Source organism: Salmo trutta, chromosome 19, assembly GCF_901001165.1.
Source record: "Salmo trutta chromosome 19, fSalTru1.1, whole genome shotgun sequence".
In the NCBI taxonomy this organism is placed as follows: Eukaryota; Metazoa; Chordata; class Actinopteri; order Salmoniformes; family Salmonidae; genus Salmo; species Salmo trutta.
The window spans coordinates 45,942,488-46,014,199 of NC_042975.1; the positions used below are offsets into that span (position 1 = coordinate 45,942,488).

Below are 71,712 nucleotides of genomic sequence, written 5' to 3' on the forward strand. Positions count from 1 at the left end.
GATGGACTATCTTGGCAAAGGAGAAATGCTCACTAACAGGGATGTAAACAAATGTGTGCACAAAATTTGAGAGAAATAAGCTTTTTGTGCGTATGGAACATTTCTGCAATTTTTTATTTTAGCACATGAAACAAGGGACCAACACTTTACATGTTGCGTTTATATTTTTGTTTCTGTTTTCTATGGTGCTTTTTTTAATCGGTTGTTTTTTATAACATTGACTTTAAATTGCATATTTCTGGTTGTTTTGACCCACAGATTTGCAGATAGACTGGCAGGTCTACTCTTTTTTTGGTTTGGCTAGGTAGCAGCTGGCTAAGTGTTTTTGTTCCAGTGATGCATCTGGACACTGTACCAGCTTTTTGGTTTTACCTGGCTGCTGGTTCTTTTTAAAACATCAATTGAAGAGTCCCCTGGAGATGGAGAGGAATGGCAGATGCCGTAGAGGAATGGGAGATGCCGTAGAGGAATGCAGCGCTGAGGAAGAGGGCTCGTAGTGAGGACGACTGAATGCTAATCTGAACTGTGTGGGGTGAGCTTTCTGGTGCCCAAGTTGCTGAGGCATCACCCAAGTGGGAGTGTGAAGGAGAAGAAGTCCAGTTTCTACACGACTCAGGCTGGTTTCCCCGAGTAGCCCTCTACAAGATTGTCACCAGACTCCATCTACATCAACCATCTCCCTGACCAACTTCCTGTGATTAAGACAACTATAGCTAGGCTACTCATGAAGTATTGCCTGTTTGGTTTTGATTTTGAAGCGCATTGAGATTATGAATTGCGCTATAGAAATGTAATAAATTATTCTTTATTATTATCCCATAGAGCAGTGTTTCCCTACTCCAATCCTCGAGTACCCCAAACAGCACACATTTTTGTTGTAGCCCGGGACAAGCACACCTGATTCAACCAATCATCAAGCCATCAATGAGTTGATTCAGGTGAGTTTGTGCAGGGCTACAACAAAAATGTGTGCTGTTCATGGGTGTACTCAAGGACTGGAGTTGGGAAACACTGCCATAAAACATGACATTGCTAACAAGGCATCAATTAGCTAACACAATTCAAAGTTTATTAGGAAGTTAAATCAATAAGTTAGACACTCACTGGACAACTTTGGTAGGTAGATCGCTTGGGTTCCATTTCCAACAGATTTTTTTTCTCCACCTGACAGGTCGTCAACGGTTACTAGTAATGGGACTGTGTTCACCAGAAACAACTTCTTGTAAACTGTTTGCCACTGGTGGAAATGCATATTGTTACCACAGGTTTGCCACAGATTACAATAGAATGTTGAGAGAATTGTTTGCCAGAAGAAAAAAACTCTGGCGAAATATTATTGTTACCAAAGTTTTGTCGCAAACAGACATATAGCCCACTAGAAAGACTCACTCTGGACCATTTCCGGAGCCTAAACACAGTATGGGTGTTTTGACCTGCGATAACAAAGCTGAGTGAACACACAATCTGTTTCTGCTTAGGTGGGTTTTTAAACAGAGTGGCTAAGGGGTGCATAATCCAAGAGATTTGGTGTCTAAGGGGGAGACATCCTACAAGTCACAGACAGGAATGTACTTCTTTGCAAATGTTTACTTTTGTGAACCGCACCACAGACACTGGCCCTAGGCGGCCGTTCCATCTGTGTTTTACTGACCCAGGGAAACGTCTCTGTTCAGTGTGGTGTCAGACAGGGTGATCTGGAGATGTTGTGTAAAGACCAGACTCAGCTTGGTATAGAGGCCACTATTTTCACACTGTGACAGTGTTGCACAGGCCATTCCTCACATAGATGTAAATGGTCTCACAATACAGCATCAAGCACCCTACTGACCTGATGTGCTCCCAGGTACATGAATCCCTTTTCTACTGTGATCCACTGTCTGATTGTCGTATTAGCTTAAACGTGTTTCTAACTTCTCGTAGTTTTCTGATTATCTGTGGATTTAGGTTGTAGTCCATCCCAAACCGCACTGGAGTTTGCATTTGTATTTATTAAGGATTCCCATTAGCCGCTCTTCCTGGGGTCCAGCAACATGAAGGCAGTTAAATACAATTACAAAGTTATGGAATAATATGACGGTATAAACAGTGACCTGACTGTTCCTCATTTTCTCTCCTGAAACACTCGCATTCCTTTTTTCCAACACATTCTCCTTCCTACTGTCATTCCGTCTTTCTCTGTCTCTATCTCTGTGTGTGTGTGTGTGTGTGTGTGCGTGTGTGTATGTCTATGACTAGGCTAGCATCACTCTCTGTTGGTTTGTAGGACTCAGACACAAGCAGCTGTACAGCTAGCTGCCAGTCTAGCAGCTTCATGGTGAGTACACACATACACACACAAACATACACACGCTCTCTCTCTCTCTGTTTTTTTAGAGCTTGGGTCACAGCAGAACTCCAGGACTCTACCTCACTCTCTCTTCCCAACAGAGGCCATCACTGGACCTGATTGAGACTGGAGGAGGCCTGAAGGTGCAGACGACCGCCTCACATGGCCATCCTGGGCAGTGGCCGGCTCAGTGTGGCCATCACCCTTATAACCCTAAATTAAGGGATGTCCTATATACACATACACACACAAATAAATAACCCAGATGCATTTACATAAATAAAGGCCAGCTGATATCTAGAGAACACACACATAGTTCTGTACACTTCCTCTTACCTCCCGAAGGGATCTACTGAACTGCAAGTTGCCCGGTGTGAGTGTCTCTCTTGGCTGCTACTCTTAGAAAAAATGGTTCCTAAAGGGTTCTTTGGCTGTCCCCATAGGAGAACCTTTTTTGGTTCCAGGTAAAACCCTTTTTGGTTCCATGTAAAACCCTCTGTGGAAAGGGTACTACATGGAACCCAAAAGGGTTCTACCTGGAACCAAAAAGGTTTATTCAAAATGGATTGCCAGAATATCAGCGCATAGTTTTGTGCCTTTTAAATGTAAAACCAGTGTTATATTTAGACGGCCAATAACAATACAGAATCCTACTCTATTTATGAAAGAGAATGTGTTACTGTTTCAAGTAGGGTTCTGTAGAGATACGACTGTTGTAGCTTTCAAAGACCAGACTTTTCTGTCTATCAACACACACACACACGCACGCACACACACGCATGCGCACGCGCACGCACACGCACACGCACACACACACACACGTTAATGGGTCCAGATTAAAGCATACAGCAATAGAAATAGTTTAGGCTGATCTGAACCACTCTGGCCTTGTCTCAGGATATAATCTCCTGTAGTTAGAGGGAGGAAAACAAACTGTGAGAATGAATAGTTTCCTGTCCATGGTTACCCATCAGGCCAGGCTGTTGACCTAGGCCCGCCCTATTGTGATTGGGCGAGGCTCTTGGTGGGGTGAGACATCACATATGCTCTGACTCAGACTCTCCCTAGGAGTATTACTGAAGCTGATCATACACCCACTCCTCTATTTCCTCCCCTCTTCTGATCCTTCTCACTGGGATCTCCCTAGCCTGCGTGGGAACAGGTAAATATTTACAGTAGTAGGGGGAGTAGTCGATAGAGATTTCTATGCACGCCGTTTCTAGGCACACAAATATAGTAAGCAGGGTGTCTGTCTGATCCAAGTCTTTATGCCAGTATTCGCTCCCCTCCTCCACATGCAGTGCATGAAATAACATTCCATACCGAGTTGTTCACCACTCAACTGCTACTCATCATCTCTGCATCATTGGTTTGACAGATAAAAACCAGGTTGGACTGTGTGTTGGATTGTGCTGCACTGGTATATGTTGATTCAAACGTTGGTGTGTTTAATACTGTATACTGTCACACACTAATACTGAGCGTGTGTGCCTATGTGACGCTAATACTGTATGCATTAGTGTGTGTGTGTGTGTGTGTGTGTGTGTGTGTGTGTGTGTGTGTGTGTGTGTGTGTGTGTGTGTGTGTGTGTGTGTGTGTGTGTGTGTGTGTGTGTGTGTGTGTGTGTGTGTGTGTTGAGAGAGATTTTTAACAGACTCCAGAGCAGTGTCTGGAAGTAATCAGCGGGTCTGGGCTGCGCTCCAGCGCCCCCTCCACATGATGAAACAGGAGTTGTGAGTGTAATGGAGAGCAGAGCCTGAAGGGTTTCAGTGGGTGAGACCCCTTCCATCCGCTAGTCTTGAAAACCTGACCGTAGGCAACAGTGACCACACTGTTAAGCTTTTCCCTGTATATTCAGAGCTACCAGCTTAATACTGTAATTGTGTGTTACTGTAAAATATATTACAGCATCACTTGGGTAAATTTACAGCAGAGGCGTGCCTCTGAGTTCTGAGGCGGTGGAACACACAACGGGACAGTTTGGAGAGGAGAGCTCCCAAGAGAGAGACGTCAGTGCAGCATCGGGTGTTCATCATGGGGCTCTTGAACAATCCTCCTCAGTTCTGATTGGTCAGCTCTTCTCACCCCTAGGACAAGCACAGACAGATAAAGAATAGAATGAAAGGTTGAGAGCACCAGGGCTGTTACTCTGTGGGTAAAAGATTGGTGACAAGGGACATATCAAGCTGGTGTGTGTGTGTGTGTGTGCGTGCGTGCGTGTGTGTGTGGGCATGTACTTACCTCACTAGAGGCTTTCATTCATACTCAGTGAGAGCTATTGGAAGAATGGGGCAAAGTAGGTATTGAGAACAGCTGGCTTCCTCTGGGCCACCTTGTCCTCTGTACACCCATATATCCATTAGAAACTCAGCAAAAACAGAAACGTCCTCTCACTGTCAACTGCGTTTATTTTCAGCAAACGTAACATGTTTAAATATTTGTATGAACATAACAAGATTCAACAACTGAGACATAAACTTAACAAGTTCCACAGATATATGACTAAAATAAATGGAATAATGTGTCCCTGAATAAAGGGGGGTCAAAATCAAAAGTAACAGTCAGTATCTGGTGTGGCCACCAGCTGCATTAAGTACTGCAGTGCAGCTCTTCCTCGTGGACTGCAACATATTTGCCCGTTCTTGCTGTGAGATGTTACCCCACTCTTCCACCAAGGCACCTGCAAGTTCCCGGACGTTTCTGGGGAGAATGGCCCTAGCCCTCACCTTCCAATCCAACAGGTTCCAGACGTGCTCAATAGGATTGAGGTTCGGGCTCTTAGCTGGCCATGGCAGAACGCTGACATTCCTGTCTTGCAGGAAATCAAGCACAGAATGAGCAATATGGCTGGTGGCATTGTCATGCTGATGTTCGGATGTACCGATCCTGTGCAGGTGTTGTTACACGTGGTCTGCCACTGTGAGGACGATCAGCTGTACGTCCTGTCTCGCTGTAGCGCTGTCTTAGGCGTCTCACAGTACGGACATTGCAATTTATTGCCCTGGCCACATCTGAAGTCCTCATGCCTCCTTGCAGCATGCCTAAGGCATGTTCACGCAGATGAGCAGGGACCCTGGGCATCTTTCATTTGGTGTTTTTCAGAGTCAGTAGAAAGGCCTCTTTAGTGTCCTAAGTTTTCATAACTGTGACCTTAATTGCCTTCCGTCTGTAAGCTGTTAGTGTCTTAACGACCGTTCCACAGGTGCGTGTTCATTCATTGTTTATGGTTCATTGAAAAGGCATGGTAAACAATGTTTAAACCCTTTACAATGAAGATCTGTGAAGCTATTTGTATTTTTACAAATTATCTTTGAAAGACAGGGTCCTGAAAAGGGATGTTTCTTTTTTTGCTGAGTTTAGTTTATGATTTGAATTGAGGCATGGAACAAATACAGTGCCATCGGAAGGTATTCAGACTCCTTGACTTTTTCAACATTTTGTTAGGTTCTAGCCTTATTCTAAAATTGATTAAATTGTTTTTTTCCTCATTAATCTACACACAATACACCATAATGACAAAATAAAATAAAATGAAATATCACATTTACATAAGTATTCAGACCCTTTACTCAGTACTTTGTTGAAGCACCTTTGACAGCCTCGAGTCTTCTTGGGTATAACACTACAAGCTTGGCACAACTGTATTTGAGAAATTTCTCCCATTCTTCTCTGCAGATCATCTCAAGCTCTGTTAGGTTGGATGGGGAGAGTTGCTGCACAGTTATGTCAAAAACATCCCTATAGCATGATACTGCCACCACCATGCTACACCGTAGCTATGGTGCCAGGTTTCCTCCAGACGTGACGCTTCGCATTCAGGCCAAAGAGTTCAATCTTGGTTTCATCAGACCATGTTTCTCATGGTCTAAGAGTCTTTAGGTGGCTTTTGGCAAACTCCAAGCTGGCTGTCGTGCCTTTTACTGAGGAGTGGCTTCCGTCTGGCCACACTACCATAAAGGCCTGATTGGTGGAGTGCTGCAGAGATGGTTGTCCTTCTGGAAGGTTCTCCCATCTCCACAGAGGAACTCTGGAGCTCTGTCAGAGTCACCTCCCTGACCAAGGCCCTTCTCCCCCGATTGCTCAGTTTTGCCGTGCGGCCAGATCTAGGAAAAGTCTCGGTGGTTCCAAACTTCTTCCATTTAAGAATGATGAAGGCCACTGTGTTCTTGGGACCTTCAATGTTGCAGACATTTTTGTTACCCTTCCCCAGATCTGTGCCTCGACACAATCCTGTCTCGGAGCTCTACAGACAATTATTTCGACCTCGTTGTCACTGGTGTAAAGAGGAGAAGGCAGGAGGCAGTCGCAGGTTTAGAACTACTGGATTTATTTAAGCACCATAGATCAAAGCGGGACGAAACCCAAACTCTGTTGTGCTCAAAATATATCTTCATAAACAAAAAGGCACAGGGCAAACCCAAAGTGCAAAATATAAAGTATAGTAGCATAGATTCCTCTCAGAATAACAAAAAACATTTACAATGACGACAAAGACAAAAGGAGTATATATACAGTGATAGAGTGGGGATTGGAACCAGGTGTGTGTAATGATGAAGACCGGAGTTGATGAGAGAAGGGCGTTTGCCAGCAGTAGGTTCAGCAGTAGCTAGAAGGCCAGCGACGCCGAACGTCTGAGGTGGCCTTGGTCTGGACAGACCATAAAAATGTGGATTATCTCCGTACAGCCATGTGCCTTAACTCCAGGCAGGCCCGGTGGGCTCTCTTGTTTACAAGATTCAACTTCACCATTTCCTTCCGCCCAGGGTCCAAAAATGTGAAGCCTGACGCCTTCTCCCGCCTATACAGTTCCTCTGCCAAGGAAACGGCCCAGCTCATGGTGCAGCACTTCTTCCAGATCCATGGACTCCCGGTGGATGTGGTTTCCGACCGGGGTCCTCGGTTCTCGTCTCAGTTTTGGAAGGCGTTCTGCACCCTTATTGGGGCGTTGGCCAGCCTATCCTCCGGATTTCATCCCCAATCTAACGGCCAGTCGGAGCAAGCTAACCAGGACCTGGAGACCACCCTAAGATGCCTGGTCTAAACCAACCCCACTACTTGGAGCCGACAACTGGTCTGGGTGGAGTATGCCTGGAACACCCTTCCCTGTTCAGCCATGGGACTCTCCCCTTTTGAGTGCTCCATGGGGTATCAGCCTCCGCTCTCCCCAGAACAAGAACTGGAAGTCAACGTACCCTCGGCCCAGATGTTTGTCCGCCACTGTCGACGTACCTGGAGAAGAGCTCAGGTAGCACTTCTCAAGACCAACTCCAGGTATTGTCAACAAGCAGACCGTCGCCGGACTCCAGCTCCCCGCTGCCTTATTGTGCAAAGGGTATGGCTGTCCACACGGGACCTGCCCCTTCCGGTAGAGTCCCGCAAACTGTCCCCCGTTTAATTGGGCCTTTTTCCATTTCTAGAATCCTTAGTTCCACTGCTGTCTGTTTTTTGTTACACCGTACCCTCCGTATTCACCTTACTTTCCATGTGTCTAGGATTAAGCCCGTGTCTCACAGTCCTTTGTCTTCTGTCTCCAGGCCCATCCCCCGTCCCCATGCCATTGATGGCCATCCAGCATACACGGTAAAACACCTCCTGGGTGTTTGACCACGGGGCAGGGGTTTCCAGTACCTGGTTGACTGGGTGGGTTACGGCCTGGAGGAGAAGTGCTCGGTTTCCGCTAGAGACATCCTGGATCCAGCCCTCATCACCGACTTCCACCGCCGACACCCCGGTCAACCAGGTATGTGCCCAGGTAGGTCGCCAGGTGGCGCCCCTAGAGGGGGACGGGGGTATTGTCACACCCTGATCTGTTTCACCTGTCCTTGTGATTGTCTCCACCCTCTCCAGGTGTCACTTATTATCCCTGGTGTATATATCCCTGTGTTTCCTATCTCTCTATGCCAGTTCGCCTTGTTTGCCAAGTCAACCAGCGGTTTTCCTTGCTCCTATTTTTTCCCCAGTCTTTTAGTTCTAGTCCTCCTGGTTTCGACCCTTGCCTGTCCTGACTCTGAACCCACCTGCCTGACCACTCTGCCTGTTCTGTCTTCAAGCCTGTCTATCTCCTTGTACTGTTTGGACTCAGATCTGGTTACCGAATCCCTGCCTGGCCTGACCTTGAGACTGCCCTTCGTCTGGTACTGTTTTGGACTCTGACCCGGTTTATGAACTCTCGCCTGTCCCCGACCTACCTTTTGCCTACCCCTTGGATTAATAAATATTGGCGCTCAACCATCTACTTCCTGTGTCTGCATTTGGGTCTCGCCTTGTGTCCTGATATCTACAGTATTAATGCTTTAAAAAACCTATACTGTATTTGCCTGTGCGTTCTGTGTTTTACTGTTACAGAAAAGTTTTAAAGTGTAGGGTCTGGTTTCAATTATGGACTCTTTTGGCAACTTCGATAATAAGGGGGAAAAAAATTCTGGGGTGAGTCCTCTTCAGACAGACAACCCTCCTAACAAATCATGAGGCAGACATGCCAGAACGTAACGAACCAAAACCAAAGTTTGCAGTGGTTTTAGTGAAATAAAAATAACCTCTGATCTCTAGCTACTATTTAGTATTTTATTCAAACAGATAAGGTAGTGATGTGGGCAGTGAAGTAAGTCCTCTATGCCAAAAGACTCCGTCATTGAAACCTGACCCTTGTCACTGTTGCCCAGGGTCGGGTTTTCAAGACCCGCCTTCCACTGCCTAACTTTCACTTGTACAAATAGACCCCAAACATACACATACACTATCCCATGGTCCACACTCTGAGAGATGGCAGTCTGTGAATGTGTTAGTTTGTCTCTGCATTGGTCAGTCATTGTCAGTTCTCCTTTGTATCAGTTTTTCCCAATTGTTTAAACACATATGCTGAAAGTACATCTCAGGTACTCCAAACAGTTATCCAATTTCCCCAACCCCCACAAATATCTTGCAAAATGAAATACAGCAATCAAAATCATGTATCCCCTGCTCAAAATGAATCTCTGCATAGAAATTAGACACACACGTCAAATGAATCTAACGTAGTGACAACCGAGATCACACTAATGTGACATTCAAAACACTATCAGAACCTATTTCAGTGTAAAGACTAAGATTCTTTTATTATATACTGTTTGTGTGTACTCAAACAAGAAAGGAACACAAACGCAATATTTTTTGTTTTATATTTCAACATGAATCAATAGATGTCAAACAGCATACTGTAAGCACACATACAGTAAAAATATTTTGCATATACAAAGGAAAGAAAAATAGGCCTATTTGTACTACTGTACGTTAAATTGATTTAACGGAATAGAACCTGTAAAAAATACAGTCAAATCAAAATCATAAGTCAAGAAACAAATACTCCATTGCAAAAACAAAATCAGTCATGTGAGGCGGTATTCTCCTTGGCCAGACAGCAGGGGAAATATCTTCTGGCATGACGCATCCACCCCTGACAGGACTCTGCTGGAATGTCACCACAGGCCTCCTCCATTGCCTGGAAAGGGCAGTATGTTCAAGGGGTTTGCGATCATAAACCTTCCACCGCTATGCTGAAATCAACTCCTCAAAGGGGAATATGGTGGGAGATAGAAAATTGTAAACATGGGATGGTCATGGATCCAGCTGCTGACCTGAGCAGCCCACTGGAAACGTGGTCCCAAATTAGAACATACATTTGCTGTACAGGATCACCTGGCCCTCTCTGCTCTGGCTGAAAAAGATTGTCATGTAAGGTGTTCAGGAAATGAACGAGATGGGCAGTGTTGTATGGTCCAAGGGTGGAATGGCAGTGGATCATAGCTGCTCATATGGTGACATTTCCCCCAGGCTGGCCAGGTACCTCAATGATGGCGCGTTGACCAATGATATTCCTTAATCTCCTCCTCGTCTTCACTAAATTGAATCCAACCTCATCTATGAATATTTTTTTTACATTTCACCTTTATTTAACTAGGAAGGCCAGTTGAGAACAAGTTCATTTACAACTGAAACCTGGCCAAGATAGAGCAAAGCAGTGCGACGCAAACAGTTACACATGGTATAAACAAACATTTTCCTTTATCTTTACTATTTTCTACATTGTAGAATAATAGGGAAGACATCAAAATCATGAAATAACACATATTGAATCATGTTGTAACCAAAGAATTGTTAAACAAATAGATATATTTTAGATTCTCCAAAGCAGCCACCCATTTCCTTGATGATAGCATTGCACACTCTTGCATTTTCTCAACCAGCTTCATGAGGAATGATTTTCCAACAGTCTTGAAGGAGTTCCCACATATGCTGAGCACTTGTTGGCTGCTTTTCCTTCACTATGCAGTCCCTACACTCTGCGGTCCAACTCATCCCAAACCATCTCAATTGGGTTGAGGTCAGGTGATTGTGGAGGCCAGGTCATCTGATTCGGCACTCCATCACTCTCATTGGTCAAATATGCCTTACACAGCCTGGAGGTCTGTTTTGGGTCATTGTCCTGTTGAAAAACAAATGATAGTCCCACTAAGCGCATACCAGATAGGAATACTGTGGTAGCCATGCTTATTAAGTGGGCCTTGAATTCTAAATAAATCACAGACAGTGTCACCAGCAAAGCAACCCCACACCATCACACCTCCTCCATGCTTCACGGTGGGAACCACACATGCGGAGAGCATGCATTCACCTACTCTTCCAAATGTTTATGGTCTGTCCAGACCAAGGCCAGCTCAGACGTTCGGCGTCGCCGGCCTTCTAGCTGCTACTGAACCTACTGCTGGCAAACGCCCTTCACTCATCAACCCCGGTCTTCATCATTACACACACCTGGTTCCAATCCCCACTCTATATATACTCCCTCTGCCATTTGTCTTTGTCGTCATTGTAAACGTTACTTGTTATCCTGAGAGGAATCTATGCTACTATACTTTATATTTTGCACTTTGGGTTCGCCCTGTGCCTTTTTGTCTATGAAGATATATTTTTAGCACAGAGTTTGGGTTTCGTCCCGCTTTGATCTATGGTGCTTAAATAAATCCAGTAGTCCTAAACCTGCGACTGCCTCCTGCCTTCTCTCTACACCAGTGACAACGAGGTCAAAATAATTGTCCGTAGAGCTCCGAGACAGGATTGTGTCGAGGCACAGGTCTGGGGAAGGGTAACAAAAAATGTCTGCAACATTGAAGGTCCCAAGAACACAGTGGCCTCCATCATTCTTAAATGGAAGAAGTTTGGAACTACCAAGACTCTTCCTAGAGCTGGTTGCCCAGCCAAACTGAGCAATCGGGGGAGAAGGGCCTTGGTCAAGGAGGTGACCAAGAACCAGATGGCCACTCTGACATAGTTCCAGAGTTCCTCTATGGAGATGGGAGAACCTTCCAGAAGGACAACCATCTCTGCAGCATTCCACCAAGCAGGCCTTTACGGTAGAGTGGCCAGACGGAAGCCACTCCTCGGTAAAAGGCACATGACAGCCCGCTTGGAGTTTGCCAAAAGGCACCTAAAGGACTCAGACCATGGCAAACAAGATTCTCTGGTCAGCTAAAACCAAGATTGAACTCTTAAGCCTGAATGCGAAGCGTCACATCTGGAGGAAACCTGGCACCATCCCTTCAGTGAAACATGGTGGTGGCAGCATCATGTTGTGGGGATGTTTTTCAGCGGCAGGGACTGGGAGACTAGTCAGGATCGAGGGAAAGATGAACAGAGCAAAGTACAGAGAGATCCTTGATGAAAACCTACTCCAGAGTGCTCAGGATCTCAGACTGGGGTGAAGGTTTACTTTCCAACAGGACAATGACCCTAAGCACACAGTCAAGACAACGCAGGAGTGGCTTCAGGACAAGTCTATGAATGTCCTTGAGTGGCCCAGCCAGAGCCCGGACTTGAACCCGATCGAACATCTCTGGAGAAACCTGAAAATAGCTGTGCAGCAACACTCCCTATCCAACCTGATAGAGCTTGAGAGTATCTGCAGAGAAGAATGGGAGAAACTCCCCAAATACAGGTGTGCCAGGCTTGTAGCGTCATACCCAAGAAGACTCGAGGCTGTAATCGCTGCCAAAGGTGCTTCAAAGTACTGAGTAAAGGGTCTGAATACTTATGTAAATTTGACATTTCTGTTTTTTATGAATTCTAAAACCAGTTTTTTCTTTGTCTTTATGGGGTATTGTGTGTAGATTGATGAGGGGGGAAAGCTATTTAATCAGTTTTATAATATGTCTGTGATGTAACAAAGTGTGGAAAAAGTCAAGGCTTCTGAATACTTTCCGAATGCACTGTATATGTCACATATCAGTTTGCAATTAATGTAAAAATAACTGAGTTAATAAAGCCGTAAACAAACATGTCTCTTTTTTGCCTTCTTGAGTAAGGCAGCTCCAAAATGCAGGTGTTTCAGCCAAGCTCAGTGCATTCTGTGGTGGTGGGGCAGCCAGAGGAAAATATGGAGCGTAGGAGTTGGTAATGTTCTCTAATTGCGCTGTGATCGGCTCAGTATTCTTTTACTCATAGGAAAACCACATCACCGCAAAATCCACGGGGAGGTTTAAAATTCAAGCCCTTGGGTGTTGCCATAGAGTTACAATTGAAATGCCCATCCAAGAAGGCTCAAGGTCGTCGGCCACAGATAAAATGACGTCAAATCCCGTTATGTGTACTGTAGTTTTAATTGGACTGATCATGTCAACATCATACTTTCAAAATCTTAGCTAGCGAACTAGCAGTTATCATCATGAATCACGTCGACAATATACTGGCAAATACTTTTCAATCCTTGTCATATGAAGACTAATTATTGATAAACCTTATCGGTGCTCATCGGCCATAAACATTCCACAACAAGTTGGAAATCACAAATTCAACAATAAGTTGTTTGGGAGGAATCAGTGGCTAACTGCAAGCATTGCAAAGCAATCACTAGACCTGCTATTTGGGGGAGTCAGTGTGTGGTCCAGATTTGGTTTAAGGGTCTCTTTTCCAAGCTTAAAAGGATAAACATTCAACATTGGCCATGCTGTCAATCCAGCATGACTTCTGCTGCCTTCGAAACAACTGCAAACTCGGAACCGGGAAATGTCAGACTTCAGTGAGGTCAAGACAACTGGCAAGTTGGAAATAAACTAGCTCAGACTGGGAAAATAAGTTGAGCGGTCATCTAACTTCGAATTCCAAGTCGGGAACTTTGCCTCTTTCTAGAGCACCGACCTGAAGATCACTGACGTCATGATTCAACCTTGTTTTTTTCCAAGTTCCCAGTTGTCTTGAAAGGACTATAAATCCAGAGAATGCCAGACTTTGATGACAAAGTTCAATGACAGAATTTACCACGAAAGACCACTGCGCCACCTCCCAGTTCAAGTGAGCCCAGCACAAGGTGAGTCCAAAACTGTCTTGTGTGCTGCTGCAAATATTATGTAATATGCCAGGGAGATATGTATACGGTAGCTAAGAAAGTAATACTAAGTGTATGTTGTGTAGTAAGCTGTTAGTAGCCCATGTGCCTCACCCTAATAATTTGGTCCCTTTTCCCCTCATAACTCAACCTACTGTTTTGACTTGGTGGTGCACACTTAGCCTAAATCCTGTTTTAGAGAAATATCATCATCGAATATTGTAAGAGCTTTCATTGTCTGCTTATATTCCCCCTTTATTTATCCTACGGTTCTGACTTGGTGTACAGGGAGAAAACTGTAAGAATGGCCCATGTTCTGAATTATGTCGCTGTACATTTCATAAAGTGCTGAACAAATAGTTATATTGACTACGGCCATCCTAGCTTGCTCATTAATGTCTTAATCTAAATTACGGATTGCCTCTTATCCGCTCATCGTCCCCTTATGCCAGTGGTTCCCAAACTTTTTATAGTCCCATACCCCTTCAAACATTCAACCTGCAGCTGCGTACCCCCCTCTAGCACCAGGGTCAGTGCACTCTCAAATGTTGTTTTTTTGTCATCATTGTAAGCCTGCCACACACACTATACATTTATTAAGCATAAGAATGAGTGTGAGTTTGTCACAACCCGGCTCATGGGAAGTGACGAAGCGCTATTATAGGACCAGGGCACAAATAAGAATAATCTATAATTTTACTCTTTATTTAACCATCTTACATATAAAAATGTATTTGTTCATTGAAAATGGTGGATAACTCACCACAGGTTAATGAGAAGGGGGTGCTTGAAAGGATGCACATAACTCTGCAATGTTGGGTTGTATTGGAGAGAGTCTCAGTCTTAAATCATTTTCCACACACAGTCTGGAAAATGTGCCTGTATTTAGTTTTCATGCTAGCGAGGGCCGAGAATCCACTCTCACATAGGTACGTGGTTGCAAAGGGCATCAGTCTTAACAGTGTGTTTTGCCAAGGCAGGATACTCTGAGCTGAGCCCAATCCAGAAATCTGACAGTGACTTCTGATTAAATTTTCACAGAACCGCTTGTTGCAATTTCGATGACGCTCTCTTGTTCAGATATCGGTAAGTGGACTGGAGGCAGGGCATGAAAAGGATAACGAATCCAGTTGTTTGTGTCATCCATTTCGGGAAAGTACCTGCGTAATTGTGCACCCAACTCACTCAGGTGCTTCGCTATATCACATTTGACATTGTCCGTAAGCTTGAGTTCATTTGTACACAAAAAAATCATACAATGATGGAAAAACCTGTGTGTTGTCCTTGTTAATGCAAACAGAGAAAAACGTCTTAATCATAGCCTCAATTTTGTCCCGCACATTGAGTATAGTTGCAGAGTCCCTGTCATCCTAGATTCAGATCATTCAGGTGAGAAAAAACATCACCCAGATAGGCCAGTCGTGTGAGAAACTCGTCATCATGCAAGCGGTCAGACGAGTGAAAATTATGGTCAGTAAAGAAAACTTTAAGCTCATCTCTAAATTAAAAAAAGACGTGTCAATACTTTGCCCCTTGATAACCAGCGCACTTCTGTATGTTGTAAAATTGTTACATGGTCGCTTCCCATATCATTGCATAGTGCAGAAAATACATGATTTCAAGGGCCTTGCTTTAACAAAGTTAACCATTTTCACTGTAGTATCCAAAACGTCTTTCAAGCTGTCAGGCATTCCCTTGGCAGCAAGAGCCTCTCGGTGGATGCTGCATTGTACCCAAGTGGCGTCGGGGACAACTGCTTGCACGTGCGTTACCACTCCACTATGTCTCCCTGTCATGGCTTTTGCGCCATCAGTACAGATACCAACATGAGCAGCAGCTACGTTTGGCTACCGTCGGACCATTAGTGGAATTCCCGCGAGAGAGAAACGGTTAATGTGATTGGATGTTCTTTCTTTGACTAGGCTACCTGTATTTGACATTGTTGTTATTTCGCTGAACACTAGATGGTTACATTTTATTTTTTGGCAGTGAAACGAGGCTACTCAGGTGAGAAAAAAACCTCACCCAAATGTATAGCCCCGTTGGAAAATAGAAATGCACTGCTTGAAAATGTGAAGGGGGAAAAAAATGTACAGTTTGGGAATACCTGCCTTATGCCATAGTTTGTACATCTCAATTGTCAGTAGAAACCACATTTGTTTAAGCAAGTCAGATATGTTTTTTTAAAGCAGTGGTGGAAAAAGCACCCAATTGTCATACTTGAGTAAAAGTAAAGATACCTTAATAGAAAATGACTCAAGTAAAGGTCACTCAGTAAAATACTACTTGAGTAAAAGTATTTGGTTTTAAATATACTTAAGTATCAAAAATAAAAGTATAAATCACATTCCTATAATGAGCAAACCAGATGGGATAATTGTATTATTTTTTAAGGATAGCCAGGGGCACCCTCCAACACTCAGACATCCTTTACAAGTGAAGCTTTTGTGTTTAGTGAGTCCGTCAGATAAGAGGCAGTAGGGATAACCAGGGATGTTCTCGAGAAGTGCATGAATTGGACCATTTTCCTGTCCTGCTAAGCATTTGAAAATTATTTTCTTTAGGAATGTAGTGAAGTAAAAGTAAGTTGTCAGAAATGTAAATAGTAAAGTAAAGTGCTGATACCCCAAAAAACGACTTAACTTGAAAGTAGTTTTACTTAAGTACTTTACGCCACCGTTTAAAAGGCAGTAAATGAGGCTAAATGAACTGTTTGACTGCCAGACAAGGCTCCGCTGATAGCCAGGTGTAGCAGTGGTAAGGTGTTAGGACTGCTGTTGGGACTCTGCTGTTGGGACAGCTTTATGTAGGCCCTAACAGTTTGTGGGCACCGTTATAGTGCAATTCATGTATTGTTTAGTGTTGTGTTGTGGCTTTGCTGGCATGCATAAAATAAAAAAAAATGGAGTTTGCCCCACCAATATTTACATGCTAAAAATCGTCATTGCAAATGGGACTGTATATTTGCTTCATCCGGAGATGTTTAAGGATGTTGGGTATGGTTGATAAACTCAGTCTGATGTTATGGAAGATGGCAGGATTTTCAATCATCTGTTGTTGGATTTCCTGCAGTTTAATGGCATTATTTTCAACTACCATTTGCACAATGGCAGCCTCCTGTTCGTCTGTAAATAGACGTGTTCTAGCACCCACGTGGTGGTCGTCTTTCAGTTCTACAAAAACAAAATAGCATACAGTACAGTAAACACTACAGTACTACAGTATACAAGATCAACATGTTACAAAGTAGTATAGCTACCCATTTCAAACATACAGTAATACATGAAACATTGACTTTGTTTCCCCTTATAGTATGTATTGGAATCTACAGTCTTTACTGTGCTTTATGTTATACTACTGACAAGTAGTAAAAGTAGTAGAGAGGTCCAATGTCTGCAGTACAAACCTATCGTCATTTTGGAACTTCCGGATGATGGATGCTACGGTGATGCGGCTCAGATTGGGCTGCACTCTCTGCCCAGCCTCTCTCAAGGTCAAACCATGGTTGACCACATGGTCCACCACAGTCGCCTGAATGGCATCAGAGATTACTGTCCTCGTTCTAGGTCTAGGTCTTCCTCCACCTCCACCCTCCACCACTCTCTGCAAAGTTTGCTTCCATTGTTTTCCAAACACAGGAGTGGCCTTATCCATACCAAAGGTCTGATTGCAAAGTGAACATTTACGCAATTAGTGTTTGCACATGTGAAGAGTGAAAATGATAAATTGAGTTTAGAACAGTGTTGAGTCCTAGAACAGTGTTGCTTTTCATTTGCACAAGAGATTTTAGTTTTGAAGATTGTGCCAAAGGTAGAGAATTGTGTGTTGTTTCGCCAAATGTTTGTTATAGAATTGCAATCTGATTGTAAAGCAAAACATGTGCCAGTAGTATTGCAGATGTAGTGTCTGGTTCTGCTAAATGAGATACAGGTGTGGGTCATTGTGCCTCATGGGCCAGTTTTAGTGTGTAAAGAAGAAAAAAAATATTAGTTAGGCCTATTGTTGTATGTAATAGTTGTTAGTTGTTAGTGTTTGTAGTATCAGTTTATTGTTTTCAAGCAGTCGGTTTGGAAATTGTTATAGGTTTATAACAGGTAGTGGCTCTTGATACTGTCGTTTTGAATGTCCCAGGGGGAACATACAGTGGAATGAAATAAACGTATGCACTGATTAGAGATCTGCGTAATGTAGTGATGTTTTAGACATGCTTTATCAGCGTGGGTCGATTAGGGTTGCGGTTACAAAACACCCGTTACCCGTTACCCGGTCCCCTATTTCCCTCTCCCCCGTCCCACCAAAGCACCCTCCCCTCCCCCATTTAGCGCGTCTGCGACCACCCAAATCAACCAACCAGATTTGCGCAGTCCGCTGGTTTGGGGCTTCGACTGAGGATGGGGAGGAGCGTCAGAGGAATCAGTCAAGGTAGCAGCAGGCATCGTCTCTGTCCCATTGTCATGCTAATCCGAGGTAGTGGAGTGTTTTCCATCACCAGCGCTCAACAGTTTGAATGAGACAGCACACAAAGGTTAGTTGTCGTCTTCTGAACAAAGAAATCTCAGAAGTTATCAAAAGTTTGGAGAAACCTATCGGTTGCTGCAAGAGGCAGAGTAGATGCGCATCTGTTTCACCCAGCGCCGCGGTCTCTCTTCTTATCTTTCTGGAGAATAACCTTTTTTTTTTAACCAGTCGTTCGGTTCATCTTTCTCGAACTCCGGTTTGTTTCATTGTTCAAATATAGGCATGGTTCCGTTGGGTTACTTGTCTTTGTGAAAGAGTTGCCCGCAAAATAGGCTATATTCTCGTTTTATTTTTAAGAATAAATTTATGGGTGTTTTCCATCTGAATTTCTCGGAAAGTCAGAGTGCGCTTTCCTTAAGTACTTTCATATGGTGGAACCGTTTCCCCGAAGTGGTTTGATAGTCTACTCCTTCGGATTTAAAAAAAATTGTAGGCCTACTTAATTAATTCGAAGAATATGCTTATAATTTGATCACTTGTGTTTACTGTTTTCTGATATGATTGGGAGATAACAGCAGATGCATGCAGAGTTTAAAGAGAAGTCGAGCTGGCTGCGCATTGGACCCCTAATTATGACACCTCTGCTGCGGAGTAACCATATCCTTATCAGTCATTATGTGGCTAATCAACTAGACGAAAAGGTGTACTATTCTCAGAGGGGGCTAAGAATCTGTGAGAGGGTGATTCCCTAAGCCTTGGGTGTTTGGTCATATGAGGTATAGTACCACAACACCATCCTCTGTAGTAAACATATTTTTAATAGAGGACTAAGTTGTTGCACAAATGTTTTTTTTTGAGAAACGTGTTAGAGATCTTATCAGTTAGTAATATACAGTGGTGTAAAGTACTTAAGTAAAAAATACTTTAAAGTACTACTTAAGTAGTTTTTTGTGATATCTGTACTTTACTTTACTATTTATATTTTTGAGAACTTTTACTTTTATTTCACTACATTCCTAAAGAAAATAATGTACTTTTTACTCAATACATTTTACTTGACACCAGAAGTACTCATTACATTTTAGAATGCTTAGCAGGACAGGAAAATGGACCAATTCACACACTTATCAAGACAACACATTGTCATCCCTTCTGCCTCTGATCTGGCGGACTCACTAAACGCATGCATCTTTTGTAAATGATGTCTGAGTGTTGGAGTGTGCCCCTGGCTATCCATGCATTTAAAAACAAGAACGTTATGCTGTCCGCTTTGCTTAAAAGAAGGAATTTGAAGTTGTATACTTTTACTTTTGATACTTAAGTATATTTTAGCAATTACATTTACTTTTGATACTTAAGTAAATTTACAACCGAATACTTTTACTCAATAAGTATTTTACTTTTACTTGAGTAACTTTCTATGAAGGTATCTATATTTTTACTAAAGTATGACAATTGGGTACTTTTTCCACCACTGGTAATATACAGCCCACTATATTATTACACAAATTAACCCTAGTTCCAGTGTAAGGCTAGTCGTATAACACACACACACACACACACACATTGAGTAGATCCCACATGTGTAGGAGGCATCCTATGTGAATTGAGATTCCCTGAAGAAAGAAATCCTCTGTTTTTGCTCTGCCTTGCTGCCCTGTTGTCTGGTGTTGGTTTAAAAGCCCCCTACTCCTCGTATGAGGGAAAGCTGTTTTAGGTGGCCAGAGCAGGGTGAACTCATGCTGATGGATTGTGGGTTGTAGCTGATTTGTATAAAAGGATCCCCCACTTCCTGAAGAACCTCCTCCAGCTAGCCAGCCATCAGCCTGGTGGAGCAGGAAACCTTGGGATTATCAGACCCAAAGACTCGTGCGTGTGTACATTTGTGTGTGTTTGGGGGAGGGGAGTTGTATATCTCTGTCAGAGCCCCAGTCTCAGAGAGTAAATATAGCTGAAATCATCAAAGTGTACCAGACCGCTCAGTTCAATGACATAGATAAAGGGTAAACAGCATATTGATTCAGGGACAAAGAGCAGCCTTCTCAGCCATCCATTGTTTGCCCACAAAAGTGAGGTGAACTTTGTTTCCATCTCAGATATCATTAATACTGGAGCCTGAATTCTTTCCCTGGGATCTGTTTTCCTAGCAAGGCTGTCTCGACTCACGTGATCAGAGAGGGAGAGCCGACACACTGGTCTGGACAGGAGGCCGTTGTGAAGGCACTATTCTCACAGACTTTATTTCTGGCTAAGTTTGATTGGTTTTCTCAGATGTTTTATTTCCCCGGGGGGTTGAGACCTCACGTTGTTTGGATAACAAAATCCAGCAGTTGTATTGGAAGGGGGGGGGGGGGCGCTCGGGGGGGCTCTGTGTGGCTGCCCAAGTGGGTGTTTGAGTGAGAAAGACACAGAGGAGAACCAATCAGTAAAAAAAAGCACAGCCCCTTTATTATCAACGCATCGTGCTGACATTATCAAAACAGCTTTTCCAGACTCTGAAGTCAGGAGGACTTTGAATCAGGCGTCAGCCAGACTACTGTATTCCTACTCTGTAAGGTTTTCTCATTTAGCTGCTCGGCTCCAGACAGTGTTGGAGAACAGAGGGTATTTTGTAGTGTGCTCTACATACTGACTGGTCTGAGGTGTAGGTAACAGTATCTTGTATTGCTCTCTGCATTAAACAATGTGTTTTATTTGGATATTGACGTAATCGGCGGAAACTCAGTAAAGCTCTGCTCCGAGAAGCATTCTCGTGTGTGTGTGTGTGTGTGTGTGTGTGTGTGGTCACGTGTAGGTGAGTTGATTTGAGTTTAACAATTATTTTAATGGGAAGCTCTGAGAAGGAGTCCATTTTTACATACACACAGTAATGACTACGTGGTTGTGTGTGCGCATGGCTGTGTTCAATATATTCTACAAAGTACTCTCCTGAATGTGTGTGTATTTGTGAGAGAGTGCAGTTCTAACTGTGTGTGTTGTTTTCCCAGGGTACACTCTGTCTAGGTGAATCCTACTTCTTCCACTTGAACCACCCAGAGGAGGCCAGTCGAATGAAGAGCATGCTGCCCCAGAAGAGTCCTGTCACCACAATGGGCTACGGCTCAGGTAGGAACCCCTCTCTCGCTCTCTCTCTCTCCCACAACCCCGAAGACAACACACAACCATTTCTCCTTTCCTTGTGCAAGCCTCTTAACCCCATGTCCTCTACTTCCCCCATACCTACTGCAATTGTCCCGTTTATCCCTCTTGTCCCCTTGCATGAGGAACCTCCAGATGTACCAAGGTGTCAGTGTGATTGATGTGTGTTATGGAAGTGGTTCTTAGAGTCCAGAACGGGCTTGTTCTCTGTCTTTCTGTCCGTCTCTCTGACACTGTAGTTATACTCTTCAGCTAAATGATTATGTACACAGCCAAAGTACTTTGGTCAAACTGCCCATGTAAGGTATAAATAAATGGAAGACCACCACATCCTCCGCTATGCAGTGTGAGTTTATCCGCTGAGAAAAACAAATGACAGCATGTAAGCACAGATATACCAAGTCTGAGGCCAGCCAGCCCGGTTGGCCTCAGAGCATGCAGGGCCCGGTTCTGTGGGAGGAAGGGGTGTGCTGACAGAGGTGCTCAGGGTCCAGGCTGTCCCTCAGTGCTAGAAAGTACAAAGGCATTCTGGCCCGTCTTGCTCTGCCAGCATTTTTCCATTTTTAGAAGAAGCTTTCCTTAACCACAGACTCTGTTTGTGTTGGGCCCAGAACCGTCTGAGGGGAGTTCTTCGCTGGTTTCTCCCTCCTTCGTCAGCACATTGCAGAGGCTGATCACTGTTTGGTTATTAGATCACACTCAGTCTGATTGCCTCAGTCTCTCTCAGCTCAGGTGTTAGGCTTGAAGTAGGGTGTTTATAAGAGTGCTCCAAGACCGGATCATATATCCACATTAACGAGAGTTCTATTCATCTGATGTTTCCTCAGACTGTGTGAAGACTGAGCACAGCAATGGCGGCTCAGTGGGTGGCACCGTGATGAGAGGCTCCCGTTCGAAGGCGGAGCTGCAGGACTTGATGGAGACTCTGCAGCGCAGGAAGAGTGCTCTAGAGGCTAGCCTGAGGGCCAGTGCAGAATCTACCTGCACCTACCTCAGCCTGCCCCCTCCCAGCCCCCTGTCCCCCACGGCCCACAGGAGCGCTGAGCGCCCCCTCTCCTCCAGAGGCCTCCCCTACATGACCAGCAGCAGCATGCCCCCCTCCCCTCGCCAGGGCGAGCGTCCTCTCAGCCCCAACCCGCCATACACACGCTCACGCCACCAATCACAGGACAGCCTGCTCCTCTCTAACTCCTCTGATGGTCGCCGCCCCCCTGTAGCCAGTTCTCTGCTGTCCATGTGGAATGGTTCCTCTTCCTATGGGGAGCCTGCCCCCCGCCCACCTCGGGGCCACAGCGGGGCGGCCAGCATGCCCTCCAGCCCTCGTCTAGGCCGCAGGCTATACGCCCAGGGCCGGAACGTGGACAATGGTATGGACCCTGCACCACGTCAGAGGAAGTACTCTACAGGGTCACTCAACGGCCTGGGCTCTACCCACAGCCGCTCTCTACCCCGCCTCCACCGGTCGGCTGACTCCCCGGCTCTGTCCCTGCCACCACGCCGCTCCATGGGCTCCCACAGAGGGGAGAAGATTTCTGTGTCCTTCTCCTCCAAGTCGAGGCGCAGCCTGTTTTCTCTGGAGCGACCGCCAGACGTGACTGTGCCAGCCACAGCCAGTGTACCGGGTACTCCCCGCCGGGCCAGCCTGGCCTCTCTGGGCTGTGAGCTGGAGGGAGGGGGCCTGCAGGGCTCCTCACCCTGCCTGGACCTGGGCCTGGGCGAGAGGAGGCTGTCCTTTGGGAAGGGGGGACTGGGGCCGGGATCGAGGAGGGGCAGCATCAGCTCTCTGAATGGGAAGGAGGAGCTGAGAGACTACCACATGCACCAGAGAGACGAGAGGCTCCGAGAACAGGAGGTGCAGAGACTGGTGAGAGAAACAATTATTTTACTCCTATTCATTATTATTCTGCCATGATAATATCCTGCTTTTATTATTCAGTCTAGAGTTTAATCTAGAAGGTTCTGATTGTGTGACTGAGACACCTGGTTTCGGTCTGCCAGTTCATCTGGTCCCCAGTCTCTTCACTAGGGACTGTTATGAAAACATGAAAGTGTTTATGGGGCTTTGATTTCAGCTTCTGTTACTTGAGAAGGCTAATTGGATTTTCTGACTAGTTCTCACCATGTTTCACAAGCCCCCTGTTTAATTGACTGAACACACACTCACTCCTGCTGTAAAGAGATGGAAGCCATTCAGACTGGTACGCCATAAAACCAGTTGGTCAGACTGGTTAAAACTCCTTTGAACTTTGCGTTCCTCAGAAAATCACTGGATTCAATTTTGCACGTCAAAATCCCTTTTAAAAATGTGGTTTCTCTGGTTTCATTGTGTTTTTATGGGGCTTTTTTATAGGTTGTTTGATCGTGCTTATGGGTGATCACATGATCACATTGTGTTGACGAAAGACTGTAACTAGATGAAACCACCCATCTACGAAATAATTGGACCCCAGTATCACAATCTGAGTGGTATATTGGCTGTATACGTGACTATGTTGACCACTGGTTTCTCCCCGTCTGTGTGTAGGAGCGCCAGCGGCTGGAGACAATCCTGAGCCTGTGTACTGAGCTGGGCCGTGTGGAGCGGGACCAGAGAGGCTTGGCCGTCTCCGACCTGCAGAAGATCAACAAGGAGCTGGAGAAGTTGCAGGTGTCTGATGATGACTCGGTGTTCTCCGACTCCCCTGGCAGCGTCAGTGGCACTGCCCCGGAGAACGGCTTTGGCACCAGAGCCGAGGGATACCAGTTGGCAGAGGAGCGGCATGTCCGCGAGCGCCATCACAGCGGGCACAGGGATGCCAGGGCCCAGTCACCTGCTCTCAGCCTGCGCAGCAGTGCACTCTCCCCTCACCACAGAGCCAAGGTAAGACCTGGGGGACATGTCTTACATTGTCCTGTGACCGGAGGTTTTTCCTTTCAAAACTCAAACAAGCACTTCAATATACACAGACAAACACGTGGGGCACACATACTTACACAGTGAAAAGTGTATAGAAAAAGTGTGGGGGGGAGGAGTATAAAAAGAAACAAGGAATTCTGGGTATGGGAGTGATTTATCAAAGCATCTGCATGACACAGTATTTCCTGACATAGCTGCGTGTGCTCACCTATGACAGAGTGAATGTAAATATACGCATTACGTTTTTAGTCATGTTAAAGTACACTACATCACAAAAAGTATGTGGACTCCTGCTCGCCGAACATCTCATTCCAAAATAATGGGCATTAATATGGAGTTGGTCCCCTCTTTGCTGCTATAACAGCCTCCACTCTTCTGGGAAGATGTTGGAACATTGTTGGGGGGACTTGCTTCCATTCAGCCATAACAGCATTAGTGAGGTGGAATTGAACCAGGGTCTGTAGTGACGCCTCTAGCATTGAGATGCAGTGCCTTAGATGACTGCGCCACTCGGGAGCCCAGAATGTTGTAAGCACAGAATCGTCTAGAATGTCATTGTATGCTATAGCGTTAAGATTTCCCTTCACTGGAACTAAGGGGCCTAGCCCGAAACATGAAAAACAGCCCCGGACCATTATTCCTCCTCCACCAAACGTTAGTCGGCATTATGCAGTCGGGCAGATAGATTTTCCTGGCATCCGCCAAACCCAGATTAATCTGTCGGACTACCAGATGGTGAAGCATGATTCATCTCTCCAGAGAACACATTTCCACTGCTCCAGAGTCCAATGGTGGCGAGCTTTGCACCATGCCGCTTGTGTGCGGCTGCTCGGCCATGGAAACCCATGAAGCTCCCGACGAACAGTTCTTGTGCTGACGTTACTTCCAGAGGCAGTTTGGATCTCGGTAGTGAGTGTTGCTATGCGCTTCAGCACTCGGCAGTCCCGTTCTGTGAGGATTTGTGGCATACCACTTTGCGGCTGAGCCGTTGTTGCTCCTAGACGTTTCCACTTCACAATAACAGCACAGCTCTAGCAAGGCAGGAATTTGACAAACTGACTTGCTGGAAAGTCACTGAGGTCTCCAGTAAGGCCGTTCTTTCGCCAATGGAGATCGCATGGCTGTGTGCTCGATTTTATACACCTGTCAGCAAACGGTGTGGCTGAAATAGCCGAATCCACTGATTTGAAGGGGTGTCCACATACTTGTGTGTACACGTTTTTTTTTTTTACTCAAACCACCTGTGGGCCGGATTGGACCGGATCGCGGGCCAAACCGGCCTGCAGGCTGTATGTTTGACACCCCATCATTAGAGGGTATGTGAGTACACAAGTTAGTGGAAACTATGTAGCCCTGTGGGGGTTGAGGTATGCAGCGGTGTTGCTGAAGATATAAGGAGTCCTCCTGATATATCCTATACTTTCCCCGTAGGGCTGTATTTAAACACCAAGTACACCTCCACTGGTTCCTCTGTCTTTCACCAGGAGCTTAGTCTGACTCTGCACCTAACCCCGGTCCCTGTTTCAGTCCCAGTGCAACTATTAGAGTTATATTATCGCTGTTAAAACTGTGGCATTTTTCCACTCTAGAGCAGTAATGACTTAATGCTGTGTTTGGTTTTAATGGAGTTCTCTGGGGAATAGTTCAGTTACAGCCCTAAGTCGCTCAAACTATCTGAAAGGAGGGGGAGCAGGAAATGACTTTAACCCCAGTGGAATAACTCTCTCTCTCTCTCTCTCTCTCTCTCTCTCTGTGTGTGCATACGGTGTGTAAGAGAAAAGTATTTCTACAGATGTTTTCTTAATATTACAGTACTTATAATACCCAGTACCTGCTTTGTAGCTGATATTAATATTTATACCATTTCAATAGAAAATCATACTACATTTTTTAATTTGGAATTGTATTTTATTTTGGGGCCTACTTTATTCCCTGACGACCAGATTAGCATTATGTTTCATTGGATGTAGAGAATACATTTCCGATATCATTTGTTACGCCAGAGGCAGAGACCCGTTAAAGACACAAGTTACTGAACCTCCCAATCCACTCTTCTTCCGACTCACATTCCTAAGACCTGGCAGTGGAACAGTGGAACAGTTAGTCAAATACCGTCTCTGAAACAGCCCATAAATCGTAGGACTGCGATCTGCCTGCCACATGCGGTTCAGACCGCTATAGACCAGCACTACTTTAGGCTCCTAGGTGGAGTAGGAATCAGATATTGTAGAGGCTGTGATGTGTCAGATGCAGCATGTGTGGATTAGACCTGGGGCTGATGAGAAGGAGCGGGTGTTTTGATTCTGTCTGGTGGCAGCAGGCCTCTCTGACTGATGGAGGACATGACCATGGCTTGTACGGTAGAGTCCTTCGGATGTAGCAGAGTATGAGTAACCCAGTCCCTGTTCTGCTGAAGGACTTGGGTTTCCTCTGCGTTACAGACACGAGGCAGGAGCGTTAGCCCACCTCGCCATCGCTCGCAACAATCTGCGGCAGCTCCATCTCACCGATGTGCTATGGCAACAAATGAGAAGGAATTACAGGATGTGAAGAAAACATAACACATTTCTTCCCATACCTCTGTGTACAACAGTGGATATCTTTAAACAAGAGGCATGATCCTGACGTGGGCCTTTATAATCATTTAGACATGACGTCATCACAGTGTTGACGGTAACACACGTTGTGAGTAGATGCAGTTCGTGGACTAACGATGGTTCCGTAATATCACCAGCAGCAGGCTGCGGAGGATGTGCATCTGAAACAGGAAGTGAGCCGTATTGAGGAGGAGAGGATCCAGGTGCTGAACAACGTAGAGGAGGTGGAGCAGAAGATCAAAGACCTGGACAACCAGATGGAGGAGTCCATCAGAGAGGTATGCGGCGCACGCCATGGGATTGTGAACGGAGCTGCACGCATGAACAGGTGTTTGATGTTTGTGTCAGTGGGAGTTAATGTTGACGTGTGTGTGTTTGTAAGTTGGAATTCTTTGTGGCGTTAGGAAATGAATGTTTACAGTGGTGGCTGGGTAATGATACTAGTGGGGGTTAGCGCTGGTATCTGGCTTTTGGGAGTGAATTATCTAGAGTTATGGATCATTGTAATTTAAAGCTGTGTCGGTCAATGGGATAATGTTACCTGTGTGTGTGTGGCGTGCAGATGGAGGTAGAGCGGGCTCTGCTGGAGGGGGAGCAGGTCTCTGAGATGGCCCTGCTACAGAGGGAGAAGGAGGTACTGGACCAACTCAATGAGAAGATTGGCAGCACTGACAAGACTGCCCTCACAGAGAAGTCCCAGGTAAGTGCAGCAGACGTAGTCCGGCCCTGAGTTGGATGTCATTGCTCTCAGACACAGGGAACGTGAGGGGGAGAGACGGACAGAGAGACAGAGTATGTGGGAGTCAGGATGTCAGTGGTAAGAATCTGACTAGGAGGAATCTACAGTCCACAGGTCTGAGTACAGTAGAGCAGTCCAGTCCACAGGTCTGAGTACAGTAGAGCAGTCCAGTCCACAGGTCTGAGTACAGTAGAGCAGTCCTTCCTCTTTTTTTTCTCCGTCCCTCCACTTTGTTTCCTCTCTCCCTTCACTAACACTCTCTTTCCTCTCTCTGTTGTCGTGTGTGTGTGTGTGCGCATGTATGCGTGCGCACTTGCGCATATGTTTTAGTGTGTGTGTGTATGCATGTGTGCGTGCCTTTGTGTCTGTGCGTATGTGCCTATGCATTTGTGCGTGTGTGTGTGTGTCCACGACTATGCAGGAGAAAGCCCTGCTCGATGCTGAGAGGTTAAAATTAGAGAGGCTGGCGGAGCTTGTCTCTGAGCAGAGGACCCAGCTGGACAACTGTCCCGAGGCGCTCAAGGAGCAGCTTCAGCAGCAGCTCTCCAGGGTCAGTAAGACACAACAGCAAACTCCTAACTGGACCCTCGTCCTCCTCAGTTAATATGGCTGCCTTTCTCCCTTTTTAACGTGATGCTTTCTGCTTCCCTCCCTCGCTCCTCCTCCTCCTCGTAATTCACCCTCTTCCATGTGTTTGCTTTTGCATTCTATTTCTGTGGCACACATCGAATCCTCCTCTTTGGCCATCCGCTCCCTTTTCTAGATGTCCTCGTATCCCCCCTGCCTTTTCTAGATCTTGGTTTCACTTGATGGTCTCTCCCCTATGATTCAGACCGAGATAGGAAAGTGCAGCGACTTGAATGATGTGCTCAGAGAGTAGATGTATGTTGTTATCCAGCTAATGAATTTAACTGGCATTACAGGAGAAATGGAGTTCGTTACTGTGGTCTGTTTGTCTGTAACATGGAAATGTATTTGTCTGTCTGAGTTTAAATCCTCCACACACTGACCCACTTAAAGCCAGTGCATGCTCTATCTTATATGTGTACGTGTGTGCGCTGTCCGTCAGGATGTGGAGGTACTGGAGGCCGAGAGGAAGTGGTTTGAAGACCTGGAGTTCCAGCAGCTGGAGAGAGAGAGTCATCAGGACGAGGAGAAGGAGGGTCGGAACCAGCATTTACTCCGAGAGATAGCAGATTACCAGCGCAGTACTGTCACACGCAAGGAGAGACTCCTGACCCTTAAGAAGCAGTCTACACAGATTACCCAGCAGTCTCAGCGAGAGAAGGACAGCTTTCTGAAAGAGAAGAACAACCTGCTCCTCATGCTTCAGAGGGTAAGAAGGTTTTTGGTTACTGGTTTTGTTTTGTATCTGACTGCCTGCACCGCTGTTTGACTGACAGTCTGTGTGTCTCTAGGAGAGGGAGAACCTGGCCTCGCTGGAGAGGAAGTATGCTGAAGTGACTGGAGGGCAGGCCTTCCCTAACAACCCTGTTGCCATGAAAGAGGTATATTGTACAATTCATTCACTACTCACAGTGCATACTGTATGTCTGACCAGCAGAGGGCAGCTGTGTCTGTACTAAGAGCCCTTCAGTGCATGGCTGGAATTCCTAACAACAGAGGAAGTTGCCTTATAAAACCACCACTTTCAATGAATGTAAAGCTTTTATCATTTCCATATGTTTCTGTTCTGGTCTCTGCAGCACTTCCGCTCTCTGGAGGAGAGGAGGCGGGGCAGTAAGGAGAACTCCCACCTCAGTGACCATCTCCGTAAGAGGAGCCAGCAGCCCCTCAGTCACTACAGCAGCTCCACTCTGGGCCGCAGCCTGTCCTCTAAGGTGAGCATGGGGGACCAACCTCCCCGTTGCACATAATTGAAATATTGATTGTTAATGCCATTGAATGCCAGAGTCTCCTCATCTGATTACTGGAGCTTTGGGTTAGAGACACTTACCAGGTCATGATCTCTCTCTCTCTCTCTCTCTGTTGTGTCTGTCTGTCTACTCTGCAGTCCCACGTGCCCCTGTCCCAGAGCTCCAGCTGTGGTAGTGCCATCCCCCGGGGCCTCTCTGTCTCTCCCAGAGATCTGGAATCTCAACGCCTGCTCAAGGGTGAGCCAAAACATTGTTTTGTGAACACGATATCTGTGTATACTCCAAAGTTTAAACTTCTTTTAGGTTTTCTTAGTGAGTAAATGATGCCTCTAATGAAGTACTGTCTAGAAGGAAACTGTTTGTTGGAGGAAAGGAAACTTTCTCTTTGAAGTTTTATTCTGAGCTTTGTTTATTTTCATCATTCATTGTATTATCTCTCTGTCTCGCTCTGCCCTTTTCTCTGATCATCCCTGGATTCCCTGCCTCGCTCCCTAACCCGAACCTACTGCCTGTTTCTCACCGCATGCTAGCTACATGCTGCAGGGTTAGACATTTGTAGCTTTCCCTGTCTTGCATGACCTGGTCCACATTACAGGTCAGTCTGTTAGTTAACATGGATGGCCACATCCTTCCTCCAGTTTCCATCAGAATCGGTCTGAGCAGCAATGACATGTTCAGGATCCTCTGCTCTGATGTTTCCAGCAGGAAGGAACAAGAGACAGTTCTGAAGGGGTTGAAAGATCATGCCCATTTCAATGTTATGAGGGAAATATACTATTTGTGTACCAGCAATGCCCTCGGACCAACTGCAATCAAGTTGGGACAGTTAACCAGCGACAAACCTTTTTACATCTTCCATCTAATCTGATAAAAGGCTGTAGAAAGAGTATATCTGTCTGTGTCCGTCTGTCTCTCAGCAGGCCACAGCCACCTGTACGTGAGTGAGGACAGACAGAGACTGGTTGACCTGTGTAGCAGGACCGTCTCAGAGTCCAACGTCTTCTTGGACTCCTTCCACTACGCAGACAACGGCCATGCCTTCGACACGCTCAGCGTGGACAGCTCTGACAGCATGGAGACCAGCATCTCTGCCTGCTCCCCAGACAACATCTCCAGGTGAGAGAGAGAGAGAGAGGGAGCGAACTGTCCACATAGGACCGTGGTTCAAGCAGCACCATTGATAGCTCAATGTGACATTAGTTGAAAATAGCATTTTCGCAGAAGCGGTGTGCTTTCTGCATGTTACTAATCCTGTACACTACACAACAGCTCTGAGAGTTACCACTGGTTTAGTGTGTGAATGTGATCTTGGTCAGTCCATACGTTATTTACAGGACAGAAAAACACGAGCGAGAATGTGGCATCTATACGTTGTACGTAATGGGATTTTATGACTGGTGCAGAGGTGCAGTGTTAACGTTAACTTTATAGTAAAGGCCCTAGTCTGGAATTTCACTCACACTTAATCGGTTCCAGGATGGACAGTCCTTTCCTGGTGAGAGCGTGTCCTCTTCCTTGATGTGTGTTTCTGGTTCTCTTTTTTTTCCCCACAGTGCCAGCACATCCAACGTAGCAAAGATTGAAGAGATGGAACGTTTGTTACGAGAGGCCCAGGCTGATAAGAATCGTCTCCTTGAGCACAGGGTAATGAAGCCTTCATAAGCAACCCCATCTCTACCTGTGTGTGTGAGAGACCATGCTGTAACTATCGTTGTGTGGCGTGTGTAGGAGCGTGAGATGGAGGTGCGCAGGCAGGCCCTGGAGGAGGAGCGGCGGAGGAGGGAGGACCTGGAGAAGAGACTGCAGGAGGAGACCAACAGGAGGCAGAAGATGATCGACAGGGAGGTGAAGCTACGTGAGAAACAGAGGGCACAGGTGGGATATAATAGGATGGGCCAAGAATCACAATACCAATCATTTCAGACGCATGGTAATTTAAGGCGAGGCACCACAGGCTGCAATGACATTTTTCATTCTACTTATCAATTTAGAGATTTTTTTTGTATTTTGGTCCCTTAACTTCTATGGGCTAGGTACCTGCGGGACACAGCCAGTGAAATATCAGGGCGGCAAATTCAAAAACAACAAAATGTCATAATTCAACTTTCTCAAACATACACCATCTTAAAGATGCACTTCTCCTTGATGTAACCACATTGTCCGATTTCAAAAAGGCTTTACAGCGAAAGCAAAACATTAGATTATGTTAGGAGAGTACATAGACAAAAATAATCACACAGCCATTTTCCAAGCAAGGACATGTGTCAATAAAACCCAAAACACAGCTAAATGAAGCACTAACCTTTGACGATCTTCATCAGATGACACTCCTAGGACATTATGTTACACAATACTTGTATGTTTTGTTCGATAAAGTTCATATTTATATCCAAAAACAGCATTTTACATTGGCGCGTGATGTTCAGAAAATGTATTCCCACCAAAACATCTGGTGAATGTGCAAATCAATTTACAAAAATACTCATCATAAACGTTGACAAAATATATAACAATTATTTAAAGAATTATAGATAGACTACCCCTGGATGCAACCGCTGTGTCAGATTTTAAAATAGCTTTACGGAGAAAGCACATTTTTCAATATTCTGAGTACATACCTCAGCCATCACGGTGAGCTGAGGTATGTACTCGGGGGCAACCTAAACTCAGAATTAGTATTAGAAATATTCTCTTACCTTTGCTGATCTTCGTCAGAATGCACTCCCAGGACTGCTACTTCCACAAGAAATGTTGTTTTTGTTCCAAATAATCGATATTTATGTTCAAATACCTCCGTTTTGTTTGTGCGTACAAATCACTTATCCAAAGGCATAACGCGCGAGTGCGGAACCAGAGACGAAAAGTCAAAATGTTCCATTACCGTACTTAGAAGCATGTCAAACGCTGTTTAAAATCAATCTTTATGGTATTTTTTACTTAAAATTGCGATAATATTCCAACCGGACAATAGCGTATTCATTCAAGGAGAAAAAGAAGGAACAGCGTGCTCGCGTGACCGCGCATATCCAATTCCCTTGTGTCCAGGCAGTCTACTCAGAAACTGAGCTCCTATTATCTGCCCAGTGACAGGAGAATGCTCAAACCACTTTCTGAAGGCTTTAGACAGCCAGTGGAAGCCTTAGGAAGTGCAACGTAACCCCACAGATACTGTAGTTTTGAAAGGGACTAGAACTACAATTCTCAGATCCTCCACTTCCTGGTTGACTTTTTCTCAGGTTTTTGCCTGCCATATGAGTTCTGTTATACTCACAGACACCATTCAAACAGTTTTAGAAACTTCAGAGTGTTTTCTATCCAAATCTACTAATAATATGCATATTCTAGTTGCTGGGCCAGAGTAGTAACCTGTTTAAATTGGGTACGTTTTTCATCCGGCCGTGAAAATACTGCCCCCTAGCCCAGACAGGTTAAAGATGCATTCCGGGATCTTAAGCACAACAAATTTGTAACATATTGCATGAATTGGATTCGTAGCATATCACACGAATTGCAAAAATCCTTGAATTTTAACCACATTCAACTGAACATAAATCCATAATTTCAAAGCTCACTACATTAAATTATACATAATTTTAAAAGCCATTTCATAGAGAATGTTAGACGGGACTATAAGTCACCTTACTTTGAAGAGGTCGTGGTTGGGTCTAAATTGGCGTTAGGCGATTGGTAGGCAAAATTCATAGTACTTTAACTCCCATTTCCCGAAAAGCCAGACCCTTCCCACAGACCGACACATCTCTCTCTCATTATATCTTCAGACGCATCTGCATTCACCACATTTGGTGTAGTTATCCTTAGATATATTCTCTAGACTTGTACAGAGGGAAATGTCGATTATATAATTTTTTACATTATTCTAGATGACATTTTCTTCGTGAAAATGCGGCAAAAATGTATTTTACGGATAGAAGAATGGGGGGGGGAAGAGGAGTATTTATCCACAATCTGCTCTGGACATGTCCGGTCCTGGAGTGTCTTAACAAAATGAAAATGAAAAATGTAGGCTGACTTTATCCTGTGTTCAGAAAAACAGATTTGCGGTATATGCACATATTTAATGTAATATATATATATATATATCACCTCTGTTGTATATTTTTATATTTCAGAGAAGTAGTAATATAGGGTAACTTGCCTGTCCCCAGAAATGTCTCTGATTAGCCCTTAAAAAGAGAAACTCTTTCTCACATAGATGCACATTTTAAATCAGGTTACAGACCAGTTAAGTACTCTAAAAATAAAGTTCCTGGAGTATCCTTTTGGGGTTCTTCAAACTGTGGGGGAACCCCGATAAGTACTTTGAATAACCCTTTCAAAAGGGTTCTTTAAAGAACCACTTTTAATGGATCCTCCAAGAACCTTTTGGGGTTCATTTTTTTTAACCACCTCCCCAGTTATTATTAATAATACGCATAACAATAACACAATATTTTTGTTCTCAGTGTTTATTAGGATTTTAGTGGCAAAGCAGAATTAAAAAAATCACAATATGAGGTAAACTCCAAGCAGAACCCCAAGTCCAATGGGTCTATCCTCTGGCGTGTTGATGTTAATGTGTTGATGTTCTCCGTATCCATAGCCAGAATGATTTTGTATGGTGATCGAAACAGGTTTCCTGTTATATTCATCAGAGGTGTAGGGAGGGTGAAGTCTGTGAATCCCAAAAATAGTAATTATACAGATGATTATCAAAACATGCACACAACAGTATTCATACCTTGGTTTTTGTGGTGAATGTGAATGAACAAAAACTGTTTTGATAATAGTTTTCATACACATACCTTGTCCATAATGTAGAAGCCTATAGGATATTCATTGACGAGGTATGGGAGGAGGATGGTAAATGTGATCTGCATTACATACCAATACCAATTTACATACCTTTGTATGCCTCCTTGTCTGTATACCTGCAGACACAGAGAAAAGTGCGCAGTTCAGTCATCTGCACTCAATACAGCTAGCCTTCAACATATTCTTATAGCTTATTCTAACCTCTTTGTTGATTGATATCCATTGAATTGTGTCCATTTTCTGTTTTAGGAAGATTTGCACACATATGAAAAGATGGCTGGTATCATCATAAAACAATATACATTGAGATCACACGAGGGACAAATCTTACCTTAAATTGAAGAGATTTTTTACATTGTTCAGTTAAGTGTCTCCACCAGCTGTCCTTTCAAATCCAAATGTTTCAGTTGGGCAGTTAGGAGGGGGTTCTTGCAGGAACCTATGGGGATCTTAGAAGAACCCTTGTTGAACCCCACATTTTGTTTGTGTAGTTATTAGTTTTGTCTACATTCAACTGGTAAGAGATCATTGTGATATGAGTAAGGGGGGGAATATTACCCTATTAGGTTGTGGTGCCTGACATTAAATAGACAAGATTCAAGACATTTTGAAATAAAAATGTCTAGCAGATCTTCAACTTGATTGTAGCTTTTAACCATTGGCTCAACACAGACTACCCGTGACCCCTGACTCTTGTCCCCAGGCCCGGCCGATGACACGCTACCTCCCTCAGAGGAAGGATGACTTTGACCTCCATGGTCACATCGAGGCAGCTGGACACAACCCAGACAACTGCTACCACCTGGCCATCACCGATAAAACCTGCAGAGGGTTCCTGGTCAAGATGGGTGGCAAGATCAAGACCTGGAAGAAACGCTGGTTTGTCTTCGACCGGAACCGCAGGACCCTGGCCTACTATGCAGGTGATTAGAACCTCCATTCTCTCTCTCTCTTTCTCCCTCGTCTCTGTCTGTTGCGGCTGTAATTGGTAGATCAATCAGAGCGCTGAAAGAAAAGCAGCGATGATATCATCATCAGGCTATGCTGCTTTGCTCTGGAAATCTAGGAAGTGCTTTGATTTACGTCATGTTTTTGTTTCACCACTCATAAACATAGTCATTCCAATGCTATGCGCTCTGTTCCAGACAAACACGAGGCCAAGATGAAAGGAGTCATCTACTTCCAAGCCATAGAAGAGGTTTACTATGATCATTTAAAGAATGCACACAAGGTAAGGTCAAAATTATTCACACGTTTCTAGTATCCTTGTTTTTAAGGTAAGAAGCACCAATTTTCTTAAACTAGACTTGACATAGTTTTTTTTTTCTCCCTCTCTTGCACCCTCACAGAGCCCGAACCCATCGCTGACGTTCAGCGTGAAGACCCACGACAGAGTTTACTACATGGTGTCTCCCTCCCCTGAGGCCATGCGCATCTGGATGGACGTCATTGTCACCGGGGCTGAAGGATACATGCATTTCATGGTCTGAACAACCCCCCCCCCCCCCCCCCCCCCAATGGTCAGGAGCTCTTACCACATTCTGACCACAGACTCTCAGATGACAAATCAACAGGAGATATCCTCTCCTCCAGTCCCATCGCTGCCTCAAAGACAAAGCAATGTGACTGGTCAGGATTGAGAATCTGTGACCCTAGCACAATACCCTCCTGGTTTTTACCTTTACAGCCACTTTCATTTCGGTCTCACTTCAGTGAGCCCAACTCTCTCCTCCTCCTCAGGGACTGATGCGATGGTAATCTGATACTTCAGTCTGGCAGGGAATTACTTCCTCTGGAGGATTAGGTGCCCAGTGTCGCTTGTTCATTTGGAAAGGACAATCTAAGAAGATTCGAATACTTACCGTTTTGTGTGAGAGAAGCCTTTTGGCACAATCACATGGTTTACCCTCATGATATTTTGGGAACATTAATGCCCCTGAGTTGCTGTCTAGGGTGTATTATGCAGTCTGATAGGCTAACAGTGTACTAGAGGTTACTGTCTCGTCCTTCTCATCATCCAAGTTGAGCCGGCTGTTGATTGGTCAACCAAAGCTCTCCATCTGTTTTCCTTCCAGCTGGACAGTCTCTCTTTTTTTTCTTCCTGATGTGCCAAACCTTCCAGGGGGACTGTCTAGCATCTGCACAGACAGAGGACAATAGCGCCCTCCATTGGAAAAGCCAAGGAGATGCACATAACTGATATGCGTCTTTCGTACCTTACTGTTGCTCAGGAACGTGGGGTCAACAGGGGAAATCCTAAAACGACAGAGACTTGAAGGGTTTGAAAAGTACCTCCTCTCATCACTATGTACCAAAGACATACTTATTTGTATGTAAATCATGTAAATGGAACCTAAAGGCTCTGCAAAGGAATACTTACAGGGTGTGGGAGGCGTTGACGATCTGTGTGTATGTATATACATTTAGTGTGTGCCACACAGCTAAATAAGTTGGCAAAAACATTCCAGGGCACTTAAAATACTTAAAATAAATGTCTTAATGGAACTTGGCATTGTATATTGTGCCTTTTTATGTAAGTCCGTCTTATGACAGGTTGTGTAATATCAGGCTACCAGTGGGCTGGGTGCAGCTCCCTACCCAATGAATGGGCTCATTAATTTCGGGAAAGCTTTAGAAGGCTTTGCATTGCTCCTATTGTAAAGCACCATGTGATATTGGATGTCCTTAGCGCTGGTCTGTTTTTAGTTATTACACAGTCGCTGTAAGACCTGTGTAGTGCTATAATAGTTACTGCTTTTAAAATGACTTTTTTGGGGGTCACAAATAATGGAACATGTATTTATATTGGTTTAATTGTATCTGCTCTTTTATTTTGTTTGACAAATATATAAATATGTGTCAGTAGTATGTGCATGTTGAACATACAAATCAGCCATTTGTGTTAAACCAAAGAGCAAAGCAATCTCCAGTGTTCTGGAATGATTATATTGAAGTCAAAATAGAAAAGAACACGTGATTCTACTTCTTTGACCCAGTTATCTTAGCTGATGTATTTTGAATTACTGTGATCAAAAATGTATTATCCTTTTAAGATCCAATGATACTGAAATGGCTCCCTCACTCACTGAGCTCACAGGTAGCAAGTAGTTGCATGGTCAATGAGGTTACTGGGAGAGTGCACACGAGACCAAAGGGCCTTCTCTGACAGTGTTGAGGTGACGGTTGATTAGCTCCTAGGGAATTGTTCACAATGTTATGAAGGGGACTGACTAGTTCTTTGTGACCAGTTGACATGTCAAGCAGGAACCCTCATGCTCGGCCTGTGTGACTACACAGTATGGGCACACTTCAAGTATTTTCCATATGTGTACCAAGGAAACAATCACTTTTATGCATTTAAAATATATATACATTTGGTATTTTTATATGAACAGTGGTAATTCAGATGTTATTTTTAATCCTGCATGTTTTTTTTTTTATACAAATGTAAGAATAAATCATATACGTTTACTAATTTGTTTCATGTTACTATTTCTATTCCAGTATATTTATACTTCAATCCTAAATATATTGTAACCGGGTAAATATTCTACATGTAAGGGCCATATTAATGTTTTGTTGTATAATGTTGATTATACAGTGTAGCCAGTTAGTTATTATGGTGATATATCAAATGCCACTGTCACAGGTGTTCCATTGCTTTTACATTAGCTAACTATGCCGTTCAACAGCAGTCTTCTTAACTCATGCGAACGGGTGACCTAATTTGTACACTCCTACATGGCCAAGAATATCCATCTGGTGCACACTAACTAGCCAATTTCTCTCTGCTTAACCACATACAGACAATACATGAGGAATTAGGGAATGATTGGCTGCTTTTTTAATGATTTTTTGGGGGGGATGGAGATTGGGGAGGGGGGGTTAGTCTACAGAATGTACCCAGACAGAGACAACACCCATCAGACAAGACTGACTCAGTTTTTCTTCACTGCACAAACTGGATGTATCCCTTTTTTCAACATAATAACCACATCAAAATATTATGTATTTAAAATGTACAGGTACAGTTATTCTATTATGCAATTCATGAGTGAATTTGAGCTAACTGACACATTTGAAATGATAAACTAGGTGGTTTGAGCCCTGAATGCTGATTGGCTGAAAGCTGTGGTACATCAGACCGTATACCATGGGTATGACAAAACATTACATTTTTTACTGCTCTAATTACGTTGGTGACCAGTTTATAATAGCAATAAGGCACCTCGGGTGTTTGTGGTATTTTGCCAATATACCACGGCTAAGGGCTGTATACAGCGCGTCGTGCCACACCCCCTCAGGCTTTATTGCTTAAATATACATCCAAGCATTGTAAGATGCATAATATTACAGAAATCATCCTATTCATGTGTTCATAAATGGGATGAGTGTGCACGTTGGGGCCCTTATTCATTAATCGGACCCCCCCCCCCCCCCCCCACTCTCCGAGCCCTTTCATTGGTTGACCTGGTAGGGTTGGCATGGAGACACTGTAAATGAAGCATGCTAAATTAGGTTCTAAAGGAGCACATCCTTTCTCTTGAGGCAGAGGCAGACAAACACACACAGAGACGTTACTCTGAATTACCCAAGTGCATTGTGGGGATGGTAATTTGTGTAACATATCTGGGGCAGGAGGCGGTTTGGTTTGTAGAAGACCGTGGCTGCACTGGCTTTAGCTGGTTGAGAATGAAATGATGACCAACGTTAGAGGAAGCAGCAAGAGTCAGCTTTATGTTCCTGATGGTACAGCCTGATAGAATCTGCATGTCTTATACCATACTAAAATACATTGTTTATCAACATAGTATTCAACATGTCAGCAACGTGACTGATAATCCATGTTGAATAATGAGCAATAAAGGGGTATCGTTAAGAGCATTGTTTAAATGTACAGTATGCGCTTGCATAGAACATGTACCGTATTGCATAAGCATAACATGGAATAGATTCATCTGTTTCCTGTGTAATTCTCACAGATAATCTCATCTCCAATTTCAGGCTTTATGTTAAATACATAATGCAGCTTATCAAAAAAAATATTTACTAAATAAACTAAAGAAAAAATAAAAGAGTAACAATAAAATAACAATAAGGCTGTATACAGGGGGTACCGGTACCGAGTCAATGTGCGGGGCTACAGATTAGTCAAGGTAATTGAGGTATGTACATGTATGTAAATGTACATGTAGGTAGGGGTAAGTGACAATGCAGAGATAATAAACAGCGTAGCAGCAGCGTAAACGGGGGGGGGGGGGGGTCAATGCAAATAGTCCGGGTAGCCATTTGATTAGCTATTCAGCAGTCTTATGACACCGCCTGGTATAGAGGTCCTGGGTGGCAGGAAGCTTGGCCCAAGTGATGTGCTGGGCCGAACGCACTACCCTCTGTAATGCTTTGCGGTTGGAGGCCGAGCAATTGCCGTACCAGACGGTGATGCAACCAGTCAGGATGCTCTCGATGGTGCAGCTGTAGAACCTTTTGAGGATCTGAGGACCTATGCCAAATCTTTTCAGTCTCCTGAGGGGGAATAGGTGTGTTCGTGCCCTCTATACGACTGTCTTGGTGCGTTTGGACCATGATAGTTTGTTGATGATGTGGACACCAAGGAACTTGAAGCTCTCAACCTGCTCCACTACAGCCCCGTCGATGAGAATGGGGGCGTACTCGGCCCTCCTTTTCCTGTAGTCCACGATCCTCTCCTTTGTCTTGATCACATTGAGGGAGAGGTTGTTTACTCTGACCTCCTCCTTATAGGCTGTCTCGTCGGTGATCAGGCCTACCACCGTTGTGTCGTCGGCAAACTTAATGATGGTGTTGGAGTCGTGCTTGGCCACGTAATGTTATCCATCTGTCCCAGTGTCATGTATACATACTGGCTGGAGAAACATACTGGAGAAACACTACTACAGTGGCGCAAAATGTACTGCTCAGTGCTCATTATAATCCTAGATTTTTCATGGCCCATATAATCCACATTTTCACACTTCTCTCCCTGCAGTGAAATCCATTATTGTCCCTCAGTAATGCTTCTATTGTCTCTGTGCCTGGCCTCTAACCACCCCGCTCCACATAGCTCCACCACTATTGACTACTCCTTCCTACCCTACACCATCCCTAGTCCATCGCTACCAGTCTTCCACCGTAGAGGTTCCATGTTCCTATCTATTATCCTGAACGACTTACAGCTAATCCCTGCCCAGCCTCTACCATGTCCTCCTGCGTGCCTCATAAATATATAGAGCCTGGGGATATTGTTCTTTTAGCAGGGAGAGATGTTTTCACAGTCCTGATGTCTAATTCAGCATCCGATGCGGTGAAGTCCTCGTGTTTTTCCTGCGCAACGTCGACTGCTCTCCTCTGCTCAGGGCCTCTGGCTTCACTTAGTGAACAGAGCTGTGTTTGTGTAGCTCGCGTCGCGCTTCATCTATATATATCGATTACTTGCTAAACGGCCAGCCCCCCCCCCCATCACCAGCCCACCCCACTTCCCCGTGACTGAGTTGGATCAAATCAGCCCCCAAACCCTTCCCTGTGACTCAGGTTGGCTCCTTCACCTTCACTAGGGTCTGTACAGCCTGGTTCTTCTTTTCATTTCATGCCCATGAAAGAGAAGTGCTTATATTATTTAGTATCACAGAGTAATACGCCATCTATTCTGCAGTGAATCTACTATGCCATAAATCCAATCCAACTATTCAAGACTGTGGGTGCACTACCAGAACGTGTCAATACCTCCTCTCCCCCCCCCCCCAAAAAAAATGTTGTTCTGTTCTCCACTCTCTTATGATGAGAGTGTTACCATAGCATATAGAGTACGTGTGAACCTAACCTTAGTTAACTACCACCGAGAGATTACAGAGAGTACGTATTGTGGCCCCGTTAAAACCGTGACGACGTAAACATCACAGCGAATATCGTGGTGAAGAACATTAAGTCCATCCAGAAGTGGTGGCGCTGAAATGACAATAGGATTACACCCCCCAGAGTGGATTTCACACAGAGTACTAAAAACACACAGTATCTAAACCAAACTATTTTATACAATACAATACACTGTATGATACCTATGGTAGACTATAAACCCTATTCTTGATATGACTGGGAGTTTCTGCATGCTCCTGCAGTGTGTTCTCTCACAGCTCACTGGCCAGTCTCTGCTGACATTCATGCGTTTTTTTATTCAGGTCAGTTGGTTTGGAGCATGGTAGAATGTTGCTCTACTGAGGACTATCCCAGTCCCAGCCCATGGTCACCATCACAATGCCTACAGTATATTTTGAGGCACCGGCCCGGGGGTTAGTTAAATGATCGGAAGACAGGAAAACGCCTCTTTCCCATGCTGTCCTCTCCTCTTCCCTCCCCTCCTCTGTTCTAATGGTGTCAGGCCTTACGTAATGCCACTGCAGTAGAGACTGTTTTCGTGTGGAACAGTTTGCCATCACGCCATTGAGCCCTACCCTGACTGCTCATATTGTCTGTCCCACACACACGTGCTTGAACGTACGCGCGCTATCTATCCTCACGATCCACACACACACACACACACATGCATGCATGAACGTACGCGCGCTATCTATCCTCACGACCCACACACACACGCATGAACGTACGTGCGCTATCTATCCTCACGACCCACACACACACACACACACACACACACACACACACACACACACACACACACACACACACACACACACACACACACACACACACACACACACACACACACACACACACACACACACACACACACACATGCATGAACGTACGTGCGCTATCTATCCTCACGACCCACACACACACACACACACACATGCATGCATGAACGTACGCGCGCTATCTATCCTCACGACCCACACACACACACACATGCATGAACGTACGCGCTATCTATCCTCACGACCCACACACACACACACACACGTGCATGAACGTACACGCTATCTATCCTCACGACCCACACACACACACACGTGCATGAACGTACGCGCGCTATCTATCCTCACGACCCACACACACACACACGCATGAACGTACGCGCGCTATCTATCCTCACGACCCACATTGACTTACCCTTCCCTGCTTCCTATACATCCAAAGAGAAATCAATCAAGTAGATGAACCCGCACATGAAATGAAGTTGCACAACTGGTCATTTATCTCTGCTTTAAGATAGGGCTAGCAAATCCCTTGGTATGTAATATGAGAGATAGACACTGTGGGTCGAGGAGTGTGTATGCAAATCCTTATGCCATCTATAGAGATAAAGCTGACACATGTATGTCCATCAGCTGACACTGTGGTGCTGTAATGAGAAACACTGCATCACACTGTACGTGTGTGAGCAAATCCTTATGCCATCTATTCAGATAAAGCTGATGCAGACATTGCTGTTGTTATACAAACACTGAATCGTAGTCTCACATTACTGAAAAGAGCAGATGCGAAGTGGCTGTGTAACATCACACTCAAAGAGAGCTATAGGGTTGTTTTCAGGTGACATACAGTGTACTCACATTATTTTATTGATTAAATAAGAAACAGAACAGCATAGGTCATGTATACACACAAATATTGTCCTCATCTGAGCATGACTATGTATAAGTGGGATTAGCAAAGGGGTGCACCCCTCCGAAGCTGATGCTCTCGGGATCCACTCAAACTTGACAGGGTCCGTTATACAGGCTTACCCGCTGTTCCAACCTTCCACAGGGGCCATCCTATCCAGAATGAACTCCATCCAGAGCGCAAGTCTTTCCCAAAGTTCACAGTGTGATTGACAGTGTTACTTATGAGCAGGCAGGCAGGCGCTGTATGATTCCACACAGTGTCAAAAAAGAAATGGAGGAAAGTAGAGGAAAGGAGTCCTCTGGCTCATGTTGGCATGCATTCTGCTACATACATCCAGAGATGTTATAGGATGTTGGTTTGGGTTGTTGCATTTCTTCAGAGGTGTGGACCCTCTCTTGGCGTGACGAAGGAAAAAAAGGACTACAGTATCACTTATCAAAAGGAATTGCAGGAAAATAAGACAGGGTTTTTAGACAGTTCTACAAAAAAGAGGGAGTAACAAAAGATAAAAAGTATTGTAGAAAAAGTAGATTTTTTCACTCTGATAGTCTGTAGGAAAAAAGCACCTTAGAAAGATACTCTCTTCCATATGCTGTTGTTTCTGACCTTGGTATGCTACCATACCGTGCATCCTTTAACAATACATCCCAAAATACCCTTTGTTACGACCGTCCTCCTCAATCACCATTCTACTCCAGGTTTAGACCTGAACCTTGGTTGAATGCATCTGTCATGTTGGCACAATACAAGGGAGTCACAGTCCTTACTTTGGTTCCCACTTGAGATGTGTTGTTGTGCTTGTGTGTTGTTGTGCTTGAGCCTCAGCCTCGATGTTAGTGTTGCTCTGGAGCTGATGGTGGTGTGCTAAAGCAGAGAGACGAAAACAATGTGGGATAGAGTGCCATTTGAGAGAATCATGAAGATATTTGACTGTCCTCTTAAATATACAGTACAAAGAAGGATGCAAATGGTGCCCATGTGATCATATTAAAAGAGAGATTTTGGATGAAAGCAGCCATTTCGGTGTTGGTGTTTGAAGCAGTCTCTTATCTTTATTTTCTATTTTGAGCGCTCGCAGCTGTGGTGGCTGTGGGTTTATTGCCGGTCCTGCGGACAGGAACCTTGGACAAAGGTATCTTGGAGCGTGGGGGCTCCTTAGCTCCTTGGGGGACGGGGATGTTGGACTGGACTCCCAGCTTGACAGGGATCTTGGAGTCACGCGGTATACTGCTGTAGACTGTAGGTTGGCGGAGCTGACGACTCTCCTCTGGGCTGTGTTTTACATGACTGGCCTCAACTTCAGCTTCAGCAGAGGAGTTACTAATTGTGTCTTTGCTGACTCCGTGCCGTATGCTGGGGCATGGACTCTCCTCTTCCTGCCCTGGAGTCGGTGGGTCCCAGCTCCCCTCGTCGTCAGTGGACTGGGACTCACGGAGTGGTAGCTTGCCTGCCCTGCCTCCACCGCAGACAGGGATCTTACTGAGCCCTGCTGCCTTCACTGGGGGTGTCTTCTTCTCTGTGGGGGGCCCATGGGGGTCAATGTGTGTCTCATTCTGTGAAGCATGGCCTTTCTCTTCTCTCTTGGGTGAATTGTTCCAGGCACCCCGTACATCCATGCCGTTTGGACTCGTCATGTCCTCTCCTGTATCTAGAGAGGCCTTGAGCTCACCACCCTTCACCTGACCAGAGGCAAGGGGTGTACACTGTACAGGGGGAAGGAAGAGAACAGGAGAGGGCATAGAAGGGAATGAGGCAGGGGTAGAGGGAGTCTTAGACATAGGGACTGCAGTTGGGGTAGGGACAGGGGTAGGAAACGGGGGAGTCTTAGACATAGGGACTGCAGTTGGGGTAGGGACAGGGGTAGGAAACGGGGGAGTCTTAGACATAGGGACTGGAGTTGGGGTAGGGACAGGGGTAGGAAACGAGGGAGTCTTAGACATAGGGACTGGAGTTGGGGTAGGGACAGGGGTAGGAAACGGGGGAGTCTTAGACATAGGGACTGGAGTTGGGGTAGGGACAGGGGTAGGAAACGGGGGAGTCTTAGACATAGGGACTGGAGTTGGGGTAGGGACAGGGGTAGGAAACGGGGGAGTCTTAGACATAGGGACTGAAGTTGGGGTAGGGTCGGGGGTAGGAAACGGGGGAGTCTTAGACATAGAGACTGGAGTTGGGGTAGGGACAGGGGTAGGGGAAGGGGGAGCCTTAGACATAGGGCCTGATTTGGGAGTAGGGGCAGAGGGAGCCTTTGAGTCAGCTAGAATTAGAGACAGGGTTTGGACAGGAGCAGGGCTAGTGACTGAGGCTGGCACTGGAACCGGGATATAGGGCATTTTAAATGCTGAGCTCGGGACAGCCTTAGGATAAAAGGATGTTAGGGAGGGTGGTGCGGTAGTGGAATCCAGACATGGGACTGAGATCATTTTGGGGGGTGGGGCAGAGGTGAAAGTGGCTGGTGAAAGAGTGGCAGGGTTGGTTACAGAAGCTGGTTTGGCCACTGGGGCTGGGACAGGAGGTGGGGTAACTACTGGGGAAGGTTTGGATACAGGGGCACTAGGTGGGGTAACTACTGGGGAAGTTTTGGATACAGGGGTAAGAGGTGGGTTAACTACTGGGGAAGGTTTGGATACAGGGGTAAGAGGTGGATTAACTACTGGGGAAGGTTTGGATACAGGGGCAGGAGGTGGAGTAACTAATGGGGAAGGTTTGGATGCAGGGGCAGGAGGTGGAGTAACTAATGGGGAAGGTTTGGATGCAGGGGCAGGAGGTGGAGTAACTACTGGGGAAGGTTTGGATACAGGGGCAGGAGGTGGAGTAACTACTGGGGAAGGTTTGGATACAGGGGCAGGAGGTGGAGTAACTACTGGGGAAGGTTTGGATACAGGGGCAGGAGGTGGAGTAACTAATGGGGAAGGTTTGGATACAAGGGCAGGAGGTGGAGTAACTAATGGGGAAGGTTTGGATACAGGGGCAGGAGGTGGAGTAACTACTGGGGAAGGTTTGGATACAGGGGCAGGAGGTGGAGTAACTAATGGGGAAGGTTTGGATACAGGGGCAGGAGGTGGAGTAACTAATGGGGAAGGTTTGGATACAGGGGCAGGAGGTGGAGTAACTACTGGGGAAGGTTTGGATACAGGGGCAGGAGGTGGAGTAACTAATGGGGAAGGTTTGGATACAGGGGCAGGGTTTGGGGTGGATTTTGTTGTTGGTGGAGGGGAGGGTTTTGTTAAAGGGGTAGGGCTTGATTTAGTGGTAGGGCTAGTTACAGTTGTGGGGATAGTTGAGGATTTGGTTGTCACAATAGGGGTAGGTTCAGGTTTGATCGACCAGCTGGTCGGTTCAGGTTTAGTTGTAGGGGTAAAGGTAGAGGTAGGTTTAGTAGTGGGGGAAGGTGAAAGGGTAGGTTTGGTTGTAGGGGTAAAGGTGGGAGTAAGTTTAGTGGTGGGGGAAGAGGAAGGGGTAGGTTTGGATTTAGAAGTAAGCGTTGGGATAGGGGTTGGACTAGATTTAGTAGTAGCAGTAGGAACAGGGGTTGGTGTAGGTGAAGGGGTAGCTTTAGTAATAGCGGTAGGTTTGGAAATAGGGGTAGGTTTAGAAATAGGGATAGGTTTAGAAATAGGGGTAGGTTTTGCTGAAAGAGTAGTTGATGAGGATTTCTCTCCAGCCACAGCTCCCTTGGTCCCAGGTCTGGTCCCGACAGTAGGGCAGGCTTTGCCCCACTCCGCCTCCACTTCAGCAGAAATGTCTCCACATCCTGTCAATGAGTCGAAGCTTATCAGAGAGGAGATGTCTGCAAGCAGCGAGCTCAGACGATCCACAGCAGGATCCAAGGGTGGTGGTTCAGTGGTGGGCAGAGGCGGCAGTACATCCTCATTAGATTCAGTGACACTGTCTGTAGTCACTGAGGGAGCCGTCGTCTCTGATGGGCTTGAGGCTGAGCTCTCCTTCACTGTGGAGCTCTTCGATGAAACAGGGGACTCTTGTCCAGGCTCAGGCTCTGGGACATCCTGGCTGTGAGGCGCAGGTCTGGGAGTCAAAGTCATGTCCTCCTTGATGATCTCCACGCTGTTTGTACGGGACGACATGAGGAGGGGGCTCGGGGGGGTCTCGGCCTCGTCCCTGGCCTCCTCTCGCTGGTTCCATGCCATACTGTTGAAGAGACCCTTCAGGCCCCGACGCTTGCGTACCTTTGGCTGGGACTCTGTACGGAACCTCCGGTCTGGTCCTCCTCGACGGCTGCGCCGCAACTTCATCAGGAAGCTGAGGGATTTGGCAGAGGTCATAGAGGAGATGGAGGGACGGCCAGCAGAAGGGATGGAGGGATCTCCAGCATCACCCAGGGCCTCCTCCAGGGCTTCCTCCTCCTCTCTGTGACTCACCTCTGGTTCCTCCTCCTTCTCGGTCTCCTTCTCCAGCTCCTGCTCCGCTGCTGCGGACTCCGTTAATCCTTCCCCTGTCTTGCTCCTGGCGATAGGTGACTTGTTGTTCCCCTCGCCTTTGCCGCGCATGGAGAAGATGCTGCCTGGCTTGCGCTTCCCAAACAGCTTGAAGGCCTTTCTGATTTTTCCAGCAGGCTGTGGGTCGCACGGCGAGAGTTCGCTACTCTCTGACTGTATATCCATTTTGAATCTCTATACTCTTCTCTGTTGTACTCCGATTTTGTGCTCTATTTGTCTCACCCAGCTATAGCTAACAGAACATGTACCTTTATTCTCTCTTACAATACACCTTCTCCTTTCTGCAGACTGGCTATGCTTCAATTGCTTGCAGTATGTTTCTCTCTCCTCTCGCTCTATCCCTCCCTCTGTCTTTCTCTCCCCGCCGGGTCTTTCTCCTCTATTTCTCCCTCACATGCCCCTCCCCTCACCCTCTTTTTCTCTGGCTGCTCCTGCAGGTCTCCATGGCAACTGAGGGGCTAAGCAGCTTTCGTCAGCGATGGAGCGGAGCCAGAAGCTGTCATCATCCCACCCCAGACACAGTTCTCGCCTTATTTACTCTCTGTTTCTCTTTCGCTGATACCCCCTCCTCTCTCCATATCGCAGTCTATTTCTGTTTAGAACTCTCTGTCTAGGCTTCATGTCTCTTGTGTTGTTACATATGCATATTTGCCTGTTTTATGTTGATGTGTTTATACGGGTATGGGTTTTGGTATGCGAATGTGTATGTCTCTGTGTATGCATTCCTGTCTTGTTAAGCATGTCCATTTGTTTTAAGAGCGCACATGGCATGTGTTTGCCTGTAAATGCCCTGAGTGTGATGTGACCATGAGATACAGTAACTACATTACCATCTCCCTCCAACACAAACCCTACCACTGCCATGACCTCCCCAACAGCTTATCAAAATCAACATCAGAGAGGATGACAAACAAGCCTTTGTATTAATGACAGAAATCCAATTGAATGAAACATGGAGCCATTCCTGTCTCACATATAGGATTTGTGTAAATGTGGAGAATTAGGATTTGAGGGGAATTTGAGAAATATGAAATCTCTAACGTACTTATGTTCAATATTATTGCTAAATAACACAGAGCTCTGTCTGAGCTGAGCATTTATCCCGGAGGGGATCGCTCCTTCTATATCGCCTGGAAGCAGAGACCCAATTTTCTCTCACTCTCACACACACAAACAAATACACACACATCTACCAATGGAATTCATTCTGCCCTCCACTCAGAGCTTGTTGCCATCTTGTCCAACTCATTTCGACAGTGTGAATCCACTGTCTTCCATCTTTATTATCTTACCTCACTTTTGGATCATTCCTCAATTTCTATTTTTAGATCTGCCCCTCCACTCCATTCCATCTTTCCAATCTTCTACTTAAAGTCATACTCAACTGGCGGACCGCCATCCGGATCGGGACCCAGAACGGGTTCAATATGGACCCCAGGTCCCAACACACAGGTTTTTAACTTACTGCTGCTGAGAGTTGTAATAGTACAATGTACAAGGTCCAATTTCTAAATTTGGTAGTGCATGGTCAGTTTTCCTCTTCTTAAGTCATTCACTGATAGACCGTAGAGAGATATTTTTAATTTGTCCAAAAAATCTAGTTGATCAACTACTGACCATGTTAGCTAGATGGGTCAATTGGGCTAACCAGCTATCTAAATATTGTAGTTATCATGGCCAGATTACGTGTTCAGGGGCCTCGACCCACTCAGGTATCATAATACACAAACAACATGGCAAAATGTGTAGAATTCCAAGAAATTATCTTTAAAATGTACAAATATTCTTAACAAATATTCTCAAGAGGGGTGGGAACAGTTTGAACAGCTTGGGGTCGTATGGGTTGTGAGGTTGGGGTTCATTACTACGCCGATAAGTGGCAATATCCATCCGGACCTTTGTCATCTAGGAAATATGTGTGACATGGACCTTCTCAAATAGAGTAGAACAGGGGCACTCAACTACTATGACTTTATATTTACCATCCACCACTCTACCCTGTCTCCATCTTTCTTTCACATAGAGTACCAGTCAAAAGTTTGAAAATATTTTTTTTTACAATTTACTACTTTGTAAATAATAGTGAAGACATCAGAACTATGAAATAACACATATGGAATCGTGTAGTAACCAAAAAAGTGTTAAACAAATCAAAATATATTTTATATTTGAGGTTCTTCAAAGTAGCCACCCTTTGCCTTGATGACAGCTTGGCACACCTTTGGCATTCTCTCAACCAGCTTCATGAGGTAGTCACCTGGAATTAATTTCAATTAACAGGTGTGCCTTGTTAAAAGTTAATTTGTGGAATTTCTTTCCTTCTTAATGCGTTTGAGCCAATCAGTTGTGTTGTGACAAGGTAGGGGTGGTGTACCAAAGATAGCCCTATTTGGTAAAAGACCGAGTCCATATTATGGCAAGAACAGCTCAAATATGCAAAGAGAAATGACAGTCCATCATTACTTTGAGACATGAAGATCAGTCAATAAGGAACATTTCAAGAACGTTGAAAGTTTCTTCAAGTGCAGTCGCAAAAACCATCAAGCACTATGATGAAACTGGCTCTCATGAGGACCGCCAAAGGAAAGGAAGCCCCAGAGTTACCTCTGCTGCAGAGGATAAGTTCAATAGATTTAACTGCACCTCAGATTGCAGCCCAAATAAATACTTCACAGAGTTTAAGTAACAGACATATGTCAACATCAACTGTTCAGAGGAGACAGAGTGAATCAGGCCTTCATGGTCAAATTGCTGCAAAGAAACCACTACTAAAGGACACCAATAATAAGAAGAGACTTGCTTGGGCCAAGAAACACGAGCAATGGACATTAGACCGGTGGAAATCTGTCCTTTGGTCTGATGAGTCCAAATGGGAGATTTTTGGTTCCAACCACCATGTCCTTGTGAGACGCAGAACAGGTGAACGGATGATCTCCGCATGTGTGGTTACCACTGTGAAGCATGGAGGAGGAGGTGTGATGGTGTGGGGGTGCTTTGCTGGTGACACTGTCAGTGATTTATTTAGAATTCAAGGCACACAACCAGCATGGCTACCACAGCATTCTGCAGCGATACGCCATACCATCTGGTTTGTACTTAGTGGGAATATAATTTGTTTTTCAACATGACAATGATCCAATACACCTCCAGGCGGTGTAAGGGCTTCTTGACCAAGGAGAGTGATGTAGTGCTGCATCAGATGACCTGGCCTCCACAATCACCCGACCTCAATCCAATTGAGATGGTTTGGGATGAGTTGGACTGCAAACTGAAGGAAAAGCAGCCAACAAGTGCTCAGCATATGTGGGAACTCCTTCTAGACTGTTGGAAAAGCATTCCAGGTGAAGCTGGTTGAGAGAATGCCAAGAGTGTGCAAAGCTGTTGTCAAGGCAAAGGGTGGCTACTTTGAAGAATCTCAAATATAACATATATTTTGATTTGTTTAACACTTTTTGGTTACTACATGATTCCATATCATCTTCGTGGGCTATACTCGGCCTTGTCTCAGGGTAGTAAGTTGGTGGTTGAAGATATCCCTCTAGTGGTGTGGGGGCTGTGCTTTGGAAAAGTGAGTGGGGTTATATCCTGCCTGGTTGGCCCTGTCCGGGGGTATTGTCGGACGCGGCCAAAGTGTCTCCCGACCCCTCCTGTCTCAGCCTCCAGTAATTATGCTGCAATAGTTTGTATCGGGGGACTAGGGTCAGTCTGTTATATCTGGAGTATTTATCCTGTCTTATCCGGTGTCCTTGTCCCGGACCTGCTGTTTTCGACTCTCTCTCTCTCTACCGCACCTGCTGTCTCTAATTCTAAATGATCGGCTATGAAAAGCCAACTGACATTTACTCCTGAGGTGCTGACCTGTTGCACCCTCTACAACCACTGTGATTATTATTATTTGACCCTGCTGGTCATCTATGAACGTTTGAACATTTTTATTTATTTTTATTTCACCTTTATTTAACCAGGTAGGCTAGTTGAGAACAAGTTCTCATTTGCAACTGCGACCTGGCCAAGATAAAGCAAAGCAGTTCGACACATACAACAACACAGAGTTACACATGGAATTAACAAACATACAATCAATAATACAATAGGAAAATCTATATACAGCATGTGCAAATGAGGTAGGATAAGAGAGGTAAGGCAATAAATAGGCCATGGTGGCAAAGTATTTACAATATAGCAATGAAACACTGGAATGGTAGGATGTGCAGAGGATGAATGTGCAAGTTAAGATACTGGTGTGCAAAGGAGCAGGATAAATAAATAAATAAATACAGTATGGGGATGAGGTAGATTGGATGGGCTATTTACAGATGAGCTATGTACAGGTGCAGTGATCTGTGAGCTGCTCTGACAGCTGGTGCTTAAAGCTAGTGAGGGAGGTAAGAGTCTCCAGCTTCAGAGATTTTTGCAGTTCGTTCCAGTCATTGGCAGCAGAGAACTGGAAGGAGAGGTGGCCGAAGGAAGAATTGGCTTTGGGGGTGACCAGTGAGATATACCTGCTGGAGCACGTGCTACGGGTGGGGGCTGCTATGGTGACCAGTGACCTGAGATAAGGCGGGGCTTTACCTAGCAGAGACTTGTAGATGACCCGGAGCCAGTTGGTTTGGCAACACCTCTCTTTTAAAAAGCATGTGAAAAAGGTAATTCAAATAACCAAATTCAACCTAGCTAATTTCCGATTTATACGAAATTGTTTGACCACAGAGGCAGCAAGATTGTACTTCAAATCGATGATACTCCCCCACTTAACATACTGCTTGACTAGTTGGGCCCAAGCTTGCTATACAACATTAAAACCTATTCAGTCTGTCTACAAGCAGGCTCTCAAAGTGCTCGATAGGAAGCCCAATAGCCATCATCACTGTTACATCCTCAGAAAGCCATTAGCTCCTGAGTTGGGAAAATCTTGTGCAATACACCGACGCATGTCTTGTACTCAAGATCCTAAATGGCCTAGCTCCCCCTCCACTCAGTATTTTTGTTAAACAGAAAACCCAAACATATGGCAGCAGATCCACAAGGTCTGCCATGAGAGGTGACTGCATAGTTCCATTAAGGAAAAGCACCTTTAGTAAATCCGCTTTCTCTGTGAGAGTGTCCCATGTCTGGAATACACTGCCATCAGACACACATAACTGCACCACATATCACACTTTCACAAAATGCATGAAGACATGGCTAAAGGTCAATCAGATTTGTGAACATAATCACTAGCTGTGTATTGACACTTTCTATGTTGTCTGTTGTCTGTAGCTTGTGAGGTGTGGAAACACTTTGTTGTTTTTATGGATTTTGTCTTGTTGCTTTTTGTTCTATGTTGCTCTGTCTGTATGCTACATCTTGCTTGTCCTATGTTGCTCTGTCTGTATGCTATGTCTTGCTTGTCCTATGTTACTCTGCGTGTGCTCACTGTTCAATGATTGTCTATATTGTAATTGTTTTTAATAACCTGCCCAGGGACTGCGGTTGAAAATTAGCCGGCTGGCTAAAACCGGCACTTTTACTGAAACGTTGATTAATGTGCACTGTCCCTGTAAAAATAAAATAAACTCAAACTGGAAGTATGAAGTGAGGGCCAGCCAACGAGAGCATACAGGTTGCAGTGGTGGGTAGTATAAGGGGCTTTGGTGACAAAACGGATGGCACTGTGATAGACTGCATCCAATTTGTTGAGTAGTGTTGGAAGCTATTTTGTAAATGACATCGCCGAAGTCGAGTATCGGTAGGATGGTCAGTTTTACAAGGGTATGTTTGGCAGCATGAGTGAAGGATGCTTTGTTGCGAAATAGGAAGCCAATTCTAGATTTAATTTTGGATTGGAGATGTTTAATGTGAGTCTGGAAGGAGAGTTTACAGTCTAACCAGACACCTAGGTATTTGTAGTTGTCCACATATTCTAAGTCAGAACCGTCCAGAGTAGTGATGTACCGTTATAATCTCCACCCAACACAGCCAGAAGATGACTGGCCACTCATCAGAGCCTGGTTCCTCTCTAGGTTTCTTCCTAGGTTCCTGCCTTTCTAGCTTCTACATCTGCATTGCTTGCTGTTTGGGGTTTTAGACTGGGTTTCTGTATAGCACTTTGTGACATCGGCTGATGTAAAATGGGCTTTATAAATACATTTGATTGATTGATTCTCTCTCCTCTTTTCCGCTAACATTGAAATAAAACAAAGTCTGCATTCAGACTTGAAGTACTACTTTTACCAGAACACTTTAGGGTGAACAGCATGACAAAAACGAGGCACACAGTTACAGAGAACCAGCCACACACTGATGTACAGAGAGATACATACATATAATACATATATTACCCCCAAAGCAGCAGTTACAGTATATACTCACAAGCTTGTTTCATTTATGCGCTGCCACCCAGAGGGCTAAAGCACATAGCCAGTAATCTGAATACAAGGACCACTTGTGTTTGAAATCGTATTTAGAAAATCTAATTATGGGATGACACTAAGCTCTCTCTGTCTCTGCCTCACCCTTCACCCTTTAGAAACATTATCCCAGAGACAAGGGATGTTGGTTGACACTGGCAGGTCACATTATGGCTCTGGGCAACTTCTGGGAAAGGTGTCAAACACATGTCATGTTGAGGTCATTTATCAGGGCCTAACACAGTGCAAAATCTAAATCATGAGTTCTGTCTCACAAACTCTTGTTTGTTTGTTTAAGAGCATGTTTGCTTGCCGGGGTGTGTGTGTGTGTGTGTGTGTGTGTGTGTGTGTGTGTGTGTGTGTGTGTGTATTCCCGGGTAGGGGAGTTGATTTGACTTTTACAATTATTTTAATGGGAAGCTCTGGGAAGGAGCCCATTTTTACGTAACCATGTAGTCATTACTGTTTGTGCGTGTGTGTGTGTGTGTGTGTGTGTGTGTGTGTGTGTGTGTGTGTGTGTGTGTGTGTGTGTGTGTGTGTGTGTGTGTGTGTGTGTGTGTGTGCGTGTGTGTGTGTGTGTATTTTGAATCAGATCTGAGGGGTTAGCATAACGTGTCTTTGTATCTGCACTCCTTTTCGTACAGGTAGCCTGTTGATCAATTGTGTTGACTTTGTTTATCTGCTATATTCTCATGGTTGCTGGCTGAATTAAAAGAGCTTTAATTGGGTCATGTAGGCTACTAACTAGTCTGCGGGTGCCTTTGTGTTTTCAATAGCACTACTGCCCTCTGCTGGAGGTAGGAGCATTTGACTTTGACAAATCAGTCAGAGGGAGTGAAAAGAAAAAGCAGAGGTGAGGGGAGTCAACAACAGCAGATGATTTAGAGTTCAGTTGGGTTGAGATTTAGATATGTCATAAGGAGAGAGTCACATGTCACCTCCTAGCACTGTGATACTATCTGAGTAGTTGATGGAGCTGAGCTGGGCTTGGGGCAACTCATCCAATAAATTCATATATCAATATCTCATCTCAGTCTGAGTAAGGATGTAGGGTTTGACCATTTGACATCGGGGCAAACATGTGACAAATTCAAATCTTATATAAATAGACCTCAGAATGAATAAAAATGTGCATATTCAAAACAAGAAACAGCACCTGCAGGCCTATCTTGTGTCTTATCTCTTATCTCCACCCAAATATCCAGGCTGTATCAGAACCGACCATGGTTGGGAGTCCCACAGGGCGGCGCACAATAGGCCCAGAGTCATCCAGGTGTAGGCCGTCATTGTAAATAAGAATTTGTTCTTAATTGACTTGACAAGTTAAATAAAGGTTAAATAAAAATAAATGAATATGGCTAGTTTGTCAACGAGGTCATAAAGTCTGGTGATCATGTTGACACATGAAGTGAAGCAAAATGGAAAATGCTATCCCTTCTCAGGCAGTCTAAATACAATGGTCAGGAGAAGCTAATTGAATAGGACTGTGGTGAACTGGAACAAATGTGTAGCTTACATTGCCAGCAGAGATTGCAATACTGAGCTAAATTACTAGAATCACCCATCCCCACAATAATAATTCAAAATATGGATTTCTCTTTAACTCTGCATTGTTAGAAAATGACTTTTAAATAAGCATTTCACTTTTAGTCTGCACCTGTTGTTTACGAAGCATATGACAAATACAATTTAATTTGATTCAGTAATTAAATAAGATTGTCGATTCATGTCGAGTCTCCAGTAGCTTACCAGTTCTCGGTTCACAGCTGTACATTTCTGTGGTGGTTTCATCTGATGGAGAAGAGGCGCTCCTTAGCAAGCTGAAAAATAGGAGGTCAAATCATGACGTCAGGGATTTTCAGGTCGGAAAGCCGGAGCTGAAGAAAGAGGCCCGAGTTCCCAAATTGAAATTCCGAGTTGGATGACCGTTCAAATCTATTTTTTTTTCACTCGGAGCTCGTTTTTTTCCGAGGTCCCAGTTGTTTTAACGCACTGAAGTCGGAAGTCTGAGGTTTCCGAGTTCTCAGTTGTTTGAACGCGGCATTAGTCCATTGAAAAGCCTGAAGCTTTGACGTCACACCACAGTTTTCCCCAGGCGGATTAAAGATGGCGCCGCATCATGTTCTAAGGTGCTGTCAGCGGAGTTTATCTTGGATACCTGTTATTTTCATAAACCTTATCGTTGGCTGGTCTTATTATGCATACGTCGTTGAACTCTGTATCTGTAAGCATAACATTATCTTTTTGGGGGGTTACCGTGGTTTGTTTCCTCATTGAAACAAAAGTTGCCTAACTGCTTGCTTGCCCAGCTTGAGGATGTGTATAGCCGGTAGTTTACAGTAACTTGGTCGGACAAAATCAGGTTGATAATGTATGGATCATTTTCACCACCGTACAAGTGTGACATTGATCAAATCCAATGTAACAGTTGCTACTTGAGTGAAACCATAGAAATAGAATGTTTGAAACACTCGCTACCTTTTGCGGGTAGCCAATCATGCCCATCGATAGAAGCCACTGTTGCTAGAAGGAAATGGACAGACAAATTGACGTAATCGAATGACTGGAAACTATATCCTCGTCCCATATTGGAATAGAGGGGATGTTGGATTAGTTTTGTCAGATCTCATATTTTATTTAATCAGATCTACTGGTAATGTTAGACTGGAAATTGTTCCTCTCTGACCTTATTTCTTATTTTGACATTGTTTAGCCAAAATGCAACCGAAGCTATGTAATTCTGCGCCAAGCATCTTCAGAGCCATTTGATGTGAGGCTACTTTGGCCTCAAGTTGACTTATTCCAATACAACTGACCTGCTGTCTCCTCGTGAACCACACTGTTTCCACTCACTGTCTAACCTGGTTAGCCTGTTTCTGTGGGCTGTTGCTGATGGTACAATGACATGCTGTAGTCAGGGGCATCCCTTCAGCAGGGAAAACAAAGCGTTCTGTGACGGGTGGGTCTCCTGCTGGTAGTACCAGGCTGCTGCTGGGGGTTGAGAGAAAGGGGAAGTAGATGTGAGCCTAGTACTGTAACTCAGCAAAAGCAGAAATCAGAGGCCTTCTCTAAACTCTCTCTCTCTGTACCTCTTTGTCTCTTTCAGTAACAATCCCAAATAATGCAGAAAAAGGTAAGTAACATTCTGAAACATCTGGTGCATTTAAGACTGACTGTCTTGGGCCCACACATGATTGCACCACCTTGAACCCACACAAACGTTACTCTGTCTACGTGACACTGATGTACGCTGGTACTTGTGATTTAGACATGGTCAACTAAATACTTGTTTTGCATGGGATGAAAAGTTGTGATTTGGGGTTAAAGGGATACTTTGGGATTTTAGCAATGAGCCCCTTTATCTACTTCGCCAGAGTCAGATGAACATTTTTATGTCTCTGTGTCCAGTATGAAGGAAGTTACCCATTGACCTCCAGTCATTGTGCAAGTTATCAACTTCCTTCAAATTGCAGTCAGAGAAATAAAAATGGAATCCAGGAGTTCATCTGACTCTGGGGAAGTAGATAAAGGGCCTCATTGCCAAAATCCAGATGTATCCCTTGACCTCATGGATATAATTGCATTATATTTGATCTCTGGTATGAGGTATGAATGGTCTCTCTTGCTTCTTCTCTCCAACAGTATCATACCTAGTCGTCTTTCACCTGTTCTTCATTATGTTCATCTGGTCCTACTGGAAGACTATCTGCAGCAGGCCCGCCAACCCCTCTAAAGAGGTATGCGGAGAGTGTGTGTATCTGTCTTTGTCAGTAGTACTCACTCTACCTCCTGTGATATGCTACATCACAATGCCACGTGGCCAGGCAGTAGGCACGGCGGTTCCTAAGGCGCGCTGTAATTACACTGTACAGTATATGTTAACATAGGACAGGGTTTGTGTGTGGTAGGATTGGGCGATACCCCGGTATAAACGGTATATTTTGAAATGCCAACAATATGATTTTCAATAAAATAATCATATTTGGGGCACCCTGCCTCGTTCTACGGCACTGCTTATCACTGAGTTCTGTATACTATAAAACATCTAAGTGTATAATAAATTATATCCAGCTCAGGGCTCCAGCTAGGCATTTGGTTTGCAAGCTAAGTGGCTAGATGCCAAGATCCCGCTTTGTGGTTACAGGAGAGACATTCAATCCCCTCCTGGATCAACATCCCTGTTGCCTAAATTGTTTAGTGTATAAAAAAAAAAAATACTACATATACAGTACTAGTCAAAAGTTTGGACACACCTACTCATTCAAGGGTTTTACTTTATTTTTACTATTTTCTACATTGTAGAATAATAGTGAAGACGTGTAATTTCATAGTTTTGACATGGGATCATGTAGTTCCCAAAACAGTGTTAAACAACTCAAAATATATTTTAGATTCTTCAAAGTAGCCACGCTTTGCCTTGACAGCTTTGCACACACTTAGCATTCTAAACCAGCTTCATGAAGAATGCTTTTCCAACAGTCTTGAATGAGTTCCCACATATGCTGAGCACTTGTTGGCTGCTTTTCCTTCGGTCTGCGGTCCAACTCATCCCAGACCATCTCAATTGGGTTGAGGTCGGGTGATTGTGGAGGCCAGGTCATCTGATGCAGCACTACATCACTATCCTTGGTCAAATAGCCCTTACACAGCCTGGAGGTGTGTTGGGTCATTGTCCTGTTGAAACAGAAATAAGAGTTCCACTAAGTGCAAACCAGATGGGATGGTGTATCACTGCAGAATGCTGTGGTAGCCATGCTGGTTAAGTGCGCCTTGAATTCTAAATAAATCCGTGTCACCAGCAAAATACCATCACACTTCCTCCTCCATGCTTGACGGTGGGAACCACACATGCGGAGATCATCCGTTCAGATATTCTGCGTCTCACAAAAACACGGCGATTGGAACCAAAAATCTCCCATTTGGACTCATCAGACCAAAGGACAGATTTCCACCGGTCTAATGTCCATTGCTCATGTTTCTTATTGGTGTCCTTTAGTAGTTGTTTCTTTGCAGCATGAAGGCCTGATTCACACAGTCTTCTCTGAACAGTTGATGTTGAGATGTCTGTTACTTGACCTCTGTGAAGCATTTATTTTTGGCTGCAATTTCTGAGGCTGGTAACTCCAATGAACTTATCCTTTGCAGCAGAGGTAACTCTGGGTCTTCCTGTCCTGTGGCAGTCCTCATGAGAGCCGGTTTCATCATAGCGCTTGATGGTTTTTACGACTGCACTTGAAGAAACTTGACATTTTCCACATTGACTGACCTTGTCTTAAAGTAATGATGGACTGTCGTTTCTCTTTGCTTATTTGAGCTGTTCTTGCCATAATATGGACTTGGTATTTTACCAAATATGGCTATCTTCTGTATACCCCCCCTATACCTTGTCACAACACAACTGATTGGCCCAAATGCATTAAGGAAAGAAATTCCACAAATTCAATTAACTAGGCACACCTGTTAATTGAAATGCATTCCAGATGACTACCTCATGAAGCTGGTTGGGAGAATGCCAAGCGTGTGCAAAGCTATCAAAGCAAAGGGTGGCTAGTTTGAAGAATCTAAAATCAAAAATATATTTTGATTTGTTTAACACTTTTGGTTACTACATGATTCCATGTGTTATTTCATAGTTTTGATGTCTTCACTATTATTCTACAATGTAGACAATAGTAAAAATTAAGAAAAACCCTGGAATGAGTAGGTGTGTCCAAGCTTTTGGTGTGTTTTATTTATATATGAGAGTTAACATTAAGAAGAGATTTCCAAGAGACTGACTACATGACAGCTATGATCCCATATTGATGTCACTTTTTAAATCCACTTCAATCAGTGTAGATAAAGGGGAGGAGACAGGTTAAAGGATTTTTAAGCCTTGAGACATTTGATACATGGACTGTGTATGTGTGCCGTTCAGAGGGTGAATGGGCAAGACAAAATATTAAGTGCTTTTGAAGGAGGTGCCAGGCGTACCAGTTTGTGTCAAGAACTGCATCGCTGCTGTGGTTAGACTCTCTACAGATTCTGCTATTTCAGCCACACCTGTTGCTGACAGGTGTCCACATACTTATGGTAACGTTGTGCATCTCTAGCTCTCAGATATAGCTTGGGCGGTATACCATGGTATTTGGAAAAAGCCAAGGGATGGATTTTCAATACCATCAACTATTTCTTTGACGTTTTTCCAATAAAATGTGAATATTTGTAGCTACTTAAGTTAACAGCTGCTGTCAACTTGTGTAATAAGTTAAGAGATGAGACAGATTGCGCTCTTCATTTCACCTGTCACATTATGAAGCTTACCGTAGTTCCCCAGAACAGTCATGTGTTTCTTTGTAAATGGAGAAAGCGAGATGGTGAGTTTATAGCGTTCTGTCTCTGAGGTGCACATGAGGTGATGAAGTTACTTGTATGCCATTCACTACTAAATATTTGCTGTCACATATCTTATGCCTTTCTGTCAGAGGTCTGGAAGAGTTCTGTACAGCTGCCATTTTTTTTTTTTTCACTGCGCTTCCTACGAACGTTTTTTTTCTCTGTTCTCCGTCTGCTCTTCCTTCAGAAAAGCATGCATCAACTTTTATTTACACCATTTCTCTCGTTCATGTTTACTTGTAAATGTCCACACTCACACAAAATGACATTCGGTAGCTGCTAGCTATGCTTGTATCACTTTGAGCTGGATTTGCCGGTCTTTGCAATTATTTTGTTTTTGCTCGTTAGCATTTATCTAACTGCGCCTTTTGATTTTGCTAATATTTTGTCAGCAGTATGGTAATAGAGGCCCAATGGGCTTCCCCCTTGTGTGCTATGTTGGTAATATGGTCAATCCCATAATGAGAAGACAGTGTGACGCTATGAAAATCTGGATACTGCCCAAGCCTTACACTGTGTTTTTATTATTGTATTCATATCTTTTTTAAATAGCACCCCATGTTTGCACATTCGGTAATACTGTATGGTACAGAATCGGTATGAAAATCTGGATGCTGCCTAACCCTAGTGTATGGTTATGAAGGGGATTTGCCCTCAATCTCAAGTAACTTTTTTTTCCACATTTAAACTGTTCCCTAATTTTTAGATGCATGACTACCGGTAATAACTAGCCTATGTTATTGCGTACTTTGAGAAACACCTTTCTGTTCTCCCATCAGTTCTGTCTGCCCAAAGTGGAGAAGGAGCAGTATGAGAAGGAGGAACATCCAGACACTCAGCAGGAGATCCTGAAGAAGGTGGTGGTAGGATTGCCTGTCTATACACGCACTGGGACAGGAGGTGAGAATGTTACTGCCACCCACCCCCAACTCACCATGTGTACATCCAATTAGAATTGATGTGCTATTTTATGTATTTGGGATATACAGTCAGGTCCCAAATTATTGGCATCCTTGATAAAGATGTGAAAAAAGACTGTATAAAATAAATGATGCTATATTGTATGATCAACAAGGATCATAATTAATACATATACTAATACAATTGCTCAGATTTTGTTTACAAGTTATACAAAAAAATCTCAAAGCTAGGTGTCAATTATTGGCACCCCTGGTTTCAATACTCCGGCACCCTCTTCGAGGATAATGGCACTGAGCTTTTATTCTAGTGTTTTTATGAGATTGGAGAAACGCATTGGGAGGGATCTTGGAGCATTCCTGCATATAGAATCTTTCCAGATCCTTGATATCCTTTGTCTGCGCTTATGGACTGCCCTCTTCGATTCAAACCACAGGTTTTCAATGGGGTTCATGTCTAGAGACTGATATGGCCATTGAAAAATGTTGTTCAATAAACAATTTCTGTGTGGATTTTGATTAGTGCTTGGGGTTATTGTCTTGCTGGAAGAGCCACTTGTGACCAAGTTTCAGCTTCTTGGCAGAGGCAACCAGGTTTTTGGCTAAAATGCCCTCCCGTGTGGCGCAGCAGTCTAAAGCACTGCATCTCAGTGCTTGAGGTGTCACAACACAGACCCTGGTTCGAATCCAGGCTGTATCACAACCGGCCATGATTGGGAGTCCCATAGGGCGGCGCACAATTGGCCCAATGTCGTCCGGGTTTGGCCGGTGTAGGCCATCATTGTGAAGAAGAATTTGTCCTTAACTGACTTGCCTAGTTACATTAAAGAGATACTTCACCTCCAGGCGTTACATTTGTTGTTTGCTCACTATAAAGGCTTTTTTCTGGAAAACATTCCGAAGAGTCTATTGGCATGGAGTTGGCGTGTAATTGGAGACTTGGTGACCTGAAAATGCAACAAAGTTCTGTAATTCTCCACCTTTGGCCCTTGGTTTTGTCTTTGCCTCCCAAACCATCTTCCTCACTGTGCGTGGGGACAACATACACTTGCGTCCAATACCAGGCAAGTTTACCACTGTTCCAGTGGTTTTAAACTTCCTAATAGTGTTATATTTAGGTTATTTTTTAATAAGAAGGTCAACCACCATTTGTCTCTTCGTTTGGGAGCGCTTTGCTTTTTCCCATGGGGATGGATGACAAAAGGATTTTACATGCACGTACCTCATTTTTATACCCCAGTGAAACAGGAAGCCATGGAAGGCCACACTACAGTTATTTAAGCTGAGGGAGGAAAAAAGTAGAATGTTAATGCAGATACATTTTGTTTGATTGTATTTATAAGAATCTTTAGGAGTGCCAATAATTTAGACCCCTTTAATTGAGACAAATGACTTGTTAACCTCTCTAGGGGGTGTGGGACGCTACCGTCCCACCTGGCCAACATCCGGTGAAATTGCAGAGCGCCAAATTCAAATTAAATTACTATAAATATTTAACTTTCATGACATCACAAGTGTAATACATCAAAATAAAGCTTCACTTATTGTTAATCCAGCCGCCGTGACAGATTTCAAAAAGGCTTTACGGCGAAAGCAAACCATGCGATTATCTGAGGACAGCGCTCAGCACACACATTACATACAGTTACCAGCCAAGTAGATTAGTCACGCAAGTCAGAATTAGCAATAAAATTAATCACTTACCTTTGATCTTCGTATGGTTGGACTCACAAGACTCCCAGTTACACAATTGTTCGAGAGTCCCTCTATATATTTTGGGGGGCAGGGTAGCCTAGTGGTTAGAGCGTTGGGCTAGTAACCGAAAGGTTGCAAGTTCGAATCCCCGAGCTGGCAAGGTACAAATCTGTGGTTCTGACCCTGAACAAGGCAGTTAACCCACTGTTCCTAGGCCGTCATTCAAAATAAGAATTTGTTCTTAACTGACTTGCCTAGTTAAATGAAGGTAAAATAAATATCCAAAAACCTCCGTTTTGTTCAGTAATCCAGTGGCTCAAATGCAGTCACAACAGGCAGACAAATTCCAAATAGTACTGGTAAAGTTCGTAGAAACATGTCAAACAATGTTTATAATCAATCCTCAGGTTGTTTTTAGCCTAAATAATCGATAATATTTTAACCGGACAATAGCGTCGTCAATATAAAAGAAAGGCGTGCTCTCGGTCGTGCGCAGAAAACGGCTCTGGGGACATCCCACTATCCACTCAGAGTTGTCATTCTCCCTCATTTTTCAGAATAAAAGCCTGAAACAATGTCTAAAGACTGTTCACAACTAGTGGAAGCCATAGGGAATGGAATCTGGGTCCTATCCCTTTAAATGGTGGATAGGCTTTCATTGGAATCAGCCATTTCAAAATAATGGCACTTCCTGGGTGGATTTTCCTCAGATTTTTGCCTGCCATTTCAGTTCTGTTTATACTCAGACATAATTTTAACAGTTTTAGAACTTTGGAGTGTTTTCTATCCAAATCTACAAATTATATACATATCCTAGCTTCTGGGTCTGAGTAGCAGGCAGTTTACTTTGGGCACACTTTTCATCCGGAGGTGAAAATGGTGCCCCCTACCCTAGTGAGGTTAAGCAAAATCTATTTCACTGAGCAATTGTATTAGTATGAAATAATATTTCCATATTGACTGTAGTTGAAACACAAGCTTTGGATTTAATGATGATTGATCAGGTGTACCTGTTCTCCACAGCCGTCCGGTACTGTGACCACTGTCTGGTGATCAAACCCGACCGCTGCCACCACTGCTCCACCTGTGACATGTGAGTTCAGTTCAATTCAGATGAGATGCACCATGGGGTTTTATGCAGCGTCTTTTTGGGTGCTTCAACTCCAAAGTAATATACTCTAGGGTGTTCACCCATAAGGATGAATTAATTCAAGGTTTATACAAATGTCCGCTCAATAGAGAATTCTGTCAGAAAAACACGTGTCCAAGCCCCATGTCTTTACTATATGTGACCCGTTTTCAGAAAAAAATATGGTTGAGAAGTTTGACGATTTACTCTGAGAATGTAGCGTGAATGGAATGTCATCACATGCATGATCAAAAAGTGGCCACCGCTCAATAGAACTCTGTGGCGCTGCTCCGCTGCAGAACGGCGCGAACTAGTGGCTGCAGGTTCTTGAGTGGAAACTTATTTATACAGTGAGGGGAAAAAAGTATTTGATCCCCTGCTGATTTTGTACGTTTGCCCACTGACAAAGAAATTATCAGTCTATAATTTTAATGGTAGGTTTATTTGAACAGTGAGAGACAGAATAACAACAAAAAAATCCAGAAAAACGCATGTCAAAAATGTTATAAAATGATTTGCATTTTAATGAGGGAAATAAGTATTTGACCCCTCTGCAAAGCATGACTTAGTACCTGGTGGCAAAACCCTTGTTGGCAATCAGAGGTCAGATGTTTCTTGTAGTTGGCCACCAGGTTTGCACACATCTCAGGATGGATTTTGTCCCACTCCTCTTTGCAGATCTTCTCCAAGTCATTAAGGTTTCGAGGCTGACGTTTGGCAACTCGAACCTTCAGCTCCCTCCACAGATTTTCTATGGGATTAATGTCTGGAGACTGGCTAGGCCACTCCAGGACCTTAATGTGCTTCTTCTTGAGCCACTCCTTTGTTGCCTTGGCTGTGTTTTGGGTCATTGTCATGCTGGAATACCCATCCACGACCCATTTTCAATGCCCTGGCTGAGGGAAGGAGGTTCTCACCCAAGATTTGACGGTACATGGACCCATTCATCGTCCCTTTGATGCGGTGAAGTTGTCCTGTCCCCTTAGCAGAAAAACACCCCCAAAGCATAATGTTTCCACCTCCATGTTTGACGGTGGGGATGGTGTTCTTGGGGTCATAGGCAGCATTCCTCCTCCTCCAAACACGGCGAGTTGAGTTGATGTCAGAGCTCCATTTTGGTCTCATCTGACCACAACACTTTCACCCAGTTGTCCTCTGAATTCTTCTAAAAGGATAAATAAGGCATCTTTGTGATGACAGAGGCAATTATATGTCTCCAGAAAAATGATTGAATGATTTATTTTTTTGTGTGCCTTGTCCAGATTTACCAGTGCTTGGTAAAAAATATAGAAAATATAACTTCATGGCTTCCCTCAGCAGCTCTGCAGCTTTCCCATGGCAGGAAATAGCTTCTTCATATTTACCAGCTGCCAACAAATGGTCTGCCTTCCTGGACTGCCATTCACCATTCAGCCATAGTATTTCTAGATGTAAACAACCACTGTGCATTTTCATTTGTCCCCTTCTAACAGTTTGACTATAACTATAAAGATCCTTCTAATCAATTTTATTGAGATAAAGACCGTTGTGTTGAACTCTGTGCGATGTTTAACAGTGAGAATGGCAGAATGGTGGACTTACTAAATGAAATGAGAGGTTGACTGTGATATTAGGTTGCTTCTTGTGTAAATATTTTCTGTCTGGATTTTAATGATTTGTATTTTAATGATCCAATGTTCATTGGCAAACTTCAGACTGGCATGTATATGTGCTTTCTTGAGCAGGGGGACCTTGCGGGCGCTGCAAGATTTCAGTCCTTCACGGCGTAGTGAGTTACCAATTGTTTTCTTGGTGACTATGGTCCCAGCTGCCTTGAGATCTTTGACAAGATCCTCCTGTGTAGTTGTGGGCTGATTCCTCACCGTTCTCATGATCATTGCAACTTCACGAGGTGAGATCTTGCATGGAGCCCCAGGCCGAGGGAGATTGACAGTTCTTTTGTGTTTCTTCCATTTGCGAATAATCACACCAACTGTTGTCACCTTCTCACCAAGCTGCTTGGCGATGGTCTTGTAGCCCATTCCAGCCTTGTGTAGGTCTACAATCTTGCAGAGCACTTTGGTCTTGGCCATGGTGGAGAGTTTGGAATCTGATTGATTGCTTCTGTGGACAGGTGTCTTTTATACAGGTAACAAACTGAGATTAGGAGCACTCCCTTTAAGAGTGTGCTCCTAACCTCAGCTCGTTACCTGTATAAAAGACACCTGGGAGCCAGAAATCTTTCTGATTGAGAGGGGGTCAAATACTTATTTCCCTCCATTGAAATGCAAATCAATTTATAAAATTTTTGACGTGTTTTTCTGGATTTCTTTTGTTATTCTGTCTCCCTGTTCAAATAAACCTACCATTAAAATTATAGACGGATCATTTCTTTGTCAGTGGGCAAATGTACAAAATCAGCAGGGGATCAAATACTTTTTTTCCCCCTCACTGTGTGTATGTATTTTTTTTTTTTTTTAAGAAATCCGCTGAATATTAAACTAAATAGGGATGAAATGTATATTTATTTACAAAGCTAAGAGACTGAATTTCAATATCCACCTTCTGCGAAAACAATCTGTTCCTATTTTAATTTTGTATTTCAGAGTCCTTCCCTTTAAATTGCCATAGAAACGCCCCTCTCAACATAGATTGATTGCCATTATAGGCTATGAAATCCAAAGATCTGGAGGTGAAAATGACAAGTATCAAGTTGATTTCAATTGGTCCTACCAGAAGAAATGGTACCACCTCACAACGCCAAATATGGAAGAGGATACAACCAAGAGTGGCGCAGTCGAAACTAGCAACGTCCTATATACTTTCTTTCATGTTGTTTTTCATGCTGTCATACTCTCTCTCAGGTGTGTACTGAAGATGGATCATCACTGTCCATGGTATGTAACGCCTCAGTCCATTCATGAAGTATAGATGCTTAGCAAAGTACACTCATGACCATACTGCTCCAAAGCATATGCCTGCCCTCATTTGAAGTCCATTGTTAATACTGACTTGATAGTGATTTGGATCAGTGGAGAGTTTCATCCTGTCCATTCTACTGCATGAGCGTATTTGATCTGTCTGGTATAGTGATGTGGAAAGGATTACTCCGCTCTCTGAAAGAGACCGAGCGGCACAAGCCACATTGACTTTATGTTTTCTCTGTTTCTCTCTCAGGGTGAATAACTGTGTTGGATTTTCAAACTACAAGTTCTTTGTCTTGTTTCTGGCCTACTCCATGCTGTATTGTGCATTCATCGCCGCTACCGTCCTGCAGTATTTCATCAAATTCTGGACAGTAAGTACTACTGAATAATACTGTAGCTGCCTGTCCTTTCTTCCTAAACTAGCTAGAACTTAACCAGTGAAAGCAGTAAGATTGCATGTTCCAATTAGCCAATACCCCAAATCCTCTACATAAACCACCTCAGACTGCTCAAGTTTGCATGTCAGGAGAAATTTGTGTGAATCCAGTTTATATTTAGCTGTGTGATTTGCAGTAGGGTATAGTGTGGAAAGGGGGGAGGGAACATTTGCAATTGTGCTAACATTCTGGAGGGCATTGAGCAGGTGCCGATAGTTTTGTAATCCTGTTCTTCTCTCTTTTTTTTTGTCCTTGTTATGTCTGTTGCACATTCTTAATTTCTGCACTAACCGTCTGCCTGTCTCTAATACTTTGCCTAAAGCTTTGCCGATGGAGATCTGTTGGGGATTGTCCTCAGGTAAAATGTGAGATTGTCACCATCTGATCGTTGTGGTTATTCAAAAAGAAAGGTTGCACTTAGAGTAGCCTATTGCCACTAAGGAAAGGTAAAGGTCAACCCATAATGGAATTCACAAGGCTTCTGTCTCTCAGAAGTACAAATTGCTGTTGAATGATTCTCTTCAGTATTTGTCAAACACTGTTGTCTTGCAACATAAGCCGTTGTCTTGCAACATAAGCCGTTGTCTGTTCCCCCTTGACTGGTAAGACTAGACCTCTGTCCTTGCTTGTGTTATATGCTGCCTTGCTTGTGACAATGAATGTCCACTGTCATCTTGGCCAAACTGAGGGCGAGTGTGGAGTCGGACAGGGTTGGTTGTTTAGCATGTTGTATTTTGCGTAACAACCAAAAGGTCTGTGCTGTATGTAGTACCTTCTGGAGCCATTCACTTGAACAGTCATGTAGGCTAAGCGTCTTCTACTCCAGAATGAGGTCTTCATGGTCATTTTACAACTGTCTGTGTCATATCCTGTGTGTCTGTGCAGAAGGTGAACGTTATTACTGTGTGTGGCGGATGAAGAGTATGACGTCACTAACGGCTCCTCTCTCTCTCTTCCTTCAAGAATCAGCTGCCTGACACTCACGCCAAATTCCACGTGTTGTTTCTGTTTTTTGTGGCGGCCATGTTCTTCATCAGCATCCTGTCGCTTTTCAGCTACCATCTCTGGCTTGTGGGAAAGAACAGGACCACCATAGGTAGCTGCCATGCCTCACCATACTCAACACAGTAACTCATCCACTATTGTCTTGATTGTTGATTCCTTTTTATTGTTGGTTATAATTAGGTTCTCTGAACCACTATCTGAATATTTTCTTGACATCGTCAAAAAACTTGAGCATAGATTGGGAACTTTTTTTTTCTTCTAATTTGGCACACAAACTAGATGCCATGGGTAACTTGGTCCAAAATAATGGCACCAATTGGCCTATTTGTGGCACTGTTATAAGCAGTCTCACTTAAACCCTCATAGCCTTTGCCCTGTTTGACCTAGAGACTTGAAACCAATTGTATGTAAACTCAGCAAAAAAAAACGTCCTCTCACTGCCAACTGCGTTTTATTTTCAGCAAACTTAACATATGTAAATATTTGTATGAACACAACAAGATTCAACAGCTGAGAGAAACTGAACAAGTTCCACAGACATGTGACTAACAGAAATGGAATGTGTCCCTGAACAAAGGGGGGTCAAAAGTAACAGTCAGTATCTGGTGTGGCCACCAGCTGCATTAAGTACTACAGTGCATCTCCTCCTCATGGACTGCACCAGATTTGCCAGTTCTTGCTGTGAGATGTTACCCCACACTCCCACCAAGGCACCTGCAAGTTCCCAGACATTTCTGGGGGGAATGGCCCTAGCCTTCACCCTCCGATACAACAGGTCCCAGACATGCTCAATGGGATTGAGATCCGGGCTCTTCGCTGGCCATGGCAGAACACTGACATTCCGGTCTTGCAGGAAATCACGCACAGAACGAGCAGTATGACTGGTGGCATTGTCATGCTGGAGGGTCATGTCAGGATGAGCCTGCAGGAAGGGTACCACATGAGAGAGGAGGATGTTTTCCCTGTAATGCACAGCGTTGAGATTGCCTGCAATGACAACCACCTCAGTCAGATGATGCTGTGACATACCGCCCCAGACCATGATGGACCCTCCACCTCTAAATCTATCCCGCTCCAGTACACAGGCCTCGGTGGAACGCTCATTCCTTCGACGATAAACACAAATCCGACCATCACCCCTGGTGAGACAAAACCGCAACTCGTCAGTGAAGAGCACTATGTGCCAGTCCTGTCTGGTCCAGCAACGGTGGGTTTGTGCCCATAGGTGACGTTGTTGCCTGTGATGTCTGGTGAGGACCTGTCTTACAACAGGCCTACAAGCCCTCAGTCCAGCCTCTCAGCCTATTGCGGACAGTCTGAGCACTGATGGAGGGATTGTGCGTTCCTGGTGTAACTCGGGCAGTTGTTGCCATCCTGTACCTGTCCCGCAGGTGTGATGTTCGGATGTACCGATCCTGTGCAGGTGTTACACGTGGTCTGCCTCTGTGAGGACGATCAGCTCTCCGTTCTGTCTCCCTGTAGCACTGTCTTATGCATCTTTTTGCCCTTTTTTGCCCTGGCCACATCTGCAGTCCTCATGCCTTCTTGCAGCATGCCTAAGGCACGTTCACGCAGATGAGCAGGGAACCTGGGCATCTTTCTTTTGGTGTTTTTCAGTCAGTAGAAAGGCCTCTTTATTGTCCTTTGTTTTCATAACTGTGATCTTAATTGCCTACCGTCTCTAAGCTGTTAGTGTCTTAATGACCGTTCCACAGGTGCATGTTCATTAATTGTTCTTGGTTCATTACACAAGCATGGGAAACAGTGTTTAAACCCTTTACAATGAAGATCTGTGAAGTTATTTGGATTTTTACAAATCATCTTTGAAAGACAGGGTCCAGAAAAGGGAAGGTTCTTTTTTTTGCTGCGTTTAGGTATCTTTCCTCACTGCTTCATGGACCCATAAGGTCCCTAAGGATATCTTTTGAAAACCTTTGGGGAAAAACTTCTCATGAACCGTAGGTTCATGGTACATAACTCAGCCATCTCTTAACTTAGTTGGAGAAAAGCTTTTTTGATACATCAGGAAATCTGAAATTTAAATCCATTCCATAATGGCCTATCAACTTGAAACATTTTAGGGTCATCAAAGACATTACCATGGTGAACCAAGTTTGGCATTGATATCTTTAAAAAATAAGGAAACAATTTACTTTGACTAACGATAAAGCTTAAAATAATCATACACATACACAATCTTCTCATGGACTAAGTGTCTGATTCCCTCCAAATGTGATCTTTGGAGTCAACACAATGGTCCATAAAGAGTTTGAGAAAATAGCATTGATGGATTCAAAGATGGCCACATTATACCAGTAGATGCACATATGCTAAACATGCTTAACAAATCATCTTCTCATGAAACCATAGGACCAAAATACAATCCCAAAAGCTACCGCTAAACTTTGTTAAAACAAATTAAACTACGTTTCTTTTTAATCCTCAGGTACCCTAAAATGTAATTAAACTATAATATTTCATACGGAAAGAAGTATGTTCAATTGAAAAGTATCATTTGCAGTTTGGGCATGTCAGTCAGACAGGAAGTGGAGAAAATAGGGGCCTAGCCTGAAGAAGCTTAGACTCGGTCCATAAAATGAAAGACTGATGTAGTTTTTTTTTTTGCATTCAAATATGGCCACACTGTACCTAATAGAAGCACATTAGCGCTAATGCTAAAAAATACTTACAAATATTCTCATGAACAATAAGTCAGATTTGGTATATAGACCCAATAAATTAGCCTGTATTGAATTTGAGAATGTTTAGTTGCTGAAATCTTAGTTGGCCACATTATACAACTAGATGGCACCATATCTCACCAGGGCTATAAGAAATGAACTGATGGACATGGGGCCATAAAATTTGGTTTGTTTCTTTAAATTTGAGCAGACTCTCTTAACCATAATTGCTCCTGTAAGTTGCTGTGGATAAGTGCCTTGCTCAAGGGCACATTGACAGTTTCCCCCCCAACTAGTCGGCTCGGGAATTTGAACCAGCAACCTTTCAGTTACAGGCCCAATTCCCTTAACCGTTAGGCTACCTGCTGTATGTAAACCTTATGTACATAATTAATTATAATAACTGTGAATATAAAGTCACTGCAACTGTAGGTGACTGCACCAGACCGGTTGGTGGCTCTATAGATGTCATTAGCACCAGTGGCACCATGGGATACTAGAGCTTTGTCTCATGCAAATTAATGTTAGATTGTAATTGGGCAGATCAATGTGAAATATCGTGATTACTTTCTGTATAATCACATATTGTTGCCGTATTATGTGGCCTGAACATAGTGAAAAGTGTAATTTATTTGGGAAAGTAGACGTTCTGCCACTTGTGCACTCACCGTATTACAGCTGTGAAAGTATATTTGAAGAATTTTTATTTCTTTTTTTTTTTAAAGCTAATGTGGAGTGTACCAACTGAGTTAATTATTTCAAACCGATTTTGACAAAATAAAGTTCCAGAATTCAAAAATGACCGAAAAAATATAGCCTACCAATACACCACCGGAGGTTGGCGGCATGTTAATTGGGGAGGAAGGGCTCATGGTAACTGCTGCGGCAGAATTCAATGTGTTTGCCATTCCATTCGCTCCGTTTCCAGCCATTATTATAAGTCGT

The 71,712-nt window shown here is 44.2% G+C and overlaps 3 protein-coding genes and 1 long non-coding RNA gene across 16 annotated transcripts in view; 2 read left to right on the top strand and 2 right to left on the bottom strand.

Moving 5' to 3' along the window:
- Positions 1-16,704: 16,704 nt before the first annotated feature.
- On the bottom strand, positions 16,705-17,390 carry LOC115154768 (uncharacterized). Its single transcript, XR_003867942.1, has 2 exons — positions 17,089-17,390; positions 16,705-16,855 (listed from the first exon to the last, which is right to left on the bottom strand). It is a non-coding gene; the product is annotated as an uncharacterized LOC115154768 (long non-coding RNA).
- Positions 17,391-18,051: 661 nt separating this feature from the next.
- On the top strand, positions 18,052-37,674 carry LOC115154764 (pleckstrin homology-like domain family B member 2). Of its 10 annotated transcripts, none has more exons than XM_029701318.1 (17): positions 18,052-18,207; positions 21,128-21,245; positions 22,106-23,142; positions 23,803-24,138; positions 26,909-27,049; positions 27,334-27,471; positions 27,932-28,060; positions 28,580-28,846; positions 28,929-29,018; positions 29,217-29,351; positions 29,525-29,624; positions 30,308-30,503; positions 30,941-31,031; positions 31,116-31,262; positions 34,903-35,122; positions 35,345-35,430; positions 35,549-37,674. In XM_029701318.1, the coding sequence occupies exons 1-17, from the start codon at positions 18,190-18,192 to the stop codon at positions 35,687-35,689; spliced, it is 3,390 nt and encodes a 1,129-aa protein (XP_029557178.1). In that variant the 5' UTR covers positions 18,052-18,189; the 3' UTR covers positions 35,690-37,674. The 10 variants fall into 10 exon arrangements, with proteins under 10 accessions (XP_029557178.1, XP_029557176.1, XP_029557177.1 ...); XM_029701316.1 differs by having other exon boundaries at positions 18,053-18,207; positions 30,305-30,503; XM_029701317.1 differs by having other exon boundaries at positions 18,053-18,207; positions 26,912-27,049; positions 30,305-30,503.
- Positions 37,675-42,694: 5,020 nt separating this feature from the next.
- LOC115154763 (proline-rich extensin-like protein EPR1) lies at positions 42,695-48,863 on the bottom strand. Its single transcript, XM_029701314.1, has one exon. The coding sequence runs from the start codon at positions 47,396-47,398 to the stop codon at positions 43,832-43,834; it is 3,567 nt and encodes a 1,188-aa protein (XP_029557174.1). The 5' UTR covers positions 47,399-48,863; the 3' UTR covers positions 42,695-43,831.
- A 6,607-nt stretch (positions 48,864-55,470) lies between these two features.
- LOC115154765 (palmitoyltransferase ZDHHC20-like) overlaps positions 55,471-71,712 on the top strand; it is an 18,155-nt gene continuing 1,913 nt past the window's right edge. For 3 of the 4 annotated variants that reach the window (XM_029701327.1, XM_029701328.1, XM_029701326.1), the window contains exons 1-9: positions 55,471-55,846; positions 56,729-56,755; positions 57,265-57,359; positions 60,777-60,897; positions 63,633-63,702; positions 66,582-66,614; positions 66,895-67,015; positions 67,404-67,439; positions 68,045-68,177. In XM_029701327.1, coding sequence (XP_029557187.1) covers positions 55,729-55,846; positions 56,729-56,755; positions 57,265-57,359; positions 60,777-60,897; positions 63,633-63,702; positions 66,582-66,614; positions 66,895-67,015; positions 67,404-67,439; positions 68,045-68,177 — 754 coding nt within the window. In that variant the 5' untranslated portion in view covers positions 55,471-55,728. The remainder of the gene's footprint in view (positions 55,847-56,728; positions 56,756-57,264; positions 57,360-60,776; positions 60,898-63,632; positions 63,703-66,581; positions 66,615-66,894; positions 67,016-67,403; positions 67,440-68,044; positions 68,178-71,712) is intronic. The other variant, XM_029701329.1, reaches the window with a different exon arrangement.

Bases quoted from the DNA above. Each gene is read 5' to 3' on its own strand.
- LOC115154763 (XM_029701314.1), bottom strand. From the start codon at position 47,398: ATGGATATACAGTCAGAGAGTAGCGAACTCTCGCCGTGCGACCCACAG.
- LOC115154764 (XM_029701316.1), top strand. The intron at 24,139-26,908 runs GTAAGACCTGGG...TAATATCACCAG, and splicing joins CCCCTCACCACAGAGCCAAG to CAGCAGGCTGCGGAGGATGT. The intron at 27,472-27,931 runs GTAAGTGCAGCA...ACGACTATGCAG, and splicing joins CCCTCACAGAGAAGTCCCAG to GAGAAAGCCCTGCTCGATGC.